The 59,735-nt window shown below is 36.9% G+C and overlaps 1 protein-coding gene across 1 annotated transcript; it reads right to left on the bottom strand.

The window, feature by feature from the left end:
* Window positions 1-3,611: 3,611 nt before the first annotated feature.
* On the bottom strand, window positions 3,612-58,998 carry Zip71B (Zinc/iron regulated transporter-related protein 71B). The gene is made up of 6 exons (XM_069820958.1): window positions 58,793-58,998; window positions 40,114-40,273; window positions 10,187-10,566; window positions 9,996-10,112; window positions 9,495-9,923; window positions 3,612-6,589 (listed from the first exon to the last, which is right to left on the bottom strand). Exons 1-6 carry the CDS (start codon window positions 58,925-58,927, stop codon window positions 6,449-6,451), a joined length of 1,362 nt encoding a protein of 453 aa, XP_069677059.1. The 5' UTR covers window positions 58,928-58,998; the 3' UTR covers window positions 3,612-6,448.
* Window positions 58,999-59,735: the final 737 nt, after the last annotated feature.

Genomic DNA, 59,735 nt, shown 5'->3' on the forward strand with positions numbered 1-59,735 from the left:
GTGCTACGTGCTCCCCATTATCATTCAGACACTTCTGGGTTTGGGGAACCACTCCACGAGCAGCGTTGCCCAATGTGTCCACTGTAATTATTGGACACGTCGTTTCAATTTCTTCATTTAGCTCCACCAATGTAGCTGGTTTTCTGCAATACACCACATCCTTTAGGATCACGCATAAGTAAAAGTCAAAGAGCTAAATCAGGTGAACATGGAGGATACACAACAGCACCTCTTCATCCTTTCCATTGAATTGACGTAGTTCTCATGTCTCGGTGGTAGTGTTGTGGTTTATCATCTTGTTGAAAATAAAATCGCTCATTCTCATAGAGTGCACAAATGATAGTTAAAATGGATGTGTGAGGCACGTTGAAGTACACAACCATCACATTGGTCAACGTTGCTTGTGGAGTAGTTCATTGTTCCCAGAAGTGTCTCAATGCCAATATTGCCTTCGATGTGTGTATCAATTTAGTAATAAAGTTTTTATGCAGGTATTTTTCACGTTGAAGTGTACATACTTTTTTGGGCCCCTTTGTGCACCTTATTGTCAATGTAATATATATCAGTAGGATGAACACACAAAATACGTGTATATTGTATATTGTAAAGAATAGTCACAGTTAAGTTTATGATATGATTAATACAAATTTGGAGATTTTATTGCAGTGTAAGTAAAAATGACGTATTGTTAAGTCTGCACTGAGCAGTGAAGAGTTCCCCTGTTTACGTAACTTCAGCAGTATAAGAAGGTTAGTTTTCATTTTCATGCTCCAACCACTTTACTCCATAGTAAGAGCCCGCAGTACTTATGTAATTGATAGAGAAGTGCAAGTGAATACCAGACTCATTCTAGAAAAGTTGGCCAAGAGCTGTGGTCATTTCCTTTGTACTGAGCTAATTCCGATCTTATATTTCTTTCATACATACATACGCACATATTATACACATTCATAGGTAAATACATAACATACATACGCATATGTTATATGCATGCATAGGTACATTAATATACTTACATGTGTGTGTGTGTGCACGTGTGCGCGCACACTGTACAATATCTCCAAAACTAAGCGTTGTAGAAATAAATGTCTTGAATAAAAGTTGCTTGATATTATGGGGGAAAGTAAATGCCATTTGTCGTGTTTTATTTGGAGGACGTTGTGATGGTTATTTTAGGGTCAGTTTAATTTTTTAAAATAGGAACCTACATTTTTTATGTTGTTTTCTCATTCCTCATAAAAAACTAAACAACTTTTGTATGAAGCACTTTGCAGTTGTTCTTACACCAACGTAAATAACAACAAAAATTATAAATGGCTGTGTACGAAGAGCGCAATGAATGGTTGGACCCATTCGAAATAGTCCAGCATCACAGTAGGCGAGGAGGCAATGAGACATTGTGTCCGTTGTTTTGTTTATTTTCCACGGTAGAACGGTTTCCTTGTATCTGTCGTTGGTGTACTTGCAGTTGCCTTCCAGTCCAGGTGAATCCATTGATGGTACGTACCTACAATTAGCGATTACCGAGTAACAACCATCAGTTCCATGCAAGTTGTTTAACATTTGAAGCGTACTCAGTTGTCTATGGGTTGAAATGGACCTACTGTCCCAACAAGAAAAAGTGGAAATGATTCTCATTTATGTGGAATCTAGGAGAGATGTGGAACAAGCTATTCTTGTGTACGCGGAAAGGTTTCCTGATAGAAGAACTCCATCAAGAGCTTCATTTTATCGTGTGATAAAACAATTCTCTGAAGAAGGCAGTGTCCAGCCAAAGAAAAGGAGGTGCAGGAGAACTGCTACGGACGAAGATAGGGAAGTTGCGGTGCTAGCTGCAGTGAATTACGATCCCCATGTAAGTTCTCGCGAATTAGCTACCAATGCGGGAATGTCCCAAAGCAGTGTCCTCAGAATATTGAAACGACATAAATTTCATCCCTACCATGTGTCATTACATCAACAACTACATGGTGATGATTTTGTGAATAGACTAATGTTCTGTAGGTGGGCACAAGACAGAGTATGGAATAATAATAACTTTTTTCAGTTAGTATTGTTCAGTGACGAGTGTACATTTAATAATAATAATAATAATAATGATTTATTTTAGCTGGCAGAGTTAAGGCCGTAAGGCCTTCTCTTCCACTCAACCAGCATTTACAAATCATGGTGAAGTAAATCGACATAATATGCACTATTGAGCTGTGGAAAATCCACGTTGGTTATGAGAAGTGGAACATCAGAGACCCTGGTCTGTTAATGTGTGGTGTGGGATTTTGGGTGATAAGGTAATTGGACCGTACTTCATTGATGGCACCTTAACAGTGCATTGTACAGAAACTTTTTAACGGAGGAGTTGCTGTTATTGTTGGAAGATGTACCATTAGAAACCAGGTCGCAAATGTGGTATCAGCATGACGGATGCCCTGCTCACTATGCACATACTGCTAGGGATGTTTTAAATAACAATTACCATGATTGTTGAATAGGACGTGCAGGTCCCATCAATTGGCCAGCTCGATCTCTTGACCTTACATCACCAGACTTTTTCTTATGGGGTTACCTTAAAGAAAAAGTGTATTGTGACATACCAACGACTCCTGACAACATAAGGTGTGCATACGAAATGCTTGTGCCCGTATTCGAAGAGACATGCTTTTACGTACACATCAATCGTTCATTCACAGAGTTGGAAAATGCATTGAGGTAGAAGGGCATCATTTTGAACATTTATTACGCTAAGGTACGATGCTTATGAAATAATACTGTACAATACCCTTACAGTGGTGATACTCTGTGTATCTACCCTACCTTTCATCAATGTTTAATTGTCTACACCAGTGAAAGAACCATGTACTACAAAATGGTTTTACAAAATCTGTTTATTTTGTGATGAGGAATAAGAAAACAAAATAAAAAATATTGGTTCCTATTTAAAAAACGTACCTTGACCCTCAAATGACCATCCAAACATTCTCCAAATAAAACACGACAAATGGCATTTACTTTCCTCCATAATATCAAGCCACTTTTATTCAAGACATTTCTTTCTACAATGCTTAGTTTTGGAGATATTGGACAGTATCAACTTAAATGGTCCACCATATATATATATATGTGTGTGTGTGTGTGTGTGTGTGTGTGTGTGTGTGTGTGTGTGTGTGTGTGTGTGTAATTTTCTATAGGAGTAAAAAGGATACAACTTTGCAGTAAATGATGGAAAATTGAGTTCAGTAAATGTTACACAATATATATATATATATATATATATATATATATATATATATATGTATATATATAAACGAAAAAACCAGAGTTCTTCTGCATATACTGGTAACTCTCAAGGAGTCTCAATTTAAAAATAAATGTTTTAATATGTTTGGACATAAAATCGAATTGACAAGAAAGAATTGAAAACTGGAGTATTTCCTTTGTTTTCAGGCATAAAGTGTAGCGCAAATACTGTATGATTTCTCATTTAAAGTTTATAATTATCAATCATTACATTTAAGATGTTATTGTATTGGAACAAAGCTAGCCAGATGATTATACTGCCAAAGAAATTATTAACTTTCAAGTCTAGTGTAAAACTTAATATACATCGAATAATATATATTATATGTTTACTCTTTTTATTCTAACTATAATGAAATACATGGACATTTGTATGTAGTTCTGGACGGAATATTAAAAAGAGTTCGCATGTTCATACTGTATGTAGACATATACATGATATATTTCATATTTACAGAAAATTATTATAAGGACACACCTGTTAAGCATGTTGTATACTGGGTGGATAGATTGTAGGAGAATACCCTGGAAAACCTGAAAAATAGGATCTGAGCAGACATCACCTTCATTTCTCAACAGGAACTGCAGCAAGTGGTACATCACTTCATAAACTTTTGCGACAAATGTTTGTAATAAAAAGGCTGACAATTTCAGCATGTCCTTTCTTGATTTTTGTGAGTAAATTATGTTTTAACTGCTTATATCTAGTTCAATTTCACATGAATGGTTTCTGGTGTGTTGAATTACCAATACTGTGCAACATATAACTGATAACAAGCTCTCTGCGATTGACTCAGCTGAGAGCTAGTTGTATTGTTATTTTTGTACAGTGTATTCACCAAGTTGAAGTTAATTGTAGAACTTTGACGTTTGGAAGTGGTACTCACAGTTTCGAACAAAATGTGGATATGCAGAAACGTGATTAAAAGTCATCTTACTGCAAGAATTGGAAGTAGGGAAGGAGAAAAGAGATACAACTCATATCTTTGGGAGATAATCACTTCCCTTGCTAGGGTCCAATATGACTGTATGACTGTTTTGTTAACTTTCATACTCTTTACCTCTGAGCCAGAGTGAAGGACTGTACCTCGAGTAATTACGATGTAGTTTCATAATGTGACAGTCTCTGAAGTCTGATTAGTGAACTATGTTACCGAACAGTGATGTATGGAATAGAGGAGAAAAGGAACTGGCTTTATGAGTGATGCCTTATTGGTGTTACATAAAATTATTTTATGTAAATAAAAAATTTAAGAGGTAAAAAAAAAATGGGCAGGGGGGGAAATATCAAAACACTTTTGAAATTAAAAAGTACTATACCAAAGGAAAAGGTAGTAACAGTATTTCAGCTACAAACAGAACAGGATTGCATAGCACAGCACAACACATACACAAACGGAGATACTAATGCACACTGTGCAATAGGTAAGACTCATGAACAAACAACTGTCCTGTAAATTAGTAGGTCAAAACAATAGCATTTATATATAATAATAATAATAATAATAATAATAATAATAATAATAATAATAATAATAATAATTTAACCTTCCTTATAAACCACTTCACAAATTTTGCTTTCTGTGTCCTCCTGTAATTCAGTCAGTCATACTAAAAGAGTTGCATTTTGCTTCTGGCAGATTCTGTCACATATGTGATAAACAAATCAGCAGTGGTTGAAGTTTTTCTCTTAGTACTACTATTTTCTTTGCCATGGTTGTTCCATTTTACTTTATTGCCCCACATCTTTATCTCATTTTTCATTATGTAGATTAAATGGGTATTAAATTGATACATTTATTTCTGCCACTTTTATTGTCAGTAAGCCCCCATTCACTCTGATGGACTTGTTTTTTTTTTTTTATCCAATGGCATGCACCTTGCATTATTCACATCAGCGTCCTATCCATGAAGGCCATGCTGAAGCCATAGTTCTTTTTGCTGCCATAGACATTGCCCTCAGTGCACCATGGTAGATGAACTAAATAACACCACAACATGATTAATGGAGGAATGGAGGGAAAGCTGTAGAGGAAATGGGAGTATCCGCAAAAACCTACCACTAAGCATTATTTTTGTCAATGACAAATTTCAAACATCTTTACTGACACTCATTTCTTCTTACTTTGATGTTACCACAATTGTCATTGGTCCTACGTACGTATCACATTCCTGGCTGTTCCTTAATTGCAGTATGTTGCCTTTGTTTGTGGGACTAGAAGATCATTTGCAAGGTGAGAAGGATATTCCATTAAGTACATTGGAGAGTACTTTCATCACTTTTTCATTGGCTGTAGATATTGTATGTTCTTTGCATACCATTTTACGTTAAATCCTCACCACATACTGCATATTAACAGTGTCTTGTGTTACTTTTCAGATTCTCAAGACTAGTTTTAATCTACAAACAGTGGTCGCCCTGGGTGGCACAGGCAGTATAGTGCTGGCCTTCTGTGCCCGAGGTTGGGGTTCGATCCTGACCCAGGTCGATTGCATTTAAGTGTGCTTAAATATGACAGGCTCATGTCACTAGATTTAGTGGCATGTAAAAGAACTCCTGTGGGACAAAATTTCGGCACACCGGCAACGCTGAAATAACCTCGGCAGTTGCGAGCATCGTTAAATGAAACATTAAATTAAATTTAAAATCTACAAACAGTGTATTTTCTTACATCTGTGTGATAGTATGTAATTTGGTATCTGAAAGAAATGATCATAGAGTGTGACTTCAGTAAAACCCATACTACCTAAGAATGCTTTTAAGTACATATGCTATCCATCATAAACAAGACGGTAATATGGTGTTGATAGAAGGACAATAGTGTTGCTGATGTTAAAGATCCAACAGTGGACTGAGATTGGCAAGGAACACTGAAGTATTCTGAGAAAGTCTACCCTAAAATGTCTACTACACATGCCACAGGACCTGCCAAGCATGGAAAAAACTCTTGTGTTTCTACAACTTCATTTGTCAATGAATAACGAGATGAAGGTTATGATAGCCTTGAAATATAAAGAATTTAAATTGAAAATGATCTAAAAGTAAAAACAGTACCAAGTACTGTAAATTAATGTAATCAGCTCACTATAACCATTGTGACATAACGTAGTGTAATCTACATGTAATTAATTGGTTTCTTCACAAGAGCATGGCTCATCTGAACAGAGAACTCAGATCGTCTTCATACAGTGCAATGACAAGCATGATGCTGGCTCCAGCGATTATTCCGGAGAGTTGCAGCATGATAGGCATTAGACTTCTGGGTGTGGGTGCACGGGTGTTCATCTCCGGAATCTGAAACAATTGTTTCATAAATATTGGCAATGTAAAATTACGATCTTCAATGATACCCACGACTAGACTAGAAGGCACTATAGAATTATCAAACCGCTTGGCACCTGAACTTTCACAGAATGTCATCAGTCAGCTCAGGTCCACCATGAGAAGAAGTCGATCTATGAGCCTACAGTCAACTATTTCAAGATGAAATATGCCTTAATTCACGTTGAGGTATTCAGTTTGCTTATAGGTGCTCGAGGGACTATACCAGCTTTTTTCGAAGAATTTCGATGGAAATTTACTCTGTCAACATCTCTGAGGGATGACATTGTGATAAATGTGTTAAAAAAATCCTGTCAAATCCTGATTAAGCACATGGTGCTATATTAATAGCAGTTTTAATGTTCTTTGATTTGTACTGCCATGGATACCCATGAATGCTTTCTAACAAACATGAATTTCTGTCAGCATTCCTTCCCTTATAACTCTTAACTCTGTAATTTCGTAAAGCACTTCCATCATTTTTACGTGGACGCCTTTGCTTATTGGGGTTAATTGAAAGTACTACAATAAGTTTGCTTGGATTGTTCTTTAATAGAAGAAATTTACTTAGATTGATCTTCCATTGGAGGCCACATTTTAAAAGTCATTTTTAAGGAACAAGGATTGTTTTTTGTAAGATTCAATCCATTCCATATTATAATTCAGCCCTAAACTAGCAGATGACATCAAAATCTCAGTTTTCATTTTTTTAACTTACATAGTTCTTTACATGTTTCTTTCATATGCAAAAAAAAATCTTGATTTTGTATATGAACCCATTTTTAATTGCTTTGGCTTCCATAAAATTTGTACAAAATGAATCTCTAAAGTGCTCACCAAAAGACACAAGTACAATTGCCTGGACATCTGTCCAACACTTGTTGAACAACTGGTAAAGAAGGTGTTGCTTTGTTGGAAAGAATAATCACTGCAGATGTAATGTGGATCCACTAGTTCGAACCAGAGAGAGAATACCAAAGTATGGAATGGAAGGACCAAGAATGAACAATAAAAAAAAATGCTCAGAACTCAACCGACCTCAGGAAAGGTTATCCTCACAATTTTTTTAGACTCATTACGGTCAATACTGGAAAATTATCAAGATTCTACATTGACAGCAAACACAGATGTCTGCTGTCAAAAAAGTGTTTTGTTATAACATCACAATGCGTGTCCACATAGGCCTACTGCTGTCACATTGTTCAAATGCTTATGAAATTAAATTCGTCTGTTTGATCCACTGAAAGAGACCTTTTAAGAGATCATTGATTTACCATAGACCAAAATATGAAAAGTTGTGTGTAAGATCTGATAGACCAACTATATACTTTTTTTTGAGGGCATGTACAAGCTTATGGAAGGTTGGATTAAGAACATTGAAAAGCAAAAGAACTGCGTTGGCTTAATCTGTACCATTGTCGTAATAAATTTTAGAAATAGTGCAGATGATTATAGACTAATTGCCATATGTTTATATGCATTATGTCAGTTTATTCTTAATTCTCCTTTTGTACTTTAGCATGGAAATTGCGAAATTTTCCCTATTTCCTACATATAAAAAGAAAGTGTTTTAGTAACACATGTTTTTTAAACCCAAGTTCAAGTTCACATGTAATGTAATCACCAAACCTGTGTGTCTCACCTCACAAGTCATTTGCTCATCAAGTTCAAGTGTATCAAGTCAGAATTCATGTGCTCATTAAGTGCATGCACACTACAGTAGAACCCCGATTATCCGTCACCCTATTAACCGATTGGCGGATTATCCGACTGTCTATTTCTCGCTCTTTTTTTTTCTTCAGAAATAACTAATTTATATGAAGTACTGTTTTGTGCAAGTAGGGTCTACATATGTTTTTGCTAGAGAGTGTTATTACAAGCCTTTATCGTTACACAGCATTGTCTACTGTTCCAATTGCCGTTCTATAATATAACTTGTATATAAAATGTCTTCCACGGATGTTAACAGAAAACGTGTTGTGCTTAGTATCGAAAAAAAATGGAAATAATTTCAATGGTTTGAGAAAGAGAAACTGTGGCTCATCTCGCAGCAGAATACGAGATTGGGGTTACAACTGCGCGATTTAATAAAAAAACAAGGATGAAGTGTAAAAAATTATGTAAATCTACAACATGAGACCTCCTTTAGACTATTCCTATCTTTCCTGAGATAGTCATTATAAAGGGTTTCCTTGCTCCTTAAAAACCCGTCGTTTACAACCAGACTTAAATTAGCTAACTTCTGATCCACTATCTAGTGAGTTAAATACAAGACAATGCAGGAAAAACAAAATTTTTCATGGTACGAATTATCCGATTTTTTCGATCAACCATTCAGTCCATCCCCTTCATTACCACGGATAATAGAGGTTCTACTGTATCTAACAAAACATATGTGAATCCATGTGCTTCACCTCAAAAATCGTGCTCAAGTTCATGTGTCCCATCTCAAGTCATGTGCTCACAAAATTCACGTCTTAATCTCTCTAGATATGTGCTCACCAGATCCACGTGCCTTAACCTCACAAGTCATGTGCTCACCAACACCACATGTCTCACCTCACATATCAGGTCCAAATGACTCATTTCGTCCACACCTGTGGAGTAACGGTTAGGGCGTCTAGCCGCGAAACCAGGTGGCCCAGATTCGATTCCTGGTCGGGGCAAGTTACCTGATTGAGGTTTTTTCTGGGGTTTTCCCTCAACCCAATATGAGCAAATGCTGGGTAACTTTCGGTGTTGGACCCCGGACTCATTTCACCGGCATTATCACCTTCATCTCATTCAGACGCTAAATAACCTGACATGTTGATAAAGCGTCGTAAAATAACCTACTGAAATAAAAATAAAGTGACTCATTTCTTGAGTTATGACTCACCAGGTCCACAAGGCTGATGTACAGAAACGATCCTGCTGTAAAGGCATATATCCATTGCGCCATGGCCTCGTGTTCCCCAAGCCACACCCCTGCAGCCATGCCTGCGAAACTGAGCACTGAAGACAGAAGATTGTACATGACGGCACGACGTATGCCCACGCCTGACTGAAGCAGCACAGCAAAGTCCCCCAGCTCGTGGGGAAGCTCATGGAAAAGTACTGCAAGTGCTGTTGCAAGTCCTGCAACAGAGTCCCCACTGAATGCGGCACCAATGGCCAGACCATCAGTCAGATTGTGCAGCCCATCACCTAGCACCACCATCCAGGCCACAGAACCCATAGCACTAGTGCCGTGTGAGTGTCCATGTGATGCCCTCTCCATTTGCAGAGGCGCCTGTTCCTTGGGCTCAGACTCTGTCTGTGGCTTATCCTACAACAAGAAATGACTCTGATCCCACTACTGCATGTCGTTGCTGGAAAAGGTTACCTTCCTAAACATTACCTGCATATTGAAGTGGTTCACAGTCACTTCTAGTAGAAAAAACAGGCAGATAGCCAGAAAAGTGAAGGATGCTCGCAGTACAGGTGTGAGATGGTCATGTGAGTGTGATACCAAAGCCTGCAAACAGACGATCCATAAGACATGATACAAGAGATGAGAGTGATAGGTATATACCTAAGAGCAACACTCACATGGGGCAACAGATGCAGCAGGGCGTCACCGCTCATGGTTCCAACAGCCAGTGCCACCAGGAAGTGTAACAACTGCTGAAAGATGGTGCGCTGTACCAGAGGTACTAATGCCACACCTAACAGTCCCACGAGACTGATGACAAGCACACTGAGTGTGGCATGCAGCCATGCCAAGTTGTGGCGTGTTGGAGCAACTGGTGCCTCACTGTAGCACGATCGCTGATCCAGCTCATACACAATGGCAGGACACAAGTCCAGGAACACGGGAGGTGAGATCACGAGGCTGTGTTTCGGTTCAAGTCCAAATGCACGTAGCAGATCCTGTGGTGTGAGGCATCGTCCTCCTGTTGGTTCTGAATATGTCACCAGCTCATCCAGTTCTGCATAGATAATAGAAGACTGTTGTTCTTGTTTATTTAATTAATAAATGGATTAAGTAAATAAGGTTTAAAATAGTTATATAAAGAAAGATCTGTAATACAGGCAATGAAAAATGCTGTTCATACAATACAATTCTTACAAATGTTTATTTTATTCACAAATAATGTGTGCATGTGCGTGTCTTTTTTTTTTATTAATGCATCTATCATGGCCGTTATCTCTAGCCTCTTTCTACAAGCACTTAAATGTCACCCTTATTTTCCAAATACTGCAGGTCTACAATACGGTATTTCATTCTCAATCTCTTAATTCAAAGATATCTACATGAATAATGTAATGTGGCTATTATGGATACAAAGTAAACTTTAGTCAATTTCTATGAAACTTTTATTTTCTGCAAAAGGTGCAAATATAATATTTTCTTGACAATGTAGAATTAGTAATCTAACGATTAAATCCACTGCTGTGGAGTAACAGTCAGCATGTCTGACTGCAAAACAAGCCGGCCCAGGTTTCTGGTTGGAACAAGTTACCTGGCTGGTGTTTTTTTTTTTTTTCGAAATTTTCCCTCAACCAATTGAAGCAGAATTGCTGGAAACTTTCGGTGTTGGATCTTGGACTCATTTCGCCATCATTGCCATAGCCTGGGTTAAGTTGTGTGCAGTGTGCATTACTCATACAGTGACAAATATATGCACAGAACAGGAGTGGTAAGCAGAATAAGCCTCAAGCTGTGATGCAAGTCCCCTCCTCCATGAAAGGGGGCAGAAAAAAATGCAATGATTATGCTTATATAGATAATTCGGATCCATTCCTATGAGGTAACTTGCCCTGCGAAATTGAGCTGATTATAATCTTTTTCATACTTACTTACTTACTGGCTTTTAAGGAACCCGGAGGTTCATTGCTGCCCTCACATAAGTCCGCCATTGGTCCCTATCCTCAGCAAGATTAATCCAGTCTCTATCAAGAAAATCCGTCCAGTAGTTTAGAAGAAGTTGCTGTACACATATAGATGCCATACAGTACCCGAAATATTTTTTTTATTTTGGTATGTATTTTTGTGAAAATCTCGAAATATGTTTTTTGCGACATCGCAAAAATTTCTCTTGTAAAAAATGTTTATTTTCCAAGTTTGTTTATGCTGTCAAAACAACTAAACTAACACAAAAGATCTCTTTGGAAATGAAGGCCATGAGCTGAGTTTGACGAGTTAGATTTACGAACACACTTCAGGATGCAGGATAAGCAGAAAGATTTTTGTGTTCGTATTGTTTCTGACATTCTGATGGCAGTTTTGAATCATTGGTCATACAAATTCTTATGTTAACATGCCTGAGTGTTTACATGACATTGTTATATGATAACGATGTTTACTCATTGCTTAATCTTATTTGTAAAGTATGGTCTCACTGTCAGAGGAATTGTGTGACATAATAAGGAAAGACAAAAGCAAATGCATTTTCTGAGTGTTTTAGATAGAGAAGAAAGTAATCAACATACAGTCTCACTGTCAGAGGAAAGAAAAAAAACTAATTGTATTTTCTGAGTGTTCTAGATAGAGAAGAAAGTAGTCACCATCGTCATTATCATCATAATAATCATCAATAACAACAAAAAACTACATGGATTATATCATTCAGCTTATTCTGGCGATGTCTTAGCGGGCATATGGTTTATGAGGTCTTTCCATCTCCCTTTTCCCTCTGGGTTTGTATAGAAGGTCATCCTTTGGTAATCTTTAAAATATTGTTGATAATGTTATATTTTGTCCTCTGTACTTTGTACTTTCAGTTCTTTACTTGTATCTATTTTTTTGTCCATTATAGTGCATCCATTAACATATCTAAGAAACATCATCTCTGTAGCCTGTTCCTATTTTTTTCTCTGATTTTATTATCCATGTTATGAGGAAAAAATCATACTGCTAATAAAAATGTGAAAATCTTAAACAACAGATTGGGATGTTTGAATTAGACCGAATGATTTAGGTCCAGATGGACACATGAATGCATACAGAAGAATGATTGGTTAAAGCAGCTGTGGCAAATGTAGTACATTTAGTACAAGTAGATCGCGACTTCTCATTCCCCTCCCTCTAGTTCACCTGTACCAGCAGGGTTGGTGGACGTCTAGCATACGAGGTGAATGAGCTAGATAGGTATACTATGTTTACTGGAATGGCTTAAGGGAACCCTGCCCACTGGGGGCATACAGCGAGAGACGGGGCAGTCCATGGAGCACTGTCTCCTGAGTCTGAGAGTGGTGATGTGGCGGCTGTACGGTACATTAACAATCTGTATCGTGTATAGAGCATTCGGAGATTAGAAAATACCATTGGGTATATAGGCGTCTTCTTAAGGGGAGTCTGTACTGCCATCCCAGCAATGTAAAGCAGAGTAATAAAAGATAAAGGCCGTAATTTTAGCCTGTTACATACAATAATACTTGAAGAATAACCCCTAAAAATTTCAAATATGTATCTTATGTAAGTCCTGAGAAAAGTGCACCTAAATTAGATGAAATTTACATTGCTGGGATAGGCAGTACAGTCTCCCCTTAATGGACCTTCCCTCTCTTTGTAATAGAACTAAAATAAGTTGTTTACGTATTTTCTAACGTATATAAAACAACAGAAGTAAATCTAAATACACTGTAAGCATTGCTTCAAATATAAACGCTTTATATTGCTTATAAATAGACTTAGGCCTAAGCTTATATGTTACCGTACTTTATTTGTATTATCAATAACCGAATAAATGAAATAGATTTACTTACTTATGGCTTTTAAAGAACCCGGAAGTCCATTGCCGCCCTCACATAAGCCCGCCATCGGTCTCGATCGTGTGCAAGATTAATCCAGTCTCTATCATCATATCCCACCTCCCTCAAATCCATTTTAATATTATCCTCCCATCTACGTCTCGGCCCCCCAAAGGTCTTTTTCCCTCCGGCCTCCCAACTAACACTCTATATGCATTTCTGGATACGTGCTACATGCCCTGCTCATCTCAAACGTTTGGATTTAATTTTCCTAATTATGTCAGGCGAAGAATACAATGCGTGCTGTTCTGCGTTGTGTAACTTTATCCATTCTCCTGTAACTTCATCCCTCTTAGCCTCAAATATTTTCCTAAGAACCTTATTCTCAAACACCCTTAATCTCTGTTCCTCACTCAAAGTGAGAGTCCAAGTTTCACAACCATACAGAACAACCGGTAATGTAACAGTTTTATAAATTCTAACTTTCAGATTTTTTTACAGCAGACTAGATGATAAAAGCTTCTCAACCGAATAATAACAGACATTTCCCATATTTATTCTGCATTTAATTTCCTCCCGAGCGTCATTTATATTTGTTACTGTTGCTCCAAGATATTTGAATTTTTCCACCCCTTCACAGGATAAATTTCCAATTTTTATATTTCCATTTCGTACAATATTCTGGTCACGAGACATAATGATATAGGCCTACTTTGTCTTTTCGGGATTTACTTCCAAACCTATGGCTTTACTTGCTTCAAGTAAAATTTCCGTGTTTTCCCTAATCGTTTGTGGATTTTCTCCGAACATATTCACGTCATCCGCATAGACAAGAAGCTAATGTAACCCGTTCAATTCCAAACACTCTTCTGTTATTTTATGAACGTTAGAAAATACGCAAATAACATAATTATTTCAATTATAGTGGAAAGAGGAGGATGTTCGCTAAGAAAACTTCTATAATCCCAATGGTATTTTCTAAACTCCGATAGCTCTAATAATATGGATTCGAACAATGCAGATCGGAGAGGAGACGCGCAAGTTCCTTTAACCAGGATATAGATTGGAAAGAAAAATATTCCTTTCTTCAATTAGATAGATCGAGATGCCTAATATTTGGTACTTCGTGGCTAATATAATATGGATCGCCACTATAAAAATAAACATACTAATACCTATGATTTGGTCGTACAAAAATGACTCGGGATCTTCTTCTTTTAATTGGTTTATTTTACGACGCTTTATCGATTGCTATGATTATCTAGCGTCTGAGTGAGATGAAGATGATAATGCCAGCGAAATGAGTCCAGGGTCCAGCGCCGAAAGTTACGTAACATTTGTTCTTAATGGGTTGAGAGAAAACCCCGGAAAAAATCTCATCCAGAAAACTTTCCCAACCAGGATTTGAACCCGAGCCCACTCGTTTTGCGGTCAGATATGCTAATCATTACTCCACAGCAGTGGACCTGAGGATCTTGAGAAAGCTTCCTTAAACGATGCAAGTTTAATTCTGAGTAATAATAATAATAATAATAATAATAATAATAATAATAATAATAATAATAATAATAATAATAATGTTCAGCAAATCTGACGACTTATGTTAACTATTAGAAATGCCGGCGTACTGCAGTCTTGTCGTGCTGGCATTGTTTACATATCGGTGATTTTTATTGTTTAGATTGTAAGTCTGTATGTCTAGATATTTCACGTCTCATAGCACAGACACACACGTAGTGTAATCTCATGGAATTTTTTTGTAGTCAAGAGAAATAGTCTTTTAAGGATATTGTAATCTCTGAATTAAACTAATCTTATTATTTTGTTTATTTTGGTACATGCCAGGGCACGTATTCTTCAGGCACAAAACTAATAGGCCTATTAAATGTTTAGAGCAATTCTTGTATATAGCTACACTAAACTGACAATTGTTATTTGAGAAGCATTTATTTGAAAATACTGTATAAATAAAAGCCGCTCCACTGAGTAAAACAAGACGTGCTTGAGTCCGCCACTGCACTCATCCTCGCTCTCCCAGCTATTTGCTTTCTGCACCCATGTCCCGAGAACCAGTTTGGGACAGCTTCCTTGGACAGGCCTGGCTTAAGGTATAAAATGCCGACCACTGGATTAAAGCATAGCCATTTTAACCCTTAATGTTGTGAACTTTGGCTCATTTCAGGTCATGGATTTGTCAATGTAGACTCCGCGAACATAATAATAATAATAATAATAATAATAATAATAATAATAATAATAATAATAATAATTATTCTGTATGTAACAACCCATAGAGGGTAAAGCCGACCAGTCGACTGCTGGCCTTACGGCTGGATAGCTAATGCGCAAAATAATCGAAAATTATAGTCAAAAATTTTGTTTCTATACCGCAAAAACAACATTTACAATTCCGCACAATTCGTCTGATAACGTAATACCAAATTTATTCTAACCCATTCTGCACTGGTGAAGATGGCGCTGATGAATGTGTTCGATGTTCGGTGTAGATGGCGTTGAACAGAGGCGGGGGTTCGATGTCTCCATAATCACAGTCGAAAGGAAGCAGGGGGGAGGGTCTCTTCCCAGATCCCGCGCTTTCCTTCTCAAACATCGTCGTCTGCTGCTGACGTCACGTGGAGGGTAGCGTGGTGTGTAGACATGGGAAAAGCGACACATTCGGAACGACACAGTGAAATGTTTCGAAACAGTGTGTCGAATCACGACACATCTACTGAGAGGCAATGTGCCGGCTGGCACTGTATCGCTGCTTCGTTTGCTGTCAGGTGTGCTGATTCGAAACACTGTATGCAAGATACGACAGATGACAAACTTGCGATACAGTACTTGATGTTTCGAGCTTAAGCACAGTATAGAGAACATACTGTGGCCTAAGTAGGAACTTTTATTAGTTAATCACGTCTACTTTAAAAATATACATATCATTGTCACGTCATTTTCAAGTAGCTATCAGATTCCAAATGCAGACATCAATTTAATCTACCTACTTACTTAATGACTTTTAAGGAACCCGGAGGTTCATTGCCGCCCTCAGTTTAATCTACTAGTACAGAATAAATGTGACGATCATTAACCGATAAATAAGTTTATAATTAATGTATGTACGGTATGTATTTGCTCATAAGTATACAGATTCACATGCTTTGACCTATTTTCGTCCAAGTTTGCACATTAAGACTTCACAACCAGGCGAAAAACATAGGCAACATTAACATTAGACAAATGGATGTTAAATTATTTAAAAAAATAATGAAAATAAATACTATCAAACATGCATGCGTAATATTAAAATTGCATCTTCTAGAGTCAAATGTGGTTATTTCTGTTATATTCGACATCGACTTTCACGGGGCCGTCGAAAAAATAAAATGAAATTAAATAACATTGTTGGTAGGTATATTATGAAACGAAAAACCTAGAAAATTCATGCAATAAGTAGCTATTACACAGTTCAAGACCGTATTATGAATTTCTCGATACAATTGTGGATAGTGAGCAGACTTTCTTTTATCCAACTGAATTCCTGAATTCTTTGACACCACAAGGAATATATAACCACATAACTTAATACTTAATATTGGATCATCAATAATACTTACAAATAGCTTTCAAGGAACCCGCAGGTTCATTGCTGCCCTCACATAAACCCGCTAATGGTCCCTATCCTATGCAAGGTTAATCCAGTCTCTATCATCATATCCCACCTCCATCAAATCCATTTTAATATTATCCTCTCATCTACGTCTCGGCCTCCCCAAAGGTCTTTTTCCCTCCGGCCTCCCAACTAACACTCTATATGCGTTTCTGGATTTGCCCACACATGCTGCATATCCTGCCCATATCAAACGTCTGGATTTAATGCCATCAATAATATTATTTGGAAGAATTGACCCACCAAAATTATGCAATGGAACAAGAGTTGGGGTGAAAAAAAAATCATGCAAAACCTAATATAAGCGAACATACAGTATTAACTGGCAAAACGAAAGGAGATGTTTTTATTCCACATATTCCTTTGATATCCACGGTCCCATGAAATTCGATGTTGAATATAAAAGAAATAAACAACAATAGACTGTAGAAGTTGCTATTTTAATTATCCAATACAGAGGAAAACAAAGAATTGTACGCATATCGAAAAGCAATTCAGTGATAGGCTACTTTTGCAATGTTGCTAATGCAGTATGCGAATGTATGTATTCCACTGAAAACAAGTGTGTTAATTCTAACATACATGTCTCAAAATACTGTTGTTAATATCTGAAAATGTGTTACTGCGCAATTATCTGTATAGTCGTGTTACCAATGTAGTATCTCAAGTCTACTGGAAGGAACGCTGTCTTTATCTATACTAATAATAAATCTGTAGCCGAAATTTTTCTGGTAATTTTCGATTTTCCAAAAATAATTGGTCCTAACATATATAATTAACCACCCTGAAACCGAAAATAGCTTTTTTGAAATTTTTGTCTGTCTGTCTGTATGTTTGTTACCTTTTCACGCGATAATGGCTGAACGGATTTCGATGAAAATTGGAATATAAATTAAGCTCGTTGTAACTTAGATTTTAGGCTATATGGCATTCAAAATACATTATATAAAAGGGGGGTTATAAGGGGGCCTGAATTAAATAAATCAAAATATCTCGCTTATTATTGATTTTTGTGGAAAATGTTACATAACAAAAGTTTCTTTAAAAATAATGTCCGATAAATTTTATTCCTTGAAAAATTTTGATAGGACTGATATTTAATGAGATAAATGAGTTTTAAAATTAAAATAACTGCCATCTAAGGCCGTGTAATGAATTAAAAAACAAATGACTTCGTCTATAAGGGGCCTTGGACAGCAACAATCGAAAGCTATGAAAGATAGCCTACAGATAATATTTCTGCGTTTCTATGAAGTAATATCGGAAGCTAAATTAACCGATTTGTATAATTAATTATTAATTCACCATTGGAAAGTGTAGTTTCTCTAGATGGACATAATGCTATAATGTTATCACAGTAACTTCTGAGTGAATCGAGGACAGGTAAGATTAAAATAGATTCTTATGCACAGAAAACTTGATAGGCTATTCTGTATATTCGTTTCCTGTATTTCCTAAACTAATTTTTATGACCAAATGAGTGGTCTCTGGATCAAAATGATCGCATTTTAATTATGCAAATACAATTTAAATTAAGTAACATAATAAACGATTTATCCTTATATCAAACACGAATGCTCCCTGGATCAAATGTCCTATTTTTATTATATAATTACTTTATATTTATTTCTAACGGGTGCAGCGGAGCGCACGGGTGCGGCTAGTTTATACACCTCTCAAAATAATATTCTTTAGGCGACGAAATACGAATTAGTCGTAAGCGCGATACGCATTTTCTCTATTCACACCGCAGTCAACAATAGCATTAACCGCGTCTTGTTAGGGGAGAATGTCCCACACAATCACGAATACAATTAGATCCCGAACGCCGTCTTGTGTTACAGATCGCCGACCTGCCTTCTTAAAATTTTCGCTAGGGATTTTCTGAGTCCCTGTTCCCTTAAACAATCACGCGCAGGTGCCATAAAACGTGCCGAATTACTCGCAAACGAGATACACACCTTCTATAATCACACCGACAGTGACAATGGCTTTAATCGCGTCTTCCTAGCCGGGAATGTCCCACACAATCCCGGACGCCGTCTGGTGTTACAGGTCCAGTTTTTTTTTATTTTATAAATAGACTTACAGTGATGTGTTATGTTGGTTTGGAAGATCTAGATGCCATCCACAACCGTCTCTTCCTGGCTGCCTGGTTTTCCATGGCTTCTATTTTCATTTTCTTATTAAGGTGGCGTATTCTAATAAATGTACGACCCTAACATATAGGGAAACGATCTTTTGTTCTAAATATTATGTTGTAGTAGTATTATAACGAGGTTAGCATATTTATGAAGATTGTTCCTTATGCATTTACATAATAAAAAATATCAATTCATAGTGTATACTACTTGCATGTGAGTTATATTCTATTAATTGTTAATTTAATGACATTGTGTTTCTTGTTAAGGTCAGTTTAACCTACGCTATGTACGTAAGTAGTCTAATTCTTTGAATTGTAGCCTATGACTCATGCATTGATATAGGAGGTAGTATATAGTTTAAAACGAAGTTTACACGTAACTTTCAATTGTAATTCGAAAGACGCGCTATGCTTTACCTTCCAAGTGACGCCAGAGGCGGGCAGCCAATGAGAGCGAAAAGTGCAGGAATGGTCTACCTATTATATTCCAGTTACCTTGGAAAGGAAGTTCTGGCTGTGATAGGAAGTGAATTTAAGGTGAAATGTCATTTATAAGAACGGTCACAAATCGTGGCGTGGAATGAATTGTTGAGGACAATTTCAAATACAGAAAACAGCGTAAAATGAGTACGGGAAATATTTCGTGGAGGTGCACGGGAAAGTAATGTAACGCAATTTTACAGACTAAAGGCTCCCCCAAACAGACGCGATACGGAATGCGTTACGATTTTGCGATAAATGTTTTCATTGCGTTGAATGATTGTGTTCACACACACGCGATTATCGCAATATGCGTTATTATCGCAGCAAGTAGAACGCGACGATTCTGCGTTCTATTCTCCCGGAGATGTAGATCGCGAGAACGCCACGCGTTTATTTTGATGCTGGGTTGAAGTGTGTCATTTATGGATCCATCTTCAAAGGAAGAGGAACTTCTCTTTCTTGGATGAGAATCGTCGCAGGCAAAGCAGGTGCAGGTAAGTCCATGGTAGTCATGTATGGTTAAGATAAACAATATAAAAATGTATAAAGTGATGATTTAGCTTTTCTTTGCCAAGAACGTGAAATAAATAACAAGTACGCCTACCCGATTATAAACTTTATTTTTTTTTTTAATTTGCTCTTTTTGTTGCAGGAGGTTGTGGATTCACGAGTTAAATGCCACAAGGGAAGAAAAAGATTAATTTTATACCTTAGTTCAACAACTAACCTTAGCACTCTGCTAACCTTGAAGAGCCTACTAGTAAAGAATTTCAATGTTTAGAGTACCCATAAAATAACGAATTTTAATGTGAAGTAAATTCAGTAGTAATTTATTCTAAACATACCTACGTCTAATGATTTACTTACATAAGTGTATCTAGAGTGTGGTAAGATATTAAAAGTAATAAAACTCCGAGAAACAAATTACATAACTTTTTGTTTCCACATACCGGTACTTTATTAATTTTATATTTCTGCACAATTATTTATAATATTGTACAAGCATTTTGCAATTTGCACAAATAAATGTTTTTTCATTTGCGAATTATCGCGACAGTTATTTATTTTCTAGCGTAAACCCCGCGTAAGTGTACAAGCCAGTATGACATCAAATTATAAACAAATAATCGCACTTATTGTTTACATCTAACTTTGTAGCTATCTCCTTCCATTTCTTCTCCTTTTCCATGCCAAGGATTTTCCTTTACGAACTCGATAAAAAATTCCACGTTCGTTTACAAGTAATCCGAAATCGCAATCTGTGAGCACAAGTGATATACACCTGCTGAAGGTAGCTGGTCTTTGCGCTGTGGCTGGAAAACTAAAATCCGCATATGTGGTCACCCATTACGATACTCTGATTGGCTGGGGACGTTAGAATATCGTATATCGCGGACGCGCCAGTTTGGGCACCTCTTCGCGATAGTGCGATATTGCGTTATCGCGAAATCGTAACGCTATCGTAACGCATTCCGTATCGCGTCTGTTTGGGGAGGCCTTAATGCAGAAGTTAGTGAAATAGTATATAAGATATTTGCATGATCATGAAAATAAAAGCGCTAGGGCTATTGAATCACATATTTTGCGGGCAAATTGTAAAAGAAAAGCGTATGAAGAAATTACTTTACAACCCAGTAAAATAATACTCGTACGAACAGAATTATCGAGGTCAGATACTTTTAATATTCAGAGAATGGAGACGGTCAAACTTCGATTAGCACTATACAGAGCCCGGAGGAAACAGATGCCCACTTACCCTGGCAATGTAAATGAGGTATGAGAGCAGTTTAAATACCTATTTTAACAGATGAAGCGAAAGGTTCTGTTTTGTAGACATCAAAATAAGGCAGTAATTTTTACTTGTGGACGAAATTTGCAGTTTCTGTGTAGTAATGTGCGTAATATATTAGCGGATGGAACATTCACCAAAACACTTTCATCAGGTTTAGGTTTATACTATACATATACTACATTGGGGTACATTCAAGTTGATTTTGGTTTACTGTTATCGAAAACTGTATCAGCTTACGAATGCATGTGGAAACGTATTCGTGATTTGTGTAGTGATGATTTTAATCCTGAAAATTTTAGATTTTGAAGTTGCTACTCATAATGCAGTCAAAAAAGTGTTTCCTAACATAACATTAAAGGCTGCAATTTTCATTTAGGCCAGACGTGCTATAGGAAGATACTTGACCTTGGACTTCGCTCTGAATATACCAATTCTAATTATTCCGAAGGAGGAAAGTTCCTGAAATATATGTTTGGTTGAAAATATTATGTACCTCCATGCACAGTAGGGGATGCGTTTGTTGAGTTGCATAGCATTGCTCCTAATCACAATAAGTTAACGAGATTCCTAGACTGTGTAGCCTACTTGAAAACTATGTAAGTGAAGATTCTAAATTCTCTCCTAAATTGTGGGCCAGTGTACCAACATATGAAAGCAGGACCACAAATCGTTCCATCGTCATTTGAAACGACAATTTTACAAACTTCATCCGTCTCTCCATGAATTTACGGAAGTGTTTAAGCAACTGCAGAGTGAAACGTATCTTTCTTTCGACATAGTGCGTTATAACAGAAAAACAAATAGACTTAACCAAGATAATCATGATGTTGCAACTGAACTATGGAGGAAATAGCCAAGTGATGAATTATCATTACTGGAGTAGCTAAAAAAATTGTACTTCGGTTCCAGCCCATCGTACTGTAGACAAACGGCATACCGGGACAATCACTGGACAGTGTGCTTTAAAGGTAAATTGTTGTACATGTATCCTATTAATTTTATTTAAGGATCTATTAATTTAGAGACTTGAAATATTTTGCGCATTTGCAATCCGTCGTTTTGAGGGAAAGAAAGTATGGAATTTTGCGGATTAGCAGTACCTATTTGCGTAAAAGTAAGCCGCCGTACCGGGTCTTACTTCCACATGCCTCAGCGGAGATAAATGATCATTCAACCAGTACGGAGGTAATGTGTGATTAGCACAGTGATCCTCTCGCAGCCATTATAACTGGCTCATGGAACCGGATTTCACCACCTACTATAGTTCCCGAAATTCATTACGATGCTGGGCGAGTATTGGTCCCATACACTGGTTGAAATTTAAAGAGAAAATATCTTCCTTGCTGAAGACCCCAACCAATGCTCATTCCATATTGCTTGTCCAAGGTATGACACCTTAGACCATGACACTATGGTACAAGATCGTGAACACAATTCAAAGGCAAAATTGTGTGAATTTTGTTAGCCTGACAACTTAAAAAGAATGAAAAATCATACTTGCATTCACAAAAATTTACATATGTTCTAAGCTAGAAAGAAATAAGTACAGTACTCGATCACTAATTCAGCTTTCATTTCTTCTCTTTTATTTCTCAGTTTTTCTTCTTTATTTTATTTTCCTTCAGTCACCCTTGTGGTCAAGGGGAAGTGAGTAGGACTTGTGCTCTGAAACTATGATTGGACCTACCGTAGGTTCGAACCCCGAAGTTTTCATCGAAGCTAGATAACTTTGCACTTGATGCAGTGCCATTAAAATAACAGCTATAAAAGAATATCTTCCTTTGTGGAAGGTGAAGTGGGGTAGTAACTTTCACATTCGAACATCAACAAGACAAAATTCTTTCGCAGCAAAGAAAGGGGGGCATGGGAAAAAAAAGTTGTAGTACTGATAAAAGTATAGATCAGTGGTTCCCAACCTTTTGAGTGTGGGGCATGGACTCCTTAATGTTCATACTTCATTTTAGCGGATCCCCGAAAATGTTTTGCATAATTTAGGACCATAAACATTATCTACTCGTTAAATATTTGCTTAATGTAGTGAATTAAAAATCTTTAATAAATTGGTAGTGATATTTTTAGTTTTAGCTTGTGAATATAATATGAAAATACATAAATCCAAAGATATTTTACATTCTGTCACGCTTTTCTGAGAAAAATTAAATTAGTGTTTTTTTTAGACTCACCACAAGGTTCTTCTTTCTTTTTTTTTTTGCTTGTATTAGCTCGATGATAGCTCTATAGTGTTCTTTTGACCCTGTTGTAGGGCTTTAATTTAACTTGTATTATTTTCATCAGTGTTTGTATTTCTTTTTTGTATTTATATGTGCTATCTGGTAAAATGGAAGAGAAGGCTTTATGGCCTTAATCCTGTCAGATTAAATAAATAAATAAATAAATAAATAAATAAATAAATAAATAAATAAATAAATAAATAAATAAATAAATAAATAAATAAATAAATAAATAAATAAATAAATAAATAATAAGGTTATTAATGGATGATTGATATTGCCTTGCAGCTGTCAGTTTTGAGAAGTCCGATTCAATTGTAGATGCTCTTAAGTCGCAAGTTTAGCTCGTCATTAAATTTACTTTGTATTTGTTCTTCAAGAAAACGAAAACAGAAAATGTATTCTCTCACAAGTATGCTGATGGAAATTTCATTAATTGTTGTATTGTAATTCGGAAAACATCAGGATACTTGGTTATGCATGCAACCAAGATTACAACAGAGTTGTCATAGGAAACACGATTTTTAAGCTCGAATCAGAAGATAATTCTAACAGTTTTTCTTCTTTTTGACGGACAAACTATTTTTTTTTTCGTTACCTACCAAGAAGGGGTTTTCATCCAGTTGTTTTTTCAATTGTATGAAGGGAAATATTCCCTTAATTGCATTGTTAATGAATCAAGATGTTCTTTATATTTCCAAAGATATTAGACAAGAATCCATCATAATTTGTTGCTGGAAAATCATTGATAATGCGAAGTTAATGGAATTCTCGATTGACAACAGTGTGGCCACAAGTTTAATGTTTTTTATCTTTTCTTCAATCTTATCCTGAATGGTGAACACTGTTAAAGTTGGATCCTAAAAATTGAACTTAGAGAATAGAAAAAAAACTAAAAATATTAGGCAGGTATGTAAGATTTGCAAGCCAAGAGAAGCCCCCTTAAGTGATCTCATTCCTGTTAAAATCTGTCTCTCAGAAATCAGACACAAGCAAAAAAATATATTACAGCAAGCTGAGAAAAATCAGAGAATATGATAAAGTTAAATTTAATTAAAATACCATTTGAAAACATTCGCAGACTACACTATTGAATTAGCTCTTGGCAAGGTCTTTAATTTATTTTTCTTTTCCTTACACTGATACGAGACAACATATATTGTAATCTATATTTACACTGGAGTGCAATGAATTAGTGTTGTAGCGACTCTCTCTTATTTATGGCAATGCTCAGTGTTATTTGCACTCTGACTGCGTGTCACTTTTAAGCTTTTATTTTCATCTTCCAACTTTCCCACATTGAATCTATATCTGACTTTGTGTCGTATGATAAAGTGTCTACATGCCTCTCTACATCACGAATGGTAAGACAAGTCACGTGATGATGGGACAGCTATACACGTATGTTAATTAAGCCCTTTGTCATTACAAACATAACATTCGCAAGTCAATATGTCTTCCATGCCACCATGTCGTGAGAATTCATGTAATTTGTAATGTATGAATTTCATACAAATCAGATGTAATTTGCAATATTTAACAGTACTTATTACGTTTGGAACAAGTGTATGCTAACCTTGTAATTGTATGGATTAAACTATTTTTCTTGAGACAACCATAGACCTTCAACAAAGGAAATATTACTTAGGAAATAAGAGTAAAAAATTATATCTCAATTCAAAAGACAACTAAGTCTTATTTGCGTAGAATATCAAATTGGGTACAGTAATCGTAAGGAATTCATGTTCAGCTCTGCTTTGCTGGATTCTTATGAACGATCTTACGTAAAAGAGATATTTAATGTGCAAATAATGCCTCATAAGTGATGCCTTGTTGGTATCACTTGTGAGGTTCAGACCTGTCTTCGGACAGTTGACTAAACAACAACAAACAATGTTTTTTTTTATACTTAGTCTGTAACGTTATATGTTAAAAATTGGAACAATTTATTAGGACAAGAAGAATTTCCATATTTTCTTAGATCCTTTGCAGTTAGGCCATCTTAATATATAAAAGTGAATGTGAGTATGTATGTTCTCTATACAAATCTACACGCTTCAGCCAAAATTTGCACATTTAGCCTTCATAACAAGGAGAAAAACATAGGCTACATTAAAATTAGACAAATGGACATTAAAGTATTTAAACAAGTAAAAATAAGAATAAATATTAGCAAACATGCATGTATAATATTAAAATAGTCTCTTCTATAGTATGGTGACCAGATGTCCCATTTTTAATGGGAATGTCCCTTTTTTCAGTCTCTTGTTCCCTGTCTTGAGAAAAGTATGCTCGGGACACCAAATGTCTCGTTTTTTTTAAAATGGTGTCCCATTTCCCTAAATTATTGTTGAAATATTTCTTTTTCTTTTAATTTATTTAATAATCACGTAAAACATTGATTAATTCTATGTTGTTTCCATCAGATATCACCGTAATTAATTCAATAAAGACCATGTTAATCACAAAATGTAATTTCAAAAATGTGTCTTGTATGGACTTCTATAGTTTCCTGAAGGAAAGGCCAACACTTCTAGAGCAAATTCACTCATCAAAGAAATATGATGCTGATTGTACAGTTCATCTTCATGGAGAATGTTAAAAGAGTTAAAAGGTAATATGAGGTAAAAAATTGTATTATGAAACAAGTTCAGAATACAGTGACATGGATATCATGTAAGGTGAAATTAACCTGAAGTATTTTTAAACAGATAAGTTAACCTAATTAATCCAAACTAGTAGCAATATAAAAAATGATTAACAGTGACTTAAGTCAAGTATCCATGCTATTCTATTATGTATAATTATTAGGCCTATAGCCTACTTATTGTAAACAGTGTAGTATTTATTACTTTAAAATAAATACCGGTAACATTGGACTTTATTGCTCACTGTTATTATCATTATAAACACAAGCAATAATGAATGTTTAGATAAAATATTGATTCATGTCAACTTTAATATGTCCCGTTTTTTTTATCTTGGGAATCTCGTCACCCTATTCTATATGCAATATTGTTTATTTCTGTTACTATTCAGCTTTCATGGGGTCATAGAAAAAATAAAACAGAATTAAATAACATTGTTGATACATTATGAAAGGCAAAGTCTAGAACATTCATATAATAAGTAGCTATTACTCATATACAGTCCAAGCACAGTATATTCTTATACTGTGGTCCAAGACCATATTATATTTCTCGACACAGCTGTAGATAGTGAGCAGGCTGTGTCTTATCTAACTGAATTCTTGAATTCTTTGAAACCACAAGGAATGCAATCACATAATTTAATACTAAATATTGAATAACTAATAATTGTTTTACTGTTGCGAAATATTGACACACCAAAATTATGCAAAAATTATGGTGTGAAAAAGTCATGCAAAACGTAATGAAAGCGACAATATTAACTGGTAAAACGAAAGGAGAAAATGTTTTAGGCTATGTCACATACTCCTATGATATCCCTAGCATGCCTTTCGATTTTTAAGCAACTGCAATTTCCAGTGCGACAAGCATTCGTATTGACCATATTAAAATAAAGCTCAAGGACAATCGCTCAAAGTTGCAGCCATTAACTTTAAAACTTCATGTTTTCCATGTTGTCAACTATGTAACTTGCTCTTGATTGGTCACACTTAAACACACACACACACACACACACACACACACACACACACACACACACACACACACACACACGGAATAGAGGTTAAAACAAAGAATTGTACGCATATCAAAAAACAATTCAGTGATACTTTTTCCATGTACGTAAACTCACTGAAAATAACAGAGTTGTTTAGTTAACTGCCCAAAGACAGGTTTAAACGTCATAAGACTCATAACTTCTTAAGTTTTAATTTCAAAAACATGTCTCTCAAAATATTATTAAGTCCAAAAATGATTTATTGCAAAATAATACTCTATCGTATTCTGTATATGGCATAAAAATAATATAATATAGGCCTATTCTCAATTTGTGAGATGTCATTTTTCAAGTCGTCATTAAAAAACCGGATGTGATATAAGCGGGAGTAAAAAATATTTCAATATAAATTAAATTATATATATATATATATATATATATATATATATATATATATATATATACACATATAATTATCTGATACGACTGATAAAAAGGTTAATTTTAGCTCCTCATGACACCCCAAGAGTTCAGACTGAGAACAAGGGAATTCCCTAGCTGTCTTTAAAGTTTAAGTGAAAGCACACATGGGTATGAAATTACATGAAATGTACGTCAGCACAGCTTCAAATCAATGTAGAACATTGAGTCAACGCTATGTGGACGTATAGAAACCAAAGGGTGTGTTTGGTTTGCTAACTTTCAAGACAATGACAATTAAAAACAAAAACAGATGAACGTAAGATACATGATGGAACGTTTTCTTTTTGGTGTCTGAACTTCAGCTATTTTAAATTGAGTTGACATTGGCAGACATTTTGGCTAAGAAAGTCATTAATTCATTAAGTGACGCTATGTAAAGATTCATCTTGTACTTGCTATTTGGGAAAAGGAAATTGTACCAGAACAATGGAAGGAGTCCATAATCGTACCTATCTTTAAGAAGGGGGGCAAGAGTAACTGTAGTAACTTTCGAGGAATATCACTTTTGTTGACGTCGTAGGCGTAATAGATCAACTATTGACCAGATATTTTGTATTCGACAGATAATGGAGAAAAAATGGTAGTATAAGGGTACAGTGCATCAGTTATTCATAGATTTCAAAAAGGCATATGACTCGGTTAAGAGAGAAGTTTTATATGATATTCTTATTGAATTTGGTATTCCCAAGAAACTAGTTCGATTAATTAAAATGTGTCTCAGTGAAATGTACAGCAGAGTTCGTATAGGTCAGTTTCTGTCAGATGCGTTTCAATTTCACTGTGGGCTAAAGCAAGGAGATGCACTATCACCTTTACTTTTTAACTTTGCTCTAGAGTATGCCATTAGGAAAGTCCAGGATAACAGAGAGGGTTTGGAATTGAACGGGTTACATCAGCTGCTTGTCTATGCGAATGACGTAAATATGTTAGGAGAAAATCCACAAACGAATAGGGAAAACACGGGAATTTTACTTGAAGCAAGTAAAGAGATAGGTTTGGAAGTAAATCCCGAAAAGACTCGTGTCGAGAATATTGTACGAAATGGAAATATAAAAATTGGAAATTTATCTTTTGAAGAGGTGGAGAAGTTCAAATATCTTGGAGCAACAGTAACAAATATAAATGATACTCGGGAGGAAATTAAACACAGAATAAATATGGGAAATGCCTGTTATTATTCGGTTGAGAAGCTTTTATCATCCAGTCTGCTGTCAAAAAATCTGAAAGTTAGAATTTATAAAACAAGTTATATTACCGGTTGTTCTTTATGGTTGTGAAACTTGGACTCTCACTTTGAGAGAGGAACATAGGTTAAGGGTGTTTGAGAATAAGGTGCTTAGGAAAATATTTGGGGCTAAGAGAGATGAAGTTACAGGAGAATGGAGAAAGTTACACAACACAGAACTGCACGCATTGTATTCTTCACCTGACATAATTACGAACATTAAATCCAGACGTTTGAGATGGACAGGGCATGTAGCACGTATGGACGAATCCAGAAATGCATATAGAGTGTTAGTTGAGAGGCCAGAGGGAAAAAGACCTTTAGGGAGGCCGAGACGTAGTTGGGAAGATAATATTAAAATGGATTTGAGGGATGTGGGATATGATGATAGAGACTGGATTAATGTTGCTCAGGATAGGGACCAATGGCGGGCTTATATGAGAGCGGCAATGTACCTCGGAGAACCTTAAATGCCAATAAGTAAGTATCTAAAGATTCATCTTTAGGGACGAGGAAAGCTTAGTAAAGAAAATTCGTTTTGATTTTCTTGAATATCCGAGATCTCCGAAAAGTCTAACAATCAGTTCAATTACAAATAGAAGCAAAAACGAAAACCCGGCCAATGCCGCGTGCTTTAAGCTAGTATTGTAATATCGAATTGATGCGATCTTCAGGATATGCTGACTCAAAACATTTCTAGCCAACTACGTATCTAAAGTGATATAATGTTCGGTTTCTATGTGCTAATTCTAGGTATTGTTTACTGAGCGCTCTAAATTTTTGAATAAGATAATTTGAATGCTAGTGCAGTGGAATTCATGAGAAGTAGGCATATCTGAGAGTATATCTTCGTTGTCTACTGTTATAGTTGAGTAAATAAAGTATAGTAGGCCTACTTTGTGGACTTTTGCTATGAGAACACCATACTTTCAATGCCAATAGGCCTATACATAGGCCCTAATTGTTCAATTTCAGTTCCAAGAATAGTTTTATCTAAGCATGTATAACATGTAACATCTCGAAGTACTTCAGCCGAAGTAGGCTTTCGTGTACCCGTGATGGAATGAGTTGCGTGCCAATTGCGCAGCCCGGATGAACTGGCTCCACCATCCACCACGCCACACATTCCTTTCCAGCCATCAGATCCGTATAACGTACCTCTGATGGTCTATTGTATTCACGGGTCTAAAGGAGTTTCATAAACCCCCCCTCATGGGTGAGATTATGGGAGGCTTTGGTGCCTCTGATAAAGATCTGTGATTTGTCTACAATGCACCACCACTGTCGTCTATCTTTGGATAAACGCAAGGAACACCCACCACGGCAGAAAATCGATTTGGCAATGCGCAGACACAAGTGGTGTCCATTTTCTAGACAGATGATATTCATTCATAATGTTCTGCCCAAGAGCAGGTCTTTAATTGCACACCCAACATTCTCCAATCTTTCCTATTTTCTGCCTTTCTCTTTGTCTCTTCATATGATCCGTATATCTTAATGTCGTCTATCATCTGATATCTTCTTCTGCCCCCAACTCTTCTCCCGTTCACCATTCCTCCCAGTGCATCCTTCAGAAGGCAGTTTCTTCTCAACCAGTGACCCAGCCAATTCCTTTTCCTCTTTCTGATCAATTTCAGCATCATTGTTTCTTCATTCACTCTTTCAAACATAGCTTTGTTTCTTATCCTGTCTTTCCATTTCACACACTTCACCCTTCTCCATATCCACATTTCAAATGCTTCTAGTCGCTTCTCTTCACTTCGTCGTAATGTCCATGTTTGTGCCCCATATAGTGACACACTCCACACAAAGCACTTCACTAGTCTCTTCCTTAGTTCTTTCTCCAGAGGTCCGCAGATGCTCATAATGAAAGGGAATTATGAAGTGTGTTGGTAGAATGAATAAGAAAAGGCGGGAGAACTCTGAGAAAAGTTCAGAATCTCAACTTTTGTCCACCTCAAACATAAATCCTGCATTGCCAAGATTTGAATATAGGTCCACTGTCATGGTAAGCCAGTGGTTTATCAAGTGAGCCCACAAAGGTGGCTAGCGTGTATGGCGTGGAAACTATAAAGGCCTGCTCCCATTTAGCGGAATCGAATCGAACAGAATTTCTCTTCACAATGTATTTAAATGGAAGATAGCAGAAAGCGGCACTTCGAATCGAAGCAAAACGAACAGAACAGAATTCATGAGCTAGAATATTTATTCCACTGTCGGAATAGAATTTCTTGTTTAGGATATGATCGTAAGTTTTCGTGAAGCCTTCGTGAAAAAACAAATGAACTACATACATTCTTGGCGGCTTAATTTGTTTACTATTGAAAGTTAATGGTGAAATAGTACGTATACCAATCACAATGTAATATGAACGAAGAAAAATTAATAAATCTTGTGTAGAAATTATTCTCTTTTGTATGGCAAAACACAAAAGCACTCTTCGGTTCGATTCCACTAGGTGTGAGCGGCAGCAGACTTTTCGTTTCGATTCGATTCCTTAAGTGGGAGCGGGCCTTAAGTCATCTCATACAGTGGCGGTTCCTCCATGGACCAGAGGGAACACGCTGTTCCCTTCCTCCCTGCCCCCTTAACTGACATTGTGAGATATACTTCATTCTAAAGGATAGGCCTACTTGCAGTTTTCAAAAAGCGACAACAGCTACTGTCATTGCAAGTTATCTTGAACCTTACATCCCCTAAGTCTGTCTTTGGAACTGCTCGGTACGGCGTGTACTCATCAACGTAACGGCACGGCAAGGATGCCCCTCCCTCGGGTAACGTGACTCTTCAAAAAACGTTGGTTCTTTTACTTTACGGCTCTCTACTGTAAAAGAACTTGGTTCAATACAGACATCAACTTCTCTCGATACTCCGGTTTTGAGAGGAGAACATAGTTTCGTAGCAAGCTTTAATTAACCTGTAATAAGTATTTAAAATATAATCTTGTGTACACTCCTCTCTCATCCGGGTTGAGGACCGGCAATGGAGGAGTTACTACAGCTACTTCTATACATTATATAGGCCTGCATGACTTACACCTTCAGCTAATAAGTACATATTCTTATAACAATATTTTACAGGCTTATTATTTGAATTTACATTAATTTACAATTATACACAATCCATATCCCTATCATTGCTGCCATCATCGCTTGTTCCAAAATTAACTATTTCGTCAATGGCATCATCCATTCGGAATTATCTTCTTAATCGTAGGTACTACTTTCTGAACACGATAGAATTCTTCGATTGTATCCCGAATAACATGTTGATCGAAGTCGTCCACTTCAACTTTACACAAGTCTAACTCTGGAATGAAATAATATGTTTAGTAGAACTATAAGAAAATAATAACTTGCAACAGTAATTCATTCTGTCGCTCTCAATACAGACACTATTGTACATAACTATTATAGCAATAATTTCTAAACATTACATACCTATTCTTTCCCGGATTAGTGTGAGGTTCATTCGGTTGTAATTCAATATTATTTTTAATTCTCTTCACGGAACTAATACTTTTGCCAGACTATTTAGCCGCTCTCTCATATTCCTTAGCAAGAGGTTCCAGCAAATATTTGTTTAATTTTTCCTCCTCGCAATGCTTAATTTTATTATATTTGCGATAATTTCTCTTTCTCGGCTATGGATAACAGCGTTACTTTTTCTCCGCGGTGGTGTGATTTCACCATAATTACTACCCTGTGGTTGCTGGTCCATGGTAACACTACTGGTACGCAGTGAAGGAAATAGCTCTATGTTTCTTGACAAGAGATTATGCTGCGGAGCATGCGCAAACAACTCAGTTGGCTCCACCCGCGTTACGCGCTTCCTTCCCTCTGCCCCTCTGTCCCCGCTCAGAAGGTTCAAGATAACTTGCAATATCAGTATCGTTAGCAGACTTATTGCAGTGAAGTGAAAACGACTCGAGCCCTTCTCGTCTGCTGTGCTTGGTGATGTGGTGGGAGTCGCAAGCAATGTTTTCTCCGAAGCAGGCTCGAGTGGACACGAAGTTACCCGAGTATCGCTGGAAGCTGTAGAGTTACCTCTTCCCTTGCGGAGTATTGAGAATTGTGGAATATACTGTTTCATCAAGCTAGTTTTATTCATATAGTGATAATTAGGAAAACAATTAAGTTCGAAGAGTTTTTCGTGTGACATAATGTTGTGTGTGAAATTATACAAAAGTTCTTTAAAAATCCGTACGATCTACTCATTCGCGGCCTGAGTTAAATCTAACGAAATAATGGCAGTGGAACAGGTGACTCCTGCCCAACGAGTTAGAAAGAGAAGATTTCTCTTTCTAACTCGTTGCTCCTGCCTATTCCTACTTCAACGAGACCAAGCGCGAGCGCCGTGATGCGAACCGTGCGTTTTTTTAAAGCGCTTTAGTAAAGCGCTTCATGCCTTTGCTGCAGCAAAATGAGGGTCGAAAAAAAACGTAAGTAGGTCAACTGACTGCAAAATGGTGGACAATTAATATTGGCTTCTATTTCTGCCGTAATAAATTTAACCCTAAAAGAACCAAACATGTTAAATAATTTCGACTTCCATGATAATGACATGGAATTATTACTAGACGATTTTGACAATAAACGTTGCAAAAGACAAAAACACACATTCCGCCATGATGGATCGTGCAGCAAACTGGTAAAGCGAAGTTCTGATTTGCTGCACGCTTGCTACAGCGCTGCTGCAGCGACGGTGAAGCAAATGTAATAAAAGAACGGTCTTGCTGCAGCGCTTTACGTCTTGCTTTAAAAAAAACGCACGGGAATTAAGACAGCGAATGTTGTATCGATAGCTGAAGTCGAGAGCGTTTAGTTCGATCAATTTTGCTGAGAAAAGCGCGGTTATTTTGATTGGCAAACCTACTCCTCTCCTTCAGTGGCGTATACTGATTTAAGGGTCTGGGCTACCACTGACCCTATTATTACACAAAATATATTTTAAAAACCCTATAATAAAATTCCTTACCTATTTATATGTCAATTCCAGACGTCTTGATTGGGACGAAAATACTTTGATGACTTCGTAATTGAAATTACAGTTGGGCCGCTTACGAAGTTTCTGTATAAATGACATTTCAATGGACATCAGTGCCAAGCCGGATAAACGTTCTTGTGTATGAGTTGATCTACAGTAGGATTTTATTCTCTTCAACGCAGAAAATGTTCTTTCTACCGATGCTGACGTAGCTGGTATTGTCACAATTAATGTTGCCAATTTAAGGACTTCAGGAATAACTTGGTTCAGCTGGTTTTCATATAAGGCAGATAATATTTCATGGATAGGTTTGTTCGAAAAATCAAAGACTTCTGCTGAATATATTACACTTAATTCATTTTTCAAACGTACTTGATCAAAGTGACTGTTATAGGACTGAAATAATTTGTTTAGTGCCTCATTCGGGAAGTTTTCTCTATAAGCAGAAAATTTTTGAGAATCTAGAAGATGTGTGAACTGAAGCTTTCCATAATCAGAAAATCTGTCAGTAATTTCCATGTGCATACGATCTAGTATGCTGTAGTACAGCTGCCTGTATTTTAATTCATCATCTCCTTTTCTTCGCTTTAATGGTGGTTCCACTGTATTGTCTGAAGAATTTTCATTTTCCATATTACTCCATATGGACGGAAACCAACTACGTCTGAACTCGGATATAGTATGTTTTAACTTTGATACCTCTTGCAAGCAGTATGCTATGTCTAGACCTTTTGTCTGAAGAATATTGTAGAGCACATCTGTATGTGCGAACACTCTAGCATAGACTTCAAGAAGAAATATATTCTGAAACTGTGTGAAAAAATACAAATATCCTTGAGCCTGCACAATTACAGCATCATCCCAGTTTTCTTCAGATATTTTCAAAGAAAGCAGTCAGTTGTTCTCTGTATTACTTTACTGTATTTACAAGCCGAGATGTAAAATTCCATCTAGTTGGTGCTACTTTTGGGAGTTTCTTTTTCATAAATTCCTTGAGTTTTTCTGATCTTTTAGGAGATGATGAGAAAAATGCAGCTAAACCCGACAGTGTTTTGAAAAAAAAAAATGCGGCATTCTGGAATGGATAAAGTAGTTTGTTGCAAAACTAAATTGAGAACATGGCTGTAACAATGGACAAATAGTGCTTGAGGATACTTTTCTTGAACTTTTGTTTTTAAGCCATTAATATTTCCCGCCATAACTGAAGCACCATCGTATGTCTGTGCAATTAACTTATTGCCGACATTGTATTCTGCTATAACACCTTCCACATGCTGAAACAAAGCAGCAGCAGTTTTGCCCGAACTGGCATTTGTGAATCCTATAAACCGTTCTTGAACATTGGCAGTACTGTCGACGTATCTTAAAACAGTGGACAATTGACTCTGATTAGAGCAGTCACTTGTTTCATCAACAACAATGGCCACAAAAGGTGCTTCTTCTATTTCAGATTTTATGTTCTTTATCATAACCCCACTTATAGTAAGTCATTCTGAATTGCGGGAGAAGTACCACGGAATACTGTTGAACTCTCAAAATGATTGGCCAGTAAATGGTCAAATTCACTTAAGGAACTTAAATATTCAATATAATTTCCTCTATTGTCTGATTCCACACTCTCATTATGACCCCGAAAAGCCAATTCTTGTTTTCCTAGAAAGCAGACTGCGTTAATAAGACGCAGTAAAATCTCCCGATTTTTTTTTCACAAGAGCATTGTGTTGGTTGATGTGTAAAACTTTTTGCTTATCTAGCTGTAAATCAATTCTTGTCTTCCCAAAGTTTGCAAAGTTCATGCTACTATAAATATGAGCTTTTGATTTGTCGTGTTTTAGGACTGCCGTTCGAAGGGAGTTCATATTAGAAAACCCGTCTTTTGACCACACATTAGTTTCGCGGCTAAATAACAAACATGGCCAGCAAAATAGTTTAGACAGTTTAGAACTACCACACAACCAATTCCACTTACCATATGATGTTGAAGTGAAATGGCGTGTGTACTCACGCTGTTTTTCTTTTACGTCCATGGACAAATTTAACTCAGGAGTTGGTTTTTCCATTTTCACAATTTCAACTTTCTCGTTGTATGTACGACGGTTAAAAGGCACTTTTAATAAACTTTCTATTACACAGTCATTTTCAACACACACCTCTCCAGAAACTTGTTCTGCCATATTTTTCACAATATAACTTAATTGGGAAATTAAAAACTTAATAATTCACAATTAATATAACTCTTAGACACTCGAACAAATCACAAATTTAAAATACTGCACTGCAAGAACACAATCACATTAATGAGCTAGCGTACTAAGCATATTGTTGCTTCGCGCCTTCCAAGAAACCGATCACGAGAGCGGAAACTCACCCACCTACAGTGCACGAAGGAAACAGGGGGGAGCGGGGGGACGGGGAGTTGTGCGACGTGAGCGGAACGGTCACAGGCTACCCTTCGTAGCAGCGGTTTCTCCAGTGATGCCGCCTTGACAACTTGTTTCTTTCGAGAGCAGAGAGCGCATATAAATCTAACAATTACTTTAATTTTAATTACTGTGGTAAAACTAATACGGTAATACAAAATTATTACATTATGTTATATTATAAACTTTTTCTTTTGTAATTTCCTTGGGCTACCGCCGGTAGCCCCGGTAGTCCGCAAAATACGCCCCTGCTCTCCTTACATAACTTAAAACTAAAACAAAATCTTATACAAAACATTTTCAAAGTAGTTACTATAATTCTGTGAAATAGTTAACTGGGTGCTCGTCAAGCGGTAAATTGTAGGTTTAATTTAGGTTTATTTATTTTTAGTTAACGGTATTATATATTTAGGCCTAATAATAATATCAATAATAATAATAATATAATATCATTAATCTGTTTTATATTAATATATTCTTTTTCTGATTAAGTTGTTAATGAAGTAAAAAAAAAGGAATTGGTAACGTTGCAAAATCGTAATACAGATTTTTATATTATTATTATTATTATTATTATTATTATTATTATTATTATTATTATTAGTGTTATTTCTGATCTATTCCCCATCGAGAAATAGCACCGCACGCCACTGATCTCATAAGCTACTTTAGTAGAGAACCCAGAACTTCTGCTCAAGGTAGATTAAAGGTACATCTACACGTTTCAATTTTCCATGAGTTTCCACATGCAATCTATGTGGATTATTGAAAGAATCAAGTTGAAAACGAACATTCAATTAAGAAGAATGCAGATTGTATTTCTACACTGTGCGCCGTGTTGAACGTCATCTTCACTACGACCATAATATTACTCCTAATTAATAAATATTAAATATCAGTCCAATACTTAGGCCTACTTGATTTACAAAATTGTGGTTGAACACTCCATAGACACTCGTATTTGCGATAATCTTCAATAAAGCTAATCGTACTTGCCGTTATTTTCAGATTAAAAAGTCCACCATCACCAAACAAAATAATTTTCTGTTTATTCACGGCCACCTAAAACAATCAGCTGTTCTACATGCTACCGTTGAACGAAATACGCACAAGATATCCACCGGCGATGGGTTAGCTTTCAATTGCCACATGCGCTCGCATTTTTAGTGGGAAAAAAGCATATACAATATTGAATTCGTTTTGTTCACTCTTGCATGCATTGCTTGAATGCTTAAAGTTGAAAGAGAATTTGAACCGTGTCTGTAGATGTAGGCCTACATTTATTGCTCTTCTTCAACGATACACAGATGAAGTGAACCATCTGTTTACAACTCATAGTGAACCTTTCCACCTCATTTTCGGTTTTCCTATAAGCTCTGGTTTTTAAAGGTCTACACCAGCGGTGACCAAAGCGGGTGTCGTTCACAGACATTCAAACGGGTACGAGGAGTTTCCTGTATATTACTGTGTTTCATTCACGTACTGAAGGCAAGCAGTGGTGGTATCATGTCGCTCCACAAACTCTGTCTCTACAAGCAGTAAGAGGTGGTTTTGTAAACAATGAGGAGAACTTCTTTGTTGTTCTGTCGGACAAAATGTAATATATTTACTTTGCTCAACGATTCAATTAGGAGAATATAGAAACATTAATTGCTACGCTGATAATTTACTATTATTATTATTATTATTATTATTATTATTATTATTATTATTATTATTATTATTACTACTGCTGCTGACTACTAAGTATGTGTTTCTGTAATTCTTCTGTATGTGCATGATTATTGATATTTTTAGATCTTATCCCTAGAAGGATAAAATTATTAGGTTTTATCTCAATTTTAATCTTCTTAATCTTTGGATGAGGGTAACTATTTATTAGTTATTCATTTAATAATAATATTGTAGAAAAACTGATTCAATATTATGTGCCAACGAACTGTTAAACGCCAGGAATTGACATGTCTTAAATCACAGCCAGGAAGAGAAAGATGAGATAAATAAATGTAAGGAAGTCAGCTACCTACTGGGGTTTCAAATATCTCGTGCTCTACGCCTTTCAATAGAACAGAATTTCTCAAAAGAGTTATGATTAAAATAGCTTAAATAACTTGTCCATAAGAAGTTTTTAATTTTGAAAAACTACGAATTTCTCGACCAAGTATCGAGAGAAGAATTTAGAAAATTCGTGATTATATTCAAGAGCAAGGTTAAAAAGAAGAAGCAAGAGAAATCGTATATTATTCACTGGCTCTTGATGACAGCAATGACATTACTGATGCAGCAGAATTTGAGATTTTTATCCGTGGGATTGCTCAAGATGTTAATACAGGGAGTACCACTGGTTGTAGTTTTCATGCCAACTACCTTTCCTCCGTCTCCTTACTTCATAGGCTGTCTGTCGTATGTAATCACTGCAGCTCGAGTTTTGGCCACCGCTTGGTCTACACTAATGACGTTAAGTAGTTACTTACCGTCTACACTGATAAGCTAATTTAGGTAGCCTTGTATCCTCACTTCTAACCATATATTGTGTCCTTATGTTCGTAAGTTATATTGTTATATTTTTTTATCGTTTATTGTATTTTTTATTCTGTTTAATGTCCACATAGTGTATAAAATCTAATTATTACAGTCTTTTATTCTCCTAGGAGGTTCATTCCTACTTTGTATTCTACGATTATACTTCCCTGTTTCTTTTTACTTCGTTATTTAACGAACTACGAGATTACTTAGCGCCCATGGGCTTGGCGATAGCGAGATGATATTTGGCGATATGAGGCCGAGGATTCGCCATAGATTATTACCTGACATTTGCCTTACGGAAAAAACCCAACCAGGTAATCAGCCCAAGCGGGAAACCAACTCGCGCCCGAGCGCAGACAAATGCCTTAGTCTGAGCTACGCCGGTGGCTTACTTCCTTGTTAATATCCATATTTTTTTAAACGTATTGGAGTACCGGTACTGTTACAGTTATTTGGTAATGTAGAAGTTCATACTTAGTCCTTATTGCTTTGGTTTTAAAAGTCTACGAATACTACCGAAAATCATTGGAAATACTGCTAATTTTGTATTTACATCTTTTTCTGTTTCAAGTCTTATATTTCAAATACTGTAGGCTATATTTGTATTCAAGATTCATTTTCTAACATTAATTTATAATGTATCGAAATAGCTCAAATTTCATATTCAAGAACTGAATTAATATTGTCAATGTTTTTAAGTCTGTTATTTTACGACGCTTTATCAACTTCTTAGGTTATTTAACGTCTGAATGAGATGAAGATGATAATGCCGGTTAAATGAGTCCGGGGTCCAGCACCGATAGTTACCCAGCATTTGCTCATATTGGGTTGAAGGAAAACCCCAGAAAAATCCTCAACCAGGTAACTTGCCCCGACCGGGATTCGAACCTGGGCCACCTAGTTTCGCGGACAGACGTGCTAACCGTTACTCCACAGGTGTGGACGTGTCAATGTTATTTTTCTGAATAAATGTTTATGACCTGCTTTGAAGAAAGTCCTAAACCCTTCCAGTATGATAATTAAATGTTTTTGAGAAAGATTTGCAATGGTTGCGTTTTCAATGCTTTTTTCTTTTCAACATTATGAGCTCGAACAGATTTTCTCAAATTTTGAATTATGTTGAGTCTTCGAGCTATTCTTCTCAATTAAGTGCACTTCACTGTGCTTACTGCTCACCATCTGTCTGCCGCCGTCGGCGCTGATGGCTGTGTTGGTGGAGATGCAGGCTGTCGTGTACCTCTTGGAAGGAGCCGTTCACCTTGTGCAGTGCAAGGGCATGACTCTTGTCGAATACTAGGCGACCCAGGCCCAAACTCTCTAGCAGGTGCTCGAAGCCCTGCAACATACAAGTCAGTGGTGGTTAATGAGTTACCTATCCTCTAGACCAGGCATGTCAGAACCCTGCACAATGTGCAGTCGCGCACATTGTGTACTTGTCTCTATGCAATGTGCAGTTCCTATTCCCCTACCTGGAGGGAGTGAATCGGCTTGGAGGGAAAGCGACAGGACTGTACATTACCTGCAGTAGCAGAACAGCTTTGGTTTCAGTAACACAGATCAGTACGGGTGTGCTCATTGAGCTGTGATTGTGAATGCGTTATGAAAAATAAAGTGAGGAGTCCACAGATATAACGAAGAAGAGAAATCACGAATCATATAACATAATTGTTATGATGTTTTCCTCAGCCAACGGTAATTATTTTAGCATGAAAGGCTTTCATCATATCATGTGGACCTTATAGTGATGTGAGAATTTAAATCAGATTAGTAAAGTTCTCAAAATATGATATTCGCCAGCTCTTATTTCTTAATCAGTACTCTCACGGCAAAACAAACATAACGATGATGTTGTTTTGGAGTCTGTACTAACACAGCCATCAATGGTTAGATGACTTACAACTTTTATTTGATAAGCTGATAAGTGATGAGAATATTGAGTAAGAATATTTGTAAGGCGGAAAAAATTTCTGGAAAAATAATACATAATGGCGAATTTTCCATCTCACGTTACTATATTATCTTAATATACTTACGTTAATAAATCTTTAAACCTGACATAAAGAAAATGTCCTCGCTTCACAGCTTGTGAAGTAAGTTACTCTTTTAACTCAATTCAGTAACGCTTCCAACTTGCTGATACTTGCTCTCAACGTTTTCCAAATAAACTATATATAAATTTAAATACAAGCTTAATTTATCCAATTTATTAATAATAATGTGAATTTATATTAATATACAGCAAGGAAATGATTCCAGTGTAAAAGCCTTACAATGTCCTAATGCATGTAATTGGCAGTAAAATATTTATTTAACATTTGTGCACCAATGGTCCCAATAATGCTTGAGGAACAATGAAAGAGTATAACTTTGAAATAATCAGTACCTACTACGTAAAATGAAATACTGTGTTCGTTTTTTGTTGTTTCGAAATTACTGCAATATTTATATTTTCTTCAAATACTGTATACGTAAATAAATTATTCTTTACAAACGACTGCTTTGTAAATTGTAACTGAGTAAGTCTATTATTTCTTGTGTTAAAATTATTGTCAAATATAGACACTGAGAATAATTGTGTTTTTTCCTTCTGATAAGTATGTTTATAATGTCCAAATGTCAATTTAATTGAACACTTGAATTGCAGAACAGACTCTTGTACAGCTGTCAAAAGAAAAAGTGGCCGCTATCCTGAAACAAAGTTCCCTTCGGGTATCTTCGCTACAATTCGGAGACAGGCGATGTTACATGTTTTTGGACCACGTTGCCTGATATCTACAGTTATAATTGAAGTATACTGTGTGTTATTCGATAGCATAGTGGTAGCGTTCAGGCCTCTTATTCATGAGGTCCTGCGTTCGACTACAACCTCGTGCTTTTTATGTTCTTTTTTGTTTTGTTTTTGAGAGAGACAAACTATACATAATGACTCCTTTCTCTTTTACCATTATTTTAGTAATTAACATCAGGTTCATTAATATATTATGCCATGACTTTATCATTATCATTATGATATTGTGGCTGCAAATGGAAAGAAAAAAGATTTTATTCTCAATAAAATATCTTTCGTGGCATAAACAAAACAAATTTACTGGCGTCGGTCTTAAAACATTCAAACAAACGTTCAAAAACCAAAACAAAAAGCCACAATTCAATATTTACCTCTTATCTTGATCATCTTGCAGTCGAGTGGGCATGGAATTGACTAGTCTTTGTAAATAGCGATTGTTCTTAGACAAGATATTCCAGGCATTCTGAACATACATACATACATAAGTGTTCTGTCCATGGGCAGGTCTTTCATTGCAAACCCAGCAATCTCCAATCTTTCCTATTTTCTGCCTTCCTCTTAGTCTCCGCATATGATCCACAAATCCTAATGTCGTCTATTATTCTTTTCAACCAGAGACCCAACCAATTCCTTTCTCTCTTTCTAATCAGTTTCAGCATCATTCTTTCTTCACTCACTTTTTCAAACACAATTTTATTTCTTATTCTGTCTGTCCACTTCACACGCACCGTTCTTCTCCACATCCACATTTCAAATGCTTCAATTCGTTTCTCTTCATTTCGTCGTAATGTCCATGTTCTTTCCCCATACAATGCCACACTCCACACAAAGCACTTCACTAGTCTCTTCCTTAGTTCTTTTTCCAGAGGTCCGCAGAAGATCCTTCTTCTTCTATTAAAAGCTTCCTTTGTTCATGTTTGCAGTCTTTCTTGGGAAGGATAGGCTTAAATGCGGTAACATCCCGTTGCTTTCCGCACACCACTATCTCTTTCGCGTCTTATTAAATTCTAGGGGGCCCAAGCGTGGAGATGAGGAGAGTGGATTTGACTAATTGGGCCCTCCGGACTTCACCGAAAGTCACGACAAGGGTTAAATATTAATTCTATCAGGATGTTTGACCCGATCAGAGACCGGGAAATCTCAATTAGCCTTTGCCCCCCGCATCCTGGACTAGCTTCTACGAATCATCAGAAAATCTTAGAGTGTGATTGGGCCAATTTTTCCGAAAATGTTTCCACACTTTTGCCCTCGTAGGTCAGCGGACGAACGTCGGAATTTAGATGCCAACGTCTCAGGTTCAATTCCTCGTTACTCCTTTTCATTTTATTGTGGTTCAAGATAGTATAATGTAATAATACAAAAAGAAAAACTAATACCAGTATTATGCAACTGGATTTTTCCAAACCTAATATTAAATTTATGTTATTTATATCGCTAAAGAACGATTACAATATAAATAACTTGAATATTATTTATACAGTATTACTAAAGAACGATAACAGAATATAAATGATAAATATCGGCTTGTTTAGTTAATATAAGATATTATATAATACGTATTTAATTATCTAAATAAAATAACCTATTTTACAAAGAAAGATGGTTATTTGTGTTCTAATAATGACTTACATAAAATACAGATTATTTACATTGCGAAAGAACAATAACAATATAAATAACTTGAATATTGTTTTATAATGCTAATGAAGGAAAACAGAATATAAATGATAACTTGAATATTATTTAAATCGCTAAAGAACGATAACAATATAAAAAAAACGTGAATATTATTCATATCGGAATTTCACAGATTTATTACAGATGTATTTAAGAAATTGTAGAAGAATAGTAATTAGTAACAGTGTCCTATTTATTCTTCTTGGAGCCAAATTTGTAACTTTTAAGTGTGGTTACTAAGTTGAAGTGTATGTGTTGTAACAGATGCTTGATTTGTTATGTATGTGAGTTAGTTATGGGATGCTTGATGTCGTCGCAATGTCGTAATTATAGTTTGATTGTGTTTGTGTGACTATTGTGTATTAATTTATGATGTATGGTACGGAAAGCTGCATATTTGTGTTATAGAAGTGTTACGTATGTGTGTTGTTAATGTTTTTGTATGTTTCAAATTGATATCTGATATTTGTTTTGCAATCGCAATGCCTAATTTATGGATTGTTTATGTTTTGTTTACATCGCGTAAGCTAATTTAATTTTCTTTTCCATTTCTCCTTATGCTTATCTTTTTTGCCTATAAAACTATAGCCCTAACATACATATGTAAAATAGGGCTAACCCCCATTGGAGATACAATAATAATTATTATTCATATCGTTATAAAACGATAACAGAATACAAATGATGACTTGAATTTTATTCATATCTCTAAAGAACGATAACAAAATATAAATAACGTGATGTCCATAAAGAACGATAACTGGATATAAATGATAATTTGAATATCATTTACATCGCTAAAGAAGGATTAAAAAATAAAATGAAAACTTGAAGAAGGCCCGAACCCACGACCTTTGAATCATTAAACAAGCACTCTACCGCTGGTCTACGAGGCGCAGATATGGAACAGTTTCATAGTTCCGGAACTGCTTGTACAAGCACATGCATCGTGTAACATCGCCGCGACCCGAAGTGGACTTTGAAAATATTTGCTGTTCACGAGTGCGGCCACTTTTTTTTTTTTTTTTTCAACTGTATATTCCTCCCGCTAAGAACTGGTAAGAGCAACACGTGAATGAAGCAATCTGCACAGACCGGCGTTCCGCGCACATACACTTTCAGTGTCTGATTTCTGACATGCCTGCTTAGACATAACTTTAGCTTCAAAATTGCCCCAGTGACATGGCTAATGTGGGGAAAAGCTTTTTTATTTTATTTATTTTATTGGGTTATTTTACGACGCTGTATCAACATCTAGGTTATTTAGTTTCTGAATGATATGAAGGTGATAATGCCGGTGAAATGAGTCCGGGGTCCAGCACCGAAAGTTACCCAGCATTTGCTCGTATTGGGTTGTGGGAAAACCCCGGAAAAAACCTCAACCATGTAACTTGCCCCGACCGGGATTCGAACCCGGGCCACCTGGTTTCGCGGCCAGACGCGCTGACCGTTACTCCACAGGTGTGGACGGGAAAAGCTTTAAGAAGACCTTAGTGAAGATGATAAAAATTCATTGGCATCACAATTACACACTGGATCTAATGTTTTGCTAGTAGGTAACAATTGGTATGACGAAGAGGAAGGGGAGAGGATGATGATGATGATGATAATGATAACCAGGGAACGGATTTATATGGACTAAAAATATATGAAATATGTAAATATATATGTAGTTATTTTTACCAAAATATGGAATTAAATATGGATTTTTACCAAAATATGGAATTAAATATGGACTTAAAATTATAAAAAAAATGACTATGTACGTTAAATATTGGTACATTTTAATCAAACTAAACAAAAAATATAATGGACGTACCTTATCTTCCAATGTAGTTTCAACAAAACACAATTTTTATTGTCTGTTACCATAACAATAGGTTACAAACATTTCTTTCAAGTGCTGAAAAGTGAATCTTCTTCTATTGTCTCTGAGGATAGATTTATACTGACTAAAAGAGCGTTCGACGTCACAAGAAGTAACTGGTACATAATTCAATTTCACAATGTCTGCTGGGGATAAGTCCAAGTTAATCTTCACTGTTGATTCACCACTCATCACAGCAACAACCTTTTGTAGTTCTTCATATCCAGGGTTTTTTGAAAGTACAGTGTCCACCTTAGCTCTTACTGCATCTGCAACTTTACCTCTACCACGATTCAGTTGTTCCACAGTACTATTTATAATTTCAAAACTTTCAGATAGTGAAAGGTGCCTATTTTGGAGACTTTTGAGCGTTTTTATGATGCATGAAAATGTATGCTGAATGTGAGCTAAGTCATTCTTCACACTTATGTCACAGGTAACTGTTTTCGCAGTATCAATTGAGACTGCATCTTCAGAGTCCAATGCAAGGAGAACATTGTTAATAGAGTCTATATGTTCGGCATAATATTCAACTGCTTCTAGCCATGTACCCCATCTAGTTAAAATTGGCTTTGGTGGCAATGGAATTTCAGGGTACATTTCTTTCAACACGTTAACTCTACTGGGAGCTTTGAGAAATACTTTTTTCACTGATGAAATCAACAAATCTACTTTAGGGAAATTGTCTCTGACCACTTCTGCCACACGATGAAATGCATGCGCCACACAAGTAAAATGAGTCAATTTAGGATATACAACAGATAATGCTTGTCCAGCTTTGACCATATAAGGGGCAGCATCGCTAATAAAGAATAACACATTATCGTACATAATACCCTTTGGCCACAGGATACCCATAGCTTCGTTGAACAGTTTAACTATAGTTTTGTTATTGCACTTTTCTAGAACATCACAATGTAAAAGAATTCGTTCAGAATATTGTTCACTTAACAAACCGATAACTACATTACCAACAAGTCTACCTTCTTTGTCGGGAGTCTCATCAATGGAAACCCAAATTGAACTATCTTTAATTTCATCTCTTATCTTCTGTATTGTCTCATCGTAGATGGATGGAGCATACGTCTTCCTAAGTGTTGACTCATCCGGGATTGTATGTTGAGTATATTTTTCAAGGAATTCCCTGAAGACCTTATTCTTTAGTTTGTAGAGAGGAATATCAGCAGAGATGAGAGAACGGCACAGGTCGATGTTAAACTCAGATCTTACATTCGATGTTGTTGGTTGTGTTAAAAACAATTGTCTCTGCTTGGAATTTAGTTGTTTGTTGGCCTGATGTTTACTAGTTGTAATGTGTTGTTGCACCAGGAACTTTTGTGTAGATGATACTGCACACTGACACAAATTACAAAATAATATTTTATTGTCAGTTGATAAACCATCTTCTTTAAATTCTGAAATGTAACTTGTTAGTTTTGATTTTAAATTGACTGAATGACGTACTTTTGGCATATTTACCGTCTTTATAGTATGATTTACAAAACTGAACCTATGTGTACTCTGACTGGCATTTAACTGTTGAGCTGCACAACTGAAGTCTGTTAAAAATTTTAAATTAAATTAATACAGTTTTGTAACTTACTTTCCCATTGTTGATAGGACTGCTAATTTTCAAATAACTCTGATGTTAAAGGGATTACTGAACATGTGTTTAAATCTCTATTGTTGAAATGTATTTTTAAAAGTTAATGGAATTTTGTTTTGTTTTATTGTTAAACCTAATATAATATGGACTGTTTTATATGAAATATGGAAAATATATGGAAATTAACGAAAATATGTACTAAACTCTAAAATATGGAAAAATATGGAAAATAAAAGTAGGATTTTTCAACCCTACACATTGTGAAACATAAAGATAATGCAAAATATAAATTATATTAGCTTTATAAGTAAATATGTATTTACATATAAATCCTTTCCCTGATGATAACGATAACGACAAAGACCAAATGGTGTAGTGTTTTCTTCATTATAACTTCATACTTCTCTGTATTCCAAAGTTTATGTATACATATTTTGTCTTATGCTAGTTTTACTTATGCATACAAATTCTCATTTCTTTTTGTCTTTCTGTGTTTTCAAGTAATAACCTATAAATTGGCTGGGTGTAGCATGCTCGCCATGATTTCATTTGTATATTATTTTCTTTTATATAAAATTGACTCAAAACTTGGAGAAGTTTAATCTATAACCAGTGGTGGCGATTATGGGAAGGAAGTGGGGACAGTTGCACGTTGGAACGAATCCAACCATACCCCATTCAGTGCCTCCAGACAAAGGATTGAAAAGTGCGCTGCTGAGGCAAAATGCTCTATAATACAGATCTTTCATTATATTTCTGCCTCTGTGCAACATCACAGTTTTGCAGTGAGGGGGAAGAGAGAGAGCAAAAGTTGGTGCGCTTTTTAGTATTGTGACGCCCACGACCAAGATTAGCCACTTGAAATTTAATGGTCACTCACTGGCAGAGATATAATGCAACATCTGTACCATGGCGCCTAGTTTGTGATTTGCAGTTGGATGCGGGCACTGCGAGTCTTAGAGGGAATGTCTTCTATGCATAACGACGACAACATTTGTATCCATTGCTTCAATATAAACTCGCTAATAAAGTCTGTCCTCTGTCTTATTTCTAAACCCTCTATGTACACGCCCAATCATCACGCGATAACGTATTCACGTTAACCCTATGGCCATGCCTCCGAACATGGCCAGTCACTTTTTTCTATTAAAATTTCTCAACTATACTCACCGTCACGTTATTACTTTACACCTCTTCTATGCTGTTATAAATTAATACCGTTGATATTATTAATTAGCAATACTTCAATGGTCCACAATACATTTAATAAATTGTCTAATGTACAAATATAAAATAAGTTAATAAGACCCATGTAAAAATGAAATGTGTTCCATAAGACGTAATGGTTATTTACCAAGGGCGATCACCGCGTGAAGCAAGTCTGATGTTGACAATGACTACCTAAAGTCTAATACAAACCAGAACAATGGTGGTGGCAATCAGATATTTCCTGCTGAACGCAATAGACCAGGGACCCGAAACTCTATAGTAAACAGAGCAGTCAGCATTAGTAGGCTACCTACATACAACAGCAACTAAGGCAGCGGGAGAAGCTAAGCTCTCTGAGAAATGCTGTTTCCCGTCCCTGTAATAGACGTTTCAGATAGACAGCGATCTTTGCAGGCAGTGCAGCGTTCTACTGCGCTGTACCAATCGGACGCTGTTGGCCGTGTGCACCATTCTCGATCATCTAGCCCGTTTATCAGCAATCACGGAAACATGGTTAATTCTTGACCATGATCAAGTTACAGATGCGGTGCACCGACAGTTTCCCTCGATCAACTCAGTACCGTCAGCTGACGGTACGCTCGCTTGAGAAGAATCATCTGAGCGCTAGGTTACCGCGTATAAAACAGCGAACTAACGCACTCTGTCAATTATCGCTTCGTTTTTGTTTGTCGGACTGCTTTCAAACATCCTCGCAGTTTTCAAATAAGTTTCAATAATCATGGAAGAAAAAAAGAAAAGAGCACCGAACTTCTCACAGTTCGAAGTGAGAATTCCTTTAGAACTCGTCAGTAATTATGCATCCATATTACAGAATAAAAGTACTGACGGAAGTTCTCTAAGAGAAAAGCAGGCTACCTGGTTGGATTTAACCTCGCAATTCACATGAGTTATACGTGTTTACATAATTCCACATGATTTGTAACGTAATTTATACAGTGGTTATTTCATATTATTGATAATAATTGGGAAAATTTCAGTATACGGATACCTCACTGACAATTATCTTGAAATAGGCTACAAAAAAGAGCAGATTTGTATGTGTTTGTCGAATGCTCATCATCTTGCTTACGAAAAGACACATTTCAGTGCCAATAATTTATTTGGGAAAATTTCAGTATATGGATACCTCGCTAACAATTATTTTAAAATTAAAAAAAAAAAAAAAAACAATTCGTCTGTATATGTCGAATACGCATCATCATGTATACGAAAAGGAAGTTTTTAGTGCCAATTTATTTTGTGTGCGCAAGGTTGGAATTTTGGAGTAAGAGGCAAAGGAAAGTATCCTTGTTCTGAAATTTATCCATTTATTTAGTGTTCACAAGGTTGGAATTTTGGAGTAAGAGGAAAAGGAAGGTATCCGTGTAATTTCTCTTAATTCAATCGTAAATAGTCTAATTGTCCAAAACGTCATGTAGGTCCTAATAGTTTCAAACGGCAAATCTATAGCTAATAAGTGATAATCTCGCATTCTACAAAATGGTCATTTAGTTTTGCTATATTATTACCGGCATAGAGTAACTGCTTTATTATTATGTTAACAAAATTGGACAATTAGGCCTAAATAATATTTTGTCAAGTAAAGTCCTGATCTTCCAAAGCAGAAACATGTATAAAACAATAAAACATTAGTCTATTTTGAGAAAAAAGAACACTTTTATTATTCATCTACAAACTTACTCTTTCTACAATAACACCAATTCTGTTATTTCCGCAGTAATTTGCGCGTTCAAGATACATCATTTCATCTTCAATTCCATCAAGTACGCCAAATTGTGCCGCCATTTTGGTTTTCTCGACTTGATCATGTTCAATTCAAGATAATCGGTCCCACACCCGTGATCAGATTTGATCATCATCAAATCGCTTGTTTAACTTTGATCGAGATTGATACTCCGCAAATTGGCATTGAAGATGGTCAAGTGCCAACTTAACCACGGTCGAATTTTAATCGAGAATGGTGCACACGGGCATGTTTGTCGAGTTTGATCGCGGCCCGTGTCATTGTATGAATGGATGTAAAGGGAAATGGGAGAAGGAAATTTAAAAGGTATGCGAAAACGAGTCTTTGCTAGAGAAATTAGGACCGAGAGCTCTATGTGAGCTCCAAGTCTGTTGGTCACTCGTCTCACTCCGAATTTCGTCGCTCCATTTGAAGGAACATTAGAAAATTTTGAAAGGAGAACCGAAAATGAACGTAACCTTATTTTTTTAGTAGGTTATTTTACGACGCTTTATCAACATCTTAAGTTATTTATCGTTTGAATGAGATGAAGGTGATAATGCCGGTGAAATGAGTCCGGAGTCCAGCACCGATAGTTCCAGCATTTTCTCATATTTGGTTGAGGGGGAAAAAACCTTAACCAGGTAAAGGCTGGTTCACAATAAACCGGGAACGAGAACCAGAGTGAAAACGAGAAGTAGAGAATGTGAATATGAAAAATTTTTGACTCACAATAAACCGAGAACGTAGACGACTATGCATATCGATATGCATGTCAATAACGATATGTAAAGTCGATATTATGAATTCTGATGTTATTTGTGTATAATTGATCAATGGCGTTCTCTCATGAGTACAAGGCAGCCAACATAAACACAGGTTAACCAACTTCAAAATTTCAACGGTACTATAAATATGCCCATGCATCTTTATTATCACAACCTATTTTAAGTCTACCATAACGTAAAATAATTAGAGAAGAAACATTTGTAATAGAACAAAAATGAACACAACAGTAGTTATTGAATTGAAGCATGAGTATGTAGTGTGTAATACAACCAATACAGTAATAAAATATGATTCACTTACGACCGGTGTTCAAAGATGCAGCTATTGAAAGCCACGTATTCTCCTTCATTTTCTCATCTTTATACGAGCGCTGCTTATCGTAAACGTGAGGATTTTCCTCAACACTCAATATTAGAATCTCATCATGCTCCATGATGCACAGCACAGAACAAAATAATGCATAGGTTATGTCACGGTCTTCTTGCTACAAAATATACGACGACAAAATAACTTTCAGATGGCAATAGAATGAATCTAGTGGGCTGTGATCGGAAACGTGAACGCCAAAGTTGAACCTTGGCCAACTCTCCGTTCCCGATCCCGGGCTCCGGCAAGCTTTTCGTTAATTGTGAATGCTCACATTTAAATGTACACATTTTAATAATTTTACCGTTTTCGTTTCCGTTCCGATTCTCGTTTCCGGTTTATTGTGAACCAGCCTTAACTTCTTCCGACCGGGAATCGAATCCGGGCCACCTGGTTTCGCGGGCAAACGCACAGGTGTGGACTGAACGTAACTTAATAGCTATATGTGAGGGGGGATATCGAAAGCATGAGAGAACAGCAACAGGATAGGATCGCCGAAGATTTTAAAGCCTGTGCAGTGAGTGTGGAGAAGGAGAGCCACAGTTCTCGCAAGAGAAGGGATCTGAACCCTTGAAATGTGCGGGTGATATTCTTGTAAGCTCGATAGCCTATTTTGTCTTAGCGCCTTAGTAAAGCCACAGGCTGAATGAGTTGTCTCAGCTTAAGAGATTTGCCATTTGGCTGTGAGATGATTTCAGTAGATTATTACCCCGTCGCCCTGAGGGCATAATGTGGAGAATGGCGGATAGTCTTATTCAAGGGAAAAAGAAACGCGTGTCCTGGCTTACTTAGAAATTTGTTGGGGTGGGGTGGTGATTCTGGATTCTAGCCGAGATGATCGATGCATCGTTTGCGAAGTTCCCTTTTACTGAATCACCATCGTGCCCACCAAAGCAACCGTGTCCACCACCGCCATCGCTCTGGTATGTGGTAGCCTCAACCACCCTCACTGCTGCGGAGAAGGGAGTTTCCTTGCGTTGGCAACAGCTACTGAATTTACTGCGATGCTAAGTGGTTGGCCTGCCCCTTTGTTCTCCTTGTATTCCCATTGCTGTCTTTGTATTCCATTTTTGTTGTCATTGTCTTGTTTTCCTTGTCGTCCCTTTCCTATCCTTGTATTCTCTTTGTTCTTCTTGTAATCCTCTTCTATATAAAGATAAGCAACATAATGAAGCTATGTGTCGGTCGACAGGTGACCGTACTCACACGTTGTTGTGCTTAACTATTCTTCTGACACCAGTCATTAGGAGTGTTAGGAAGAACCGAAGGGTAATGCAAAAATTTGGAAATGCAGTATCAGTAGCTCCTCTGATTGGGGTTCTGGCTGATATGTACCTCTGTTATCAGGCAGTACATCTCACTTGATAATATGTGCCAGAGGAAAAACAATTATTTGTATGCATCTGAAGTCTGACTAGTGTAATACGTAGCTACTCAACGATGTATGCAATGGAGAGGTAAAGGAATGGAATTGGAATGTAATTTAACTGAGGGGGGCACGGATGGCCCAGCACTGCAACCTATTGAGATCTATTGCGCTAATCCTCGATATGGAATGAGTTGCGTGCCACAGATCCCCTACGCGCACCGCCCTAACCACATGACTCCCTTAACGACCGGTCCGTACAGCCGACAGAATCCATATACCATTCCTGCTTTGGCAACTTCCCCCAAGGCTCCCCTGTCAGTCCGAGGCGAAACTCCTCCCCCGAGTATGTCCGCCTCGGGTGCTCGTTGCAGAAGCCATCCAACGTCGTTTGGCTACATTCCACGGAGGCCGATCGAAAGAGTCAGCAGCTTCGGGAGCCGCCGGTAGAGTGATCTGAAAAACCAGAAACGGGATGATAAGGAAAGGATGATGGGGGAGGAAAGGAAGTGGCGAAGATGAGTGGGGTTCCAGTCGCCTGATAAAGTTACCTGATATTCATCCATAGGAGTGAGGGGGGAAAAAACCCGAAAAACCTCACCCAGGCAACTCGTCCTGACCGGGAATCGAACCCGGGACCGCTGGGTTCGGAGTTAGACTCGCTAACCGATGGGGAAAGGAACTGGTCACCCTATCCCATTATCTCTTGGCCTAGTTGCCTTATAAGTGGTGCCTTCTTGGTGTCGCTTGTAAGGTTGAAACCTGTCTTCGGCCAGTTGACTAAACAAGAGGTATCGGTAGAAGAAGGAAGAAACTCAAGTTATTTTCATGGGGATGTTAATCTCAGCTGGAAGAATTGACTTCAGTGCCTTAATCCACAAGCATGTAGCCATTTAAATCAGCAACTTTATGGTATTCACTTGTTCTTGTTTCTGTTCTACCCTCACATCTCTCAATGCCAGTTCCAGATCTGCTGCATATTTTTCTATAGTGTCCATAGAACAAGTCCAGAAAATTGCACAAAAATCCAAATAAATCATTGTGCTTAAGTGCGGGAGACCCTAAGGCGCGGGGCCCAATGGGGATAAATCGGTTCAATTGGCTTAAAGCCGGCCCTGGATGTAGATGCCTAATAAGAGGAAACAGGAGAACTTCGAGAAAAATCCCAACTGCGACCTTATCCGCCACAAGTGTCACTACGAATTTTTCGATGAAAAATTCCAGGCCTGACAGAGACTGTAACCCGGACCGCTTGCGTGACAAGCTGAAAGTCTGACAACTCAACCACCGCAGGGTCGTCATCTTGTTCATACTCCATACTGCTATATGAAATATAATAAGTAATAACAATCTAATAATTGACGCATGCGTGTGATTTGAGGCTTGCACGGAGTTCAACATAACGACATTTTTGTTTACATAAATGCAGAAACACCCAACGTGTCAGTTCCACTATCAGGAAAAGCAAGAGAATTGGAGCCCGTCTAGCTTCTGTTTGGGTTCTTTACCGGAAGCTGTTCTACAGGACTGAAACAGCCGATAGACCTTTACATATTGTAGCTCGAAAACGTTGTGTATTTCTGTATTCGTGACGCAGTGCAAAACCAAAAAATCTCGCACCAAATGGCACAATATATTTTTTGTTACACATTTAACGTGATAACTGATAAGCTGTTATTTTATGTAAACTTTGCGAAGTAAACTGTGCACGAACACCGTGCCGTAGGTTTCTTTCTATTCTGAAATTCATAAGTCATGTATTAATAAAACGCGTGTAAGTCAAAATGCTCAGCTCGTTTAAAAAAAAAGCCATCAAAGTAATTCTCTTTACCTTTACTATACCCTCTAACCTAACATGATCTGAAATTTAAATGAAAGTTTGCTATTTACGAAGTGTTTCCTGTGCAATACTTCGCCCATTTATCAAGCTTTTTTTTCCACTCCAAGTAATTTTATTTCTATGTAATTAATTAAAAAAAGATAACAATTTAAACTTTTTTTTTTAAAGTACTGTATGATTTACTTTTTGACGTAGAGTATGTCTCTCTCTCTCGTACGGAGGAGGGACTCGAAGGCTTTCACTGCAGCCTGAGGCTTATTATGCTTACCATTCCCATTCTGTGAATGATTGAGTAGCAGAACGGCCGTGCTCTTTTACAAGTACAGCGTACAGCAAGCCACATTGTGAACTTAACCGTGCTATGGTATGGATGATGATATGTGTATTAATGATTGCGATATGAGTTCGAGGCCCAATGTCGAAAGTTACCCAGCAATTCTGCTCCGAGGGAAAACAAACCCAACCAGGATCTTAAACCGGACCCGCTAGTTTCATGGTCAGACGTGCTAACCGTTACTCCACAGCGGTGCACTAGAATACGTCTTACCCCGCACGAATATGGGCACTTGTACCGGAATTCGTGGTAAATGCTTATTGTAACAACACTATGAGCCACAACCGGGGCTCATATTATTAGTAATTTGTATGATCACCACCTTTGCTCTCTACAGGCATAAGGGCGCCGAAGTTGCGTATAAAATTAGTCTTACCGCGCAGCCTCTCTCAGTAATATCTCGGTATCGAGAGCAGCTACAGACCTATGCTACCACTCGTTTGATTTGTAATCGCGACTTTTGCAATATTAAAGGGATAATAGACACGTACGATACACTTTGAGTGAACCATAGTGAAACATTTGTTGTGAGCTGGAACTAATTTCGGAATGTGACTTCATTTATGGAGAGAAAATATATTGCATGCTCTTCATTACTTATTTTATTATAGAACCATACTCTCCATTTGTAAACTGAAACAAAAATAGGACATTCAATCCAACACAACTGTAGTTTCATTAAGGAAATTTGGTGACGTATTGTACTTATCCTTGACAGGGCATACTTTTTAAGCTTAAATATTTATTTCTTGGAGAAAAATAAAATTACAGATGTAAAAGGAGTCCCCTCCGTGGCTGAATGGTTAGTAATTCTGCTTGCAACGATACGACGAGAACTACAGCGATAATAATCTTAAGTTTATCTTGTTTCTGAACGGTAGTAAGCAAATATGGAGTTCGCGGGTCACAGTTTCGAGGTACGAAGAACCGTGTCCACGAACTAGAAGACTTTGAGTGAAATTAATCGAGCCCTTCTTCTCCAAGTAAAAGTTCACCTCTGTTAACGTCTTCGTTATTTTAAGACAGATGTGGAGAAATAATGAATCCGTCCTCGTCCCTTCATATGTTCCTATCTTAGAAATGGAATCGAATCAATTCATATAATCAGTTTATGATAATGCTATGTCAGCCGAGGTCATTGCTAAAGAAAAATAAATCTATATAATATGCAGGCGCTTAAAAATTTAAAAAAGAAATTCATATTTTGATTATTTTCACAGTTCATGTTTTGAGACTGATATGAAATCTTGTGATCACTGACAGTAATTTACACAACTTCAACCGTGATATTTAACAGTCCTACGTCTTAAGATTGGGGTCCGCGGTAGCATCGCGCTTAAGACATAACGCTGCAAGCTGGGAGGTCGTGGGTTTGACTCCCGATGGGTTCGTGGATTTTTCCATTGATTTAATTCTTCCAGCCACACTGTAGTGCTAGGGTCTACTCAGCCTCTAGCAGAAATGAGTACCAGTGGCATTTCCTTGGGGGTAAAGACGTAAGACTGACATCCCTACTGTCATTAAATGCAAATTGTCTGTAAAGGGGGGACCTTAACCTCTCGCCACTCTTTCGGCCGATTTGATCTGTCATGGAGTTGACTCTATCTTTGTATGTTACTTCTTAAGATTAGAAAACTGTGAACCTATTAATAACAACATTGTAAATTCATTTAGATTTGCATTTTATTCGAATAAAACGCTCCTAGTGTGTATGCACAGTGCTTTTAGCAGTGGTGGTGGTGGTGGTTAATGGTGGTTAGTGATGGTAATTAGTGGTGGTGGTTTATTGATATTTTCTATAGATCTTAAATACCGTAGCTAAGAATTTAATACAGTACTGTAAGGCATCTCCAAGAGTACAAAGAACGTGTTTATAGCACGATAATGCACAGATTTTTTTTTTCCGATTTTATTTAAGAATACCAGTACGTAGGCTATATCTATTTACAGAAAAAAACGAAAGCTAAGGGATCTTAGTTAAAGAGACTGAATTACACATCCATGATTACTTCAATGAAAATGTACTGCAATACCTGAAATTCAACGTCTGAGAGTTAAATTAACGTGGTTTACTTAGTACATTTGTTTCGGTTTAAAGACGCCAAATTATGTTTTAAACGTTATTTTATAAATGGCTTAAACTTCGTGAAAGCAGTAGGCCTAACTAGTTTGCATTAAGTTCTTGTAATGCTTTAAAGGCTGGTTGTATAGGCTACAGATTTTTTTTTCAAAAGTAGCCTAACTCATAATTTCAATTAAAACTGAATGAGGAACTTTTGGGCAAAAACTCAAGACATGTCAAAACTTTTATTTGGACAGAAATGCTTTTCTGGAAACAAACTATTTCTGTGACTGTTGTATAAGTTAAGACGTCATCGAAAACATATTTGAATGATACACTGTAGTTTTTTTAATATCATCTGAAAGAGTCGGCCTCGTTAGCGCAGTTCGTATAGCGCTGGCCTTCTGTGCTCGAGGTTGCCGGTTCGATCCCGGCCCAGGTCGATGGCATTTAAGTCAGTAGATTTACTGGCATGGAAAAGAACTCCTGTGGGACAAAATTCCGGCACACCGGCAACGCTGATATAACCTCGTCGTTAAATAAACCATATATTTTTTTTTTTCATCTGAAAGGCACTGTTTTATACAGAAACAGTATGATTATTGTTGCTCTGGTAAGCAATAAAAGATTACAAAATGACGACAACGTGAATCCTAATGATTTCGGATGTATTAGTGAAATTCGGTTTTATTTTGAAAAACGAATCTTTGTCTGGGGGGGGGGAAGACCTTTGGGAGGCCGAGACATAGATGGGAGGATAATACTAAAATGAATTTGAGGAAGGTGGAATATGATGGTAAGGACTGGATTTATCTTGCTCAGGATAGGGACCGATGACTGACTTATATGAGGGTAGCAGTGAATCTCTGGGTTCCTTAAAAGCCATTTATAAGTAACTAAATTATTATTATTGCTATTATTATTATTATTATTATTATTATTATTATTATTATTATTATTATTATTATTATTATTATAATCAGTGCTATCATGGTAACTTTTTTCTTAATCATACGCCCCACTCCTTGTTTTCTCCCTTGAAATATATTTGACTCTCCTCTCTCTATCTTTCAGACTGTAATTTAATGATTTTTTTAATATTAAAGAAGAAGTAAAGAAATTGTTTTGCTCTACATTTTAATTGTACAACAAGTTTGATTTAAAGAATACACCATGTTGCACTACCGTAGATGCACACTTGTCTCGATAAATCTTGGAGTGTGTATTTGCAGCACTTCTTGTTTTTCAACCATTATTTTATATAATTCTGGATTTCAGTGCTGCAGAGGTGCACAATTTTTATTTATGAACATCAAACAAAATACATTAGGAACAGCAAGAGATGATCTAAGATCTGTATAGATCTCCACGTACAAAACTTAGGCACCCATGTGCCGTATGGCTGCATATAGATAAAATTTTCTTTTCCCCATACGATTAATAAAAAAAAAAAAAATTGTAAGTTCCCATACGATGTATGGCTCCGTATGGCCTCCATGACAGCATCAGTTATAATCCGTTTTACCTCAAGTGTAAAGTTCAGATTTTTGATTGGTCGCTTAACTACACTGTATCAATTTAATTGTGCGGTTAACCAGCGTCGGTGGAATATTATTGGTAATAACGAAATGGTACTTTATCGAGATGAGTCCGAGGAATCGCCTTTGAATTTACCTGCATGTGAAAAGCCCCGGAAAGAACCAACTAGGCAATCAGAATACAAACATAAGCCCGAGAGCAGCTGCTTGCAAAGCTGGGCACGGAGAATTTACACCTTACAAGCGAAATCAATTGCCCATCTAGCAAATGATTTAATGTCTTATTTTATAAAGTTTCGCCATGCTTCGAATTTAATATTTGGTCGATAGTTGTAGTTGCAGTTATATAACAAATAGTGCCGGTACTAACGATGACTAATAGAAGTTTCCTTCCAGATTTTTCCAGAAGCCCGCTTTTGGGTCCTTTATGACCTGGTGTTAGACACGTGAATCAGCACGGCACATCACATTGATAAATAAACGCAGACTTGCGCCTAGTCCCATGGTCGGCGCAGTTTCCCCTATTCAAAATACACATCTTTTACGTTTTCATTAAATATGTCCGGACATTGGCTTGGGATGGAGCGATCCCCTCGCGAGACACGGCTGTGCACTGGGAAGTGGATAATTTAGTCGGCGAGGGGCAATTGGAAGATGGCTGTGACTCACCTCGTAAGAGATGATGCCGCGGTGACCATACTTTTGGAAGATCTGGTGCAGGAAGAAACGCTGGTCTGGCGCCGCGACGCCAGCGCATGTGCACACGCACAGCAGTAGCAGCAGTAGCGTCGTTCGCAGCTCCATGTGGTGCCCTTTCTGCGCGCGGCTGCCCTTTAAGCGACAAATCGCGCAAACCAGGTCTCAGAGGTCAGCACTCGTTCCCAGGGCTGCCAATCCCGCACAGAGAAATACAATTGCGTTGCGTTTAGGCCATGTCATTGGCACGAACTCTGCATGGGGCACATTTGTTAATGTCACTTTGATATCCTTAGTATAGGCCGTGCCCTTCCGATCCTTTATCACAGGAGTCCACCGTGTGCCCTTCTAGTGCTAGGTACAAAAGTCAGAAGCCAACGTGTACTATTATATCCGTAATTTTTCTTGGTAGTTGGCCTTGTAACTGCGACAGTTTGATAGCCAATGACTGGAACAAAATGACCTTTGTCTCTCATTAGAAAACCCAACACAAACCAAATATTTGTCAGTGAAAAATGATTAATTCTAGCGAGACGCAATTTTCATGTGTGCTTGCTTTCCTAATATGTATTTCCACCGAGCAGAGTCAGTTTATGGGTCAAAGTATTTTATTCGCAGTTCTTTATAAGAAAAAATTTGTCAATGTTCATTTGCATATGTTGGAGACACCAAATTAAACAAGCCACCAGACCTCTGTAAGTCAAGTTCCGAAAATTTGGTCTAGTCAGTCAGGGTCGACAAAATTTTGCTAAAGATTATGGAGAGAGACAAAGAAAATAATAAGTTTAATCTGCAGTATAATGACAGTAGTTTTAGATCAGTTGGTATAGAAAAGACTTTTTCAAGTAACCGAATTATCTCGAAATTAAGCTCGTAGTATTTTAAAGAAGCAAAAAATAAACAAGGAACAGAGTTC

The sequence above is a fragment of the Periplaneta americana genome, chromosome 3 (genome assembly GCF_040183065.1).
Source record: "Periplaneta americana isolate PAMFEO1 chromosome 3, P.americana_PAMFEO1_priV1, whole genome shotgun sequence".
NCBI classification, from domain to species: Eukaryota; Metazoa; Arthropoda; class Insecta; order Blattodea; family Blattidae; genus Periplaneta; species Periplaneta americana.

Excerpts from the sequence above, each read along its gene's own strand:
- Zip71B (XM_069820958.1), bottom strand. The coding sequence starts at position 58,927 with ATGGAGCTGCGAACGACGCTACTGCTGCTACTGCTGTGCGTGTGCACA. Across the intron at positions 40,274-58,792 it reads GCGGCATCATCTCTTACGAG|GGCTTCGAGCACCTGCTAGA; the intron begins GTGAGTCACAGC and ends TGTATGTTGCAG. Across the intron at positions 10,113-10,186 it reads TGCTGCATCTGTTGCCCCAT|GCTTTGGTATCACACTCACA; the intron begins GTGAGTGTTGCT and ends GTCTGTTTGCAG.